A 72,089-nucleotide genomic window follows, 5' to 3' on the forward strand; every position below is an offset into this window, starting at 1 on the left:
GAAGGAGATTGATCACCTTAAGAAGAAGCTGCGTCGCGTCAGGCGAAGGCGTGCTTCACCCTCATCCAGTACCTCTTCCGAGAAATCCCGGGGAAGTAGTTACAGTTCGAGGTCATGGTCGCCCCCCAGCAGAACATCCTTTTGCGAAGAGGATAGCCTATCGGGTCATAGGAGCAGGAAGCTCCCCTCCAGGGGCTTAGGGAACGATGCCATGAGCCGGGCGTTGCACCAGCTCTCCAAATCGCAATTCTCGTGCAGGATTAAGAATAGGAGGCTCCCCAGGAGGTTCACCCAGCCCACCTTCACCATTTATAATGGCCGAACTGACCCGGTGGAACATGTGAGCCACTTTAACCAGAGAATGGCTGTGCATTCTCACAATGAGACCTTGATGTGCAAAGTCTTCCCTTCTAGCTTGGGACCTGTTGCTATAAGGTGGTTCAACGGTCTCAAATCAGGATTTATAAGTTTGTTCGGGGAACTGACCAGAGCATTTGCGTCAAGGTTTATTACATGCAGCAGAGTTCCTCGGCCGTTGGACTCACTGTTGTCTATGGCTATGAAGGAGGGTGAGACGTTGAAAGGATACTCCGACAGGTATTGGGAGATGTTTAATGAGATAGATGGTAATTTTGATGAGGTGGCGATCAGTACTTTTAAGGTGGGCCTTCCAACCGATCATGACTTGAGGAAGTCCTTGACCAAAAAACCCGTACGGAGTGTACGTCGCCTCATGGATCGTATTGACGAATATAAAAGGGTCGAGGAAGATCAACAGCAGGGGAAGGGTAAGGCAAAGGTTATCCCGCAGGAGAGAAGGGATTTCAGGTCAGACAGGTATGAAAACAACAAGCTGAGAAGAGATTACTCCGGGCAGTCTGGCTCGACGGCACCTCAGACAGTTAATACTGTATTTCGAGAGCCGGTGCACCAGCTACTGGAAAAGGTCCGTAAGGAACCCTACTTCAGATGGCTTGGTAAGATGGCAGGGGATCCTGTCAAGAGGAATCAGAATCTCTTTTGTCAGTACCATCAAGACATGGGTCATACCACCGAGAACTGTCGGACCCTCTGGAATCACTTGGAGCAGCTTGTTAGCGAAGGAAAGTTAAAGCAGCACCTGTACCAACCTAGCAGGCAGGGCAGTCAGTCTAGCTCGAATAATCAGAGGAATAACTCATCTCAGCCTCTTTTGGGAACGATCAACGTTATCTTTGCTGTGCCGGGCAGGACTGGCTCATGTCCTACCAGGGTGATGGCCATCTCGGACTTCCAAGCCAAGGAGGGGGGCTCCAAGTCGAAGAGATTGAAGCTAAATGTGCCCGTCTTGGGATTTTCAGAGGAGGATAAGGTGGGGACCATCCAACCCTATGACGACGCCCTAGTGGTTACTCTGAGGATAGGGAATTATGATGTGAAAAGGGTAATGATCGATCAAGGCAGCGGCGCGGATATCATGTATCCTAACCTATTTAAGGGGCTAAAGTTGAAATTAGAGGACCTCACCCCTTACGACTCGCCGTTAATAAGTTTTGAAGGGAAGGCCGTTATTCCAAAAGGACAGATTCAGTTGCCCGTGCAATTTGGCTCCGAGACGGTCGAGGTCGATTTTATCGTGGTCGATGCATATTCCCCATATACAGCCATCCTCGCTCGACCCTGGCTGCATGCTCTAGGGGCCGTTTCCTCCACCTTGCATGTTAAGGTGAAGTTCCCTTCGGGGGAGCGCATTGAAGAGATTCTCGGCAGCCAATTGATGGCTAGGCAGTGCATATTGGCCGCAATACTGCATCAGACCGAACCGCAGTCCTCAACCTCGGCTGTGAAAGACTTATAGCAATTAACGACTCTGGATGCGCCCGACGTGGTGACAGCAGAGGAGGCCATATGCGAAGACCTTGAGAATTTTTTGATATCGGATGATCCCGAAAGATTCTTCCAGGTTGGGATATGTTTACCACACCAGGAGAAAATGGAATTAGTGGAGTTTCTGAAGAACAACATTGATGTTTTTGCTTGGGACCCCTACGAGGCCCCGGGTGTTGACCCAAGCTTCATTTGTCATCATTTAAACATCAATCCTGCTATTCCTCCTAGAAGGCAGCCCCCTCGGCGTTCCTCGAAGGAGCATTCCGAAGCCGTTAAAGAGGAGGTGCTCAAGCTCAAAAAGGCTGGGGCTATCAAGGAAGTTTTTTATCTAGAGTGGTTGGCGCATACGGTCGTGGTAAAAAAGAAAAGTGGAAAATGGCGAGTATGTGTAGACTTCACAGTTTTGAATAAAGCCTGCCCAAAGGACTCTTTCCCGATGCTGCGCATCGACCAGCTAGTGGACGCCACAGTTGGACATCCTCGGATGAGTTTTTTGGATGCCTTCCAGGGTTATCACCAAATTCCACTAGCGGCAGAAGATTAGGAGAAAACTGCCTTTATTACTCCAACAGGGAATTATCACTACAAGGTGATGCCGTTTGGGTTGAAGAACGCCGGGGCTACTTACCAAAGGATGATGACCAGGATGTTTGAATTGCAGCTTGGAAAGACCATTGAAATATATGTGGATGACATGGTAGTAAAGAGCAAGGCGATATCGGCGCACCTGAAAGATTTGGATGACACTTTCCAAGTACTTAGAAAGTACAGGTTGCGTCTTAATGCCTCGAAGTGTTCTTTTGGTGTGAGTTCTGGGAAGTTCTTAGGTTATATGGTCACTCATAGAGGGATAGATGTGAATCCGGCACAGGACAGAGCCATTCAAACCTTACAGCCACCTCGAAATCCAAAGGAAGTTCAGAAATTAACCGGAATGATCGCCGCTCTCAGCCGGTTCATCTCTCGGTCAGCTGATCGATGCAGGCCTTTCTTCCAACTGTTGAATAAGTGGAAGGGGTTCCAATGGTCCAAAGAGTGCGTTGTAGCCTTCCAAAAACTTAAGGAATATCTTTCCCGGCCACCCATTATGTCTCGGCCTGAGGTAGATGAGGTCCTATTTGCGCATCTAGCAGTGGCCGTCCATGCGGTCAGCCTGGTCCTCATAAGGAACGACGGTGGGGTGCAAAGACCGGTCTATTACGTCAGCAAGACGCTGAATGATGCCGAGGTGCGTTATCTGCTTTTGGAGAAAGCACTTCTAGCCGTAGTTTATGCCACGCGGAGGCTTCCTCATTATTTCCAGTCCCACACCGTTGTGGTTTTAACCCAACTACCTCTCAAGTCAGTGTTGCGTAGTGCCGACTACTCTGGAAGGGTGGCTAAATGGGGAACTATTTTGGGAGCCTTTGACATCAAATACAGGCCACGTACCTCGGTGAAGGGCCAGATTCTTGCAAATTTGGTGGCAGAGTTTGCTGAACCAATGTTGGAAGAAACTTTGAAGGAATCACACATGGATGAGAAATCAGTTGGCATGATTACGAACGAAAGACCTTTGACTTGGAACGTATCCGTTGATGGGGTGGCTAACCAGAGAGGGTCTGGCATCGGACTCGTCCTGGTATCCCCCGAGGGGATTATCTTCGAAAAATCCTTAAGGTTGGCGTTCTCGGCTACTAATAATGAGGCCGAGTACGAGGCAGTCTTGGTCGGCATGAACATGGTACATAGGATAGGCGGAAAATAAGTTCACATGCTCTCGGATTCTCAATTAGTGGTCGGTCAGGTGACGGGGACCATGGAGGCTAGGGATCCCAGGATGCAAGAATACTTGACCGAGGTCAAACGTTTACAATTCAAATTTGATTCCTTTATCTTGTCTCACGATTCTAGAAGTGGGAATACACATGCAGACTCCTTGGTTGCCTTAGTGACGTCCTCGGCTCAGGGTTTGCCTAGGATTATCCTTGTCGAAGATTTGCTGGCGCCAGCTCTTACCACTGTTGGAGCAGCTCGGATCCATTTGATAAGGCCTGGACCTAATTGGATCGATTCTATGATATCTTTTCTGAAGAACGACATTCTTCCCGATGACAAGTCTGAGGCAGACAAGATCAGTCGAAAGGCACCGCGTTTTTGGTTGTCCGAGGATCGGAAATTGTATAAACGGTCCTTCTCCGGACCATATTTGTTATGCGTGCACCCCGAATCAACGGAGGTGCTTTTGGAAGAACTGTATGAGGGAATTTGTGGGAGCCATACTGGGGGAAGGTCCCTAGCTCATAGGGCACTGACACAAGGATATTGGTGACCCAATATGTAGAGGGAAGCTCAGGACTATTCAAGAAAGTGTGACCAATACCAAAGGTTCACTCCTAACATCCATCAACCTGGAGGAGTACTTAACTCTCTCTCCAGTCCTTGGCCTTTCGCTCAATGGGGATTAGACATAGTAGGACCATTCCCGAGGACTGTGGGAAACAAAAGGTGGTTGCTGGTGGGAACCGACTACTTCACCAAATGGGTAGAGGCTGAGCCCTTGGCAAATATTAGGGATGTCGATTCCAAGAAGTTCGTCTGGAAAAACATCATCACCAGATTTGGAGTACCACATACACTCATTTCGGACAATGGCGTTCAATTTGATAGTAGAGCTTTTAGGAAATACTGTGGTGACATGGGTATCATAAATAGATACTCCACTCCAGCTTATCCTCAGGGAAACGGGCAGGCCGAGGCCGTTAACAAAGTGATAGTTAGTGGACTCAAGAAAAGGCTGGACGATGCGAAGGGCAAATGGGTAGAGGAACTACCACACGTTCTATGGACGTATCGAACTACGCCGCGTAGATCCACAGGAGAAACGCCATTTTCTATGACTTATGGGGCCGAGGCAGTGATACCTTTAGAGTTTGGCTTCCCCACGTTGAGGACGAGTACTTTTAGCCCAGAAAATAACAACGGCCTCTTGGAGAAGAGCCTAGATTTAGTTGAGAAACGGTGAGAGACAGCTATGGTCCAAATGGCTTATTATCAGCAGAAGCTTAAACGAGGGTATGATGCCCATGTGAAGTTCAGACCACTCACGCCTGAGGATTTGGTCCTGAGAAAGGTCATAGGTACTGCTAGAAATCCAGCCTGAGGTAAATTAGGACCGAATTGGGAAGGACCATATCCGATTTTTTCTGTAGCAGGTATAGGGTCATATCGACTAGCTGATCTAGATGAAAGAGTTGTACAACATCCGTGGAATGTAAACAACCTTCGAAGGTATTATTATTAATAAAAGGCACTTTTGTCATTTGTGGTTTAAATTATAAATGTATATAGACTTATCAATTACAACTCTCGAAATGTCAAACAGAAACTTGGTTATGCATGGTCCTCGGACTACATACCTTGTGGAAATTGATATCTTATTATTTGTTAAACAGAACCTTAGTTATGCCGGGTCCTCGGGCCTTCTACTTTGGGAAAATTAACATCTTAAGTTACTTTTACTAAGTATCAAACAGAAACTTGGTTATGCATAGTCCTCGGACTACATAACTTGTGGAAATTAATATCTTATTATTTGTTAAACAGAACCTTAGTTATGCCGGGTCCTCGGGCCTTCTACTTTGGAAAAATTAACATCTTAAGTTACTTTTACTAAGTATCAAACAGAAACTTGGTTATGCATGGTCCTCGGACTACATGCCTTGTGAAAATTGATATCTTATTATTTGTTAAACAGAACCTTAGTTATGTCGGGTCTTCGGGCCTTCTACTTTAGGAAAATTAACATCTTAAGTTACTTTTATTAAGTATCAAACAGAAACTTGGTTATGCATGGTCCTCGGACTACATACCTTGTGGAAATTGATATCTTATTATTTGTTAAACAGAACCTTAGTTATGCCGGTTCCTCGGACCTTCTACTTTGGGAAAATTAACATCTTAAGTTACTTTTACTAAGTATCAAACAAAAACTTGGTTATGCATGGTCCTCGGACTACATGCGTTGTGGAAATTGATATCTTATTATTTGTTAAACAGAACCTTAGTTATGCCGGGTCCTCGGGCTTTCTACTTTGGGAAAATTAACATCTTAAGTTACTTTTATTAAGTATCAAACAGAAACTTGGTTATGCATGGTCCTCGGACTACATACCTTGTGGAAATTGATATCTTATTATTTGTTAAACAGAACCTTAGTTATGCCGGGTCCTCGGGCCTTCTGCTTTGGGAATATTAACATCTCAAGTTACTTTTGCTAAGTATCAAACAGAAACTTGGTTATGCATGGTCCTCGGACTACATACCTTGTGGAAATTGATATCTTATTATTTGTTAAACAGAACCTTAGTTATGCCGGGTCCTCGGGCCTTCTGCTTTGGGAAAATTAACATCTCAAGTTACTTTTGCTAAGTATCAAACAGAAACTTGGTTATGCATGGTTCTCGGACTACATACCTTGTGGAAATTGATATCTTATTATTTGTTAAACAGAACCTTAGTTATGCCGGGTCCTCGGGCCTTCTACTTTGGGAAAATTAACATTTTTAAGTTACTATTACTAAGTATCAAATAGAAACTTGGTTTTGTAAGGTCCTCTGACCACATGCCTTGTCAAGATTTAATTTTTGATTTTTTGTCGGATAGAACTCTGGTTAAATTGAGACTTAAGTTATATATCTTTAAGTGTTGGGCAGAAATTTGATATATCTTTAAAGTTTTAATTGGTCAACTACGAAAAGTGGACCTATTTATCTTGTTCTTTCTATTTGCTGTTTTCTAATGAGAACTTTATAGTAAACATAAAGATGAAAAGATGAAACAAACATAACTCAAATCAAAATCAAATACAACTGTCTTTTATTAATTGTGTTGATACATGTCTCACTACATAGAAAGTTCTAAGCAAAATATATATATATATATATATATATATATATATATATATATATATATATAATAAACCTATGTATGACCCTAAGCTTTCGGAGGAGGGTTTTGCTGAGAAGTGCTGGTAACCTCAGTGTCTTTTAATTCCAGCTCAAAGGAAGACAAAACTTGCTTTCCTTTGTCTGTTGCAGTGATTGGAGTGATGATAGGCTCTATACCTTGGCCTAAGCCCTTCTCGGCATCCGCACCCCCTTCCTTCTCTTTATTGGAACCTAAAGGTTCTGTAGGGTCTGGAACGAGCTCTGGGACCGTAGGAGGAAGAGCAGGAGGAGCTGCCTCAGGGGCAGGAGCAACAGCAGGAGCCTCTTCTATCTCCTGTATGTCAAGAGGAAGCCAAACGTTCTCGGATTTCCTCAGCTCGGAGGCTGAAGGAACCTCTGCTACGTTTAGAGCTTCCCCCAGACCTGCTGACAGTATTCTTGGCACAAGGCCGCGAAAGCCTCTGTCAACTGGTCTTCTGTTGCAGCTACCCCTTCCTCATAACTCGCCTGCTTGGCGGCCTCTAGGGAGCGCTTGAATGTGCCGGCTTCCTCCTTCATTCGCGCGAGCTCCTTCTCCAAGTCCGAGCGTTCCTTCTGGGCCTGGGAGAGCTCATCATTCTTTTGGTGGAGAAGCTTGCGCTGCCCTTCTACTTGGGTCCTCATAGTTCTAAGGCTGGCCTCAGCACCGTCTCTTTCTCTTTTCAGATCAGCCAGCTGAGAGGTTAGTTTCTCATATTCTGCGAGGGCCTGGCCTAAGGACTTCTCAGTCTCCATCCGAATGTCAGCCTTTATTCTGGCCTTCTTTCGAGAGTCCTCTACAAACTTCTCGGCTACGAAGACTTCTTGAACAGCCTACGACAAAGTATTAGAGAATTAGATATAGCAGAACACTCATTGACAATCCGATATTATGAAAAATGAAAAATTCATAAACAGTTAAACTTACAAGGGCTAATTCCCTTTTTAAAGACAGGAACAGCTGAGGTTGGCTCATTTTTTCCAAGGTTTCCATATCCTTGGGCAGCAGAAGAGGGTGTTCCAACGCGTCGGCCAGGTGGTGGGCGCGGCCTTGTTGGACTGCCCTAATACTGGACTGGCAAGAAATTGGTGCTCCGTCCAGTCTTAAGTCAGGAGACCAAGTAGCCGATGCTCGGTGCACTTCGGCCATGTCTCTGATCTCCCCACTCTCAACTGAACGAGCCCGTCCTTTGCCCTTATCTAGCTTCTGCTGCTGAGCTGGCTGTGGCTGTTGTCGTGGCTTCTTTTGTTTTTCACCACCAGTCTCCTCGGCCTCCCCCTTTCTTTTCTTCTTAGGCTCCTCAGCTGGAAGTTTGGGTTCGGCTGGAGGAGGGGGAGGTGGCAAAGATGGAGGAACTTGGGACCCTCCCGCCCTCTTCTGGGCAACTTTCTCGCCTCTCTTAGTTAGAAGGCCTTGAAGCTTGTCCATGTCCTCCTCCTCGGAATTGTCTTCTGGATGGGCAACAACTAACCCTGCAATTTCGGAGGCCTCGGTGGGCTCTTCCTCCTCGTCAGATAGCACGACAAACTGGTTCTCGCGGGGTCTTTCAACGTCCTCGAGCTGAAACCGGTCTATCTCGTCGTCCAACGTGTGCAAAGAGGATACTTGCTCCTTCGGAACAGCAGTTGCTTGAGAGTGCGTCGAGAGAGGGATCGCCGCGATGGGTTGCGTGTATAGGATGGTGTTGGGGTCGTCGGGGATGTCATGGTCGGCAAGAAAGTGCGGCCTTGCTATGTTTATTCTCTTACGCCTCCTATCCCCCGCGATAATCGCATTCTCTATCTCCTGGAAATCCGATGATATTGGGTCGTATCCTAGTATTAAGTGGGCCGCTCTAAGTTGCAAGTCTTCACTCACAAATACCTTTGAGCGCAGGACGCGATTCAGATCAGCAACGTTGCAGTGGCTCAAACGAGGGCGCACGAGTTGTTTATCTGCAAGAAAGAATACCAACAAAGCCGAGTACGGTTAGATCTGCAATGCGTATGAGAAATCGAATTGGATGATGTGTAAAGGGAAATAAACAAATAGAAAATTTTGAGATTGAAGTACGAGGTAAAGAAATTAACTCCTAAAGAGTCACACTTGGGTCTCCCCATACGACTAGGCAATGAGGGCCATCATGCCAGTTGCCTCAGGCGATGAGGTAGTCGTCCTTCATGCCTTTATTAGACTTGGGAAGACAGGAAATCAGCCTAACTACACTAGACCGTGATTTAATGTAGTAACCTACTTTTGTAAGTTTGTGACACTCATACATGAAGACAACGTCATGCCAAGTGAGGTTCAAGCCCATCTGCTCATTTAGAGCGTCGACACTTCCTAAGACCCTAAATACATTGGGTGCGCACTGGTCTGGGCACAACCTGTGATTGTGAAGGTATTCCCTAGTTACGCTTCTCATAGGGAGGGTCATCCCATCTTCTATGAAGGCAATCATGGGGATAATGACCTCTCCCGTTTTCCTAGAATCACCTACGGCTTCTGCCGGACAATATTTCAAACCTACGTCGCTGGGAATGTGGTATTTGGCCCTAGAGCCTTCCATCCCAGCGGTGGTATCAACTAAACACTTAAATCTACCCATTTAAAAGAAAGGAAAAGGCAAGTTTCAAGAAGAAATATGGTTAAGAAGGAAGCCGAGGACAGAATCCAAGGAGAAAAAGGTAGAGAAAGTAGGGACTTACGAGTTTGCAATTATGCGAGTTTCCACGGGTTTCTGAAGAGAAAAGATGATGATTGACGCTTTGATGTGATTGAATTCTGAAGAAATGAATGAAGGCGCAGATTTCCAAACGTCATGACGTGCGGGAGACGGCCTCGAAGTTGGATTTTCCCCCCCAAATTTTCAGGAGGTGATGAGGACCGTTGGATGTTCGTCTCACCGTTGAACGTGGGGAACGGGGTGTAACTTGCAGTCATAAATGCGCGCGTTCTGGAAATCGAAGCGCCAAACGGTATTTTTTTAGGAATGAAATGACCCGCACACGCATGGTAATGTACGAAACATGTGGAGGGAGCTCTGGTCGGATCAAAACCCTATTTTTCTCCTCGGACGAGGAAAAATAAAGTTTTGAAGGGCTATTGTGGGGACTAAAAAGACCTAAGTAAGTGTTTGGGCCTCGGGCTTTGTTGGTGGGCGCTAGTTTGTTTTAGACTAAAAGCCTCTTAGAAATGTAGCTCGGTCCATGAGTTGAGAGTCCGAGGATTCGTCCGAGGACGAATATCTCCTCGGAAAGACCCACAATGACCTTGGGATTCGACAAAAAGATCAAGGCAGAGTTCTGGAAAAACCGTTGGTTAAGAGGGGGATTTAAGCACCTTCCAGACGCAACGGTGTGAGGGAAATATCTTAGAAAAAGGCTGCTACCTCTACATTAAAGACCCTGCACCTACCTCCCTGGCTGCATTAATGGGAAAATGACCCCTGAACAGTAGAATAAAACTTTCTAGCTATTATATAAGGACTTCAAGAAGGTGGTGGGAGGGAGATCGGTCGGAGAGCAGAAAAAGAACTAAGAACTGTAATCTTGGCATAAAAGAGAAACAATACATAAATCGTCCTCGGCTTACGTCCGAGGAGGTACCCTTGTCATATTTGTTTATCATTTGCAAAGATTGTGGCATTCTAGCATGTTTGTCAAGTTTCCAATACCCCTAAACTAGATTTCAAATCCACGTTCTACAAATCTTATTGTTTAAGGCTCATTGGGCTTGAGCCCACGTCTATCTTTGGGTCCAGGTGCAATTGTGCGCTTACAGGTCTAACCCATGCAAGAGGAGGGTTACATATTCTTGTAACACCTAATGCCAGCTCCTGCTTTGGAAGGCGCAAAAGTCATGAATCTTTTCAATTTCTCATAAATAAAGAAATAAATAAAACATAATGGGTCTTTTTAGCTGCTTGTAACTTAAACCTCCTTTGCCATTTTGAGTACATTTGGCAACCCCCCCCCCCCCCCCAAAAAAACCCTACTTTTTAAGCATTTGAGCTTATTTTTGTAGCCCCACACAGAAAAAAGAAAAAAAAAAAAGTTTCCCCTCAACTATTACCCCCTAGATACATTATTATTACCATAATTTTTTTCCCAGGAAAATTATAATTTACCTTCTTAAATTATAAAAGCAACTCCCTAAACTATTACCCCCTTTTACACTTATTGCTAAATGATTATCCATGTAACACATGCCCTCTTAAACTATGAGATAACACATTTATTCCCCCTAAATTATTACCCGTGTAACACTTTACATTTCATTCCATGGATAATAGTTTAGGGAATTAAGTACATACAGAGACAGAACCACGTACAGGCTGAGACGGCTGCGCCCCCCCCCCCCCAATTTTTAAAAATATTAAATATATATATATATATATATATATATATATATAAGATTTTAGGAAATACGCCCAAGAAAAGTTATATTCCCCCCCCCCCCCCAAGAAAATTATATTTGCCCCTTCACCCTTCTCCTTTCCCTCAAGAAGAATGAAAACCGACCCCTCTCAAGCTAAATTAACCCAAAGACAATAAAATGGTTACATGCATGGCCTACTCTTTTGGCCCATTTCCCCTCCTGAAACAATTTTTTTAGTACAAATACAAACCCACCTCTACAAATCTGATATTCCTAACAGTTATACTCAGAGTCAAGAGAGAAAGGCTCCTAAAAAAAAAAAACCTACTCAAGAGGGAGAGAAATCTAACAATTAACCTTCTAAGCCAACCGCATGTCACCTAAGAAGGAGGAAATTTGAGGAAGAACAACCACTAGCCACCACTCCCATTGCTCTGCCATTGCTCATGCTCACTAATATAAATATATAATCACTCTCCCTCCATATCTCTCTTCTTCTATGGATAAATGGACATGGATCCATTACTGTTGTGCGTGGAGTTATTTACCCTAAGAGGGCGTTTGGATAGCGCAAACGCGCGTCCACATCTAAGTTTTTTTTTTTAATTTTATTTACGCGTGTTTGTTACTGTTCATTGGCCATAAACAGTGATTTTAGGCCAATGAACAGTAACTTTTGGCATGAACAGTATTTTTTACCCATTTAAAAATTATTTTGCTACGGTATTTTCAATTTTCAGCAATAAATTCTATCCAAACAGACCCTAAGTGTGTGGTTTGTAGGAGCCTATATAAGCTAATAGTAAAACTATGGAATGTCAACCACAAGTCACTAACAACAATAAATGTTTTTATTAAATTGGAATATAAATATTATTGTATTAAAAATAATATCTTGTAGAAAAATTGACAAGTTTGAAATATATATTTAATACTACTTTTTAACTTATTCATGGTATTACAAAGTTAGTTGACAGTTTTAGACGCTTTTAACTTCTTTCTTCTTTTTTCCAAGTATGATTTTTAGTTATTGTAAACTATTTATTAGAATTTTTGTTGTTGTCAGTTGTAAGTTAACATTGTGTATCACAATCAGCGTATAGTTATGCAGTGATAGTTTATAAAGTTATTTTTCCTTTTGCAACTAATTAGTTTTCCAAAAATAAATACAAATATTTTAGAAGTGATTGCTAGTGATGCAACATTACCTACCTTTAATGATAATATCTCAATTTATGAAAATCCTTCACCAAAATTTTTCATAAAGAATTTTTTTTATTATGAAAGAAGATTTTCTAAGGGACTCCATAATTTTGAGCGTTAAAAGAGAGATTGCTACTAAATTTTGTACAAAGTCCATCATATATGATTTATTTGGAATTAAAACAATAATCGAATTCCATTTTAATAGATAATTTAGTTTAAATGTACTAAGAAACAATTATTTTATGTCTTTTCTTTTGTTGATCCTTTGTTTATATATATTCAACAGATGTTAATTAGGTTGGATTCACATGAAAAAAAAAAAAAGTTATTCATGTTTGGCTTCTCTCGACTTCGAATCCTAGTTCCGTCCCTGAGTACACATGTTCATAGTTTATGAGTGAAGTGTAAAAAAGTGTTTAAGGGGTAAAGTGCATTTTCATCATTTAGGGGGGAAAAGTGTAAGATGGAGTATAATTTAGAGTTTAGAAGGATAAGTGTGCATTCTTATAGTTTAAGAAATAAGTGTATCTTATATAAAAAAAAAAATTAAGTGTAAAAGTTAGTTTAATTTAAAGAAGTAAAATGTAATTTTTACTTTGTTTTCACCTTAATTTTCTTATTTACGAGAAGTCCGATTCTAAATTCAATCTTATGATTTAATTTAAAGAAACACTCTCATTGATCCTATATAAGTAGAGATGACAATTTTGCTTTATTCTGTCTTAACCCAACCCGCCCCTTCTCGCTTCATTCCACATGAATTTCTCTTATCTCATATAAGTGGTGGGATAGGAATGAGGTAAGATTTTAACTCTACCACAATAGTAACGTCACTCTTTCTTGTAAGATCGATCTTACTGTTTAGTTGAAAATCCACCACATAGACATAAGCTGAGTTTGGATACAGCTTATGCGTTTTGCGTCTGTGCGTTTTGCGTTTTTTTTTTTTTTTTTTTCTTCTTCTGCTGCTGTACGGGTCAGGGGACAAAGGCTACTGTTCATGCACAGTGCATGAACAGTAGCCAGCTTTTGCTGACTTTTCAGCACTTTTCAGTACACGGGACCCACAAACTTCACTTTACAGAATTTTTTATATTAAAAATGGGTCCCACGACACTATTCACACATTTAAAAATTATTTTGGTACAGTGTTTTCAGTTTTCAGCAATAAGCTCTATCCAAACGAACCGATAGTGAATTTTGATTGCAAGAGCTCTTATGGCTAGTGATTTTGATTTTTGGCTAGCAGCTGTACCGCATGATCTGTAGCCTACCATCCGAGAGACTACAATTAGGTTGAATGAAATTACTTACCTATTTTTCCAAAAAAAAAAATAAAAAATCCACGCCTCATAGATTTATTGCCAAATTCGATATGAAACTTTTTACTTTTAAGAAACTTTTTAATTCAAATTACGAATTATGAAAAGTGAGGCAAGCGCAAGCCATTCTCATTTAGAATTATGGTGGGTTTTTAAAGATAATGAGCTAAGCCACACTATTTGGTTCTAACCTTTTATTTTATTAAAAAATAGTTTCTTAAAAAGACATTTTATCAACAAAAAAAAATCTGGTGACAATAAAAAATCTTTTGGGTTCATTGAATTTTCATTTACTGAACGAATAAAAAAAATGGTAATGTTTTTAAGAACCAAATATAATGTTAATTAACTCATGTTTCAAAATAAAAATAATATTTCCAATGCTTTACCCCTCTCACTAATCCTTCCACTTCCTGCAAAAATACAAATAGTAAAATCTTTTAATGTTTTGAAGGGAGAAATGTAGTTTCAAATCCTATTCTCAAAATTTGGTCACAATTCATTAATTCTTGATTTGAAAAGAGACTGGGTAAAATGAAATTAATTTTACTGTACCAATGTGGGTGCAACATTACTCTTTATAAAAATAAAGAGTTTTTTATAAAAAAAATTATAAAAGATTGTTATTTATTTATAAAAAGGTTATCAAAAAAATATAACTCTTTCTTAAATTAAAAAAAAAAAAAACCATATATCCTCGTAATAAAGAGCTAATTTCATCAACCCAAAAATTCCAAATCTCCAGCTGCCTTTGATTTGATTGAGCTAAATGAAAGATAAAGGGAATTCCGAATTGCAATTCAAAACTCAAATGCCAAAAATACACTAAAAAACGGTAAAGAAAAATAGAAAATGTAGAAGCAAAACACACATAGGCCAAACATAATAAAATCTACACTTCATTCAACATGTTCATCATTTTGACATTTTCCCTCATTTTCTCAGTAGCCAGGAAAGAACAAAAAATAAACGATGCTAGATCTACTGCTTTTACACCCAAAAAAAAAAAAAAAAAAAGCAAAGAGAGAGAGAAGGGGGGAAATGGGTGAGGCTCAGATTGGGCTCTCCGATCAGGCAAGCGAAAGAGACACCGCCATGGCTGCAACAAAAACCGGTTGCCTAAATGTGATTAAAAATTCACAAAGAGACCATCCGGGTCGCCCCGCCAAACAAAACGGATCCTTTCAACAGTACCCGAATCTTCCACACTCTTAACATCAACAAAGCCATCGTCACCGCCTCTTTCATTATATGTGTCCAGAGAGAGAGAGAGAGAGAGAAAGAGAGAGTCATGAATCTTAAAATAAAAAAATAAAAAAAGAAGAATAAGAAACAGATACAAACGCCAACACCTACACAGCAACAGAGAGAGAGAGAGAGAGAGAGAGAGAGAGATATGATATCTATTATTATCATTATTGTTGTTGTTGTTGTTGTTTTGATATTGATTTTTGGGTTTAGGGTTTAGGGTTTGGGAGAGAAGGGGTCATGGGTGGTTGATTTGAAGGGCGAAGTTGATAGAAATCATTGGGTTCAGAGAGGGGCAACCACCCAACCATACACAATCTGAACCCTCTTTCTGAAACTGTTGAGAGTGTGAAGAAGAAGAAGGAGTAGCAAAACCCTTTGATGCATTGATTCAGGGTCTCCGTGTGTTATTTATTTACAGGGACTAGGCACATGAACTCATTAATTTCCGTTTTTGGCCTTTGTTTCCACTCTCAAACGTTTGTGGTCGAATGTTAATTTGGGAAAAAAAAGGTGGGTGTTGTCGTCTTTTGCGTTTCTTCTCCTGAAAGTTGAAGCCACCAACAAATGTTACTCATGCCCAATTGCTAATCAGCATCATTAATCTGTATTAGTTGTTTCGCAGTTATGCTAATGTTAATTAATACGACTCTTTTTTTTATTTTACAAACAAAGTTATCCAACATTTTTAAGTATCCGACTATTTTTTTTTGGCCTTTGCAATCCTTCCGTTCCATACTCATCAGATTATTACAGGAAGAAATCTCTTGGAGTGACACCAAGATGCTAGTAAAAAGTTTTGAATCCAAAATCTCATGAAGATCACAAAATTTTAAGAACCACTAATACGAATTTCTCATTATGATTTCACTTGATTTTTTTTTCTTCCTCAAACCAAACTATTCATATTTTTTTTAGTGAAGTCCGAGCCTAGTCAAATTATTACTTCAATGAACAATATTGAAGAAGATGTTGAATAAAAATTTATTTGTTATTAACAGGTGCTCTTAGAATATTTATTAATTGAGCATTTTAGAAAAATTTTGATACCATTTTTATGGAAAAAAAAAAAGTACAAAAAGTTATAAAAAAATCAATTGCCTTTTTTTTTTTCCCATAAAAAGTTTCTTAAATTAAATCAATTGCCTTTTTTTTTTCCATAAAAAGTTTCTTAAATTATTTCTTAAATCAAAATTTTCATGCATCGTTAACTTTTCCCTTATTTTACAATATGCAATTGCATAGTTAACTTTTCTATTTAACTTGACAATTAAAATTTTAGTATTTTTGTTTTTTGGATCTAATAAAATAGGCACTATTTAATATTTAATTTGAATCGTAAGATAAATTTATTTGGAATGAATATGATCTTCTTCCTACTTTTTATCCCACAAGCCTATCCTAAATAGCTTGCTCCTTTTGTCTTACCAATAACATTTCTCATTCTCTACCCAAAAAATTTTACAAATATCCCCTACAGATTCCAGTGTTTTATAAAGAATGAAAAGTAGAATTTCTGAAAACCCTTTCAAACTTAAACTAAACAACTTCTCCTAACATTTTTCTCAGTTTATGCTGGTATTAATGAACATGAAAAGTTGAAAATTTTCATTAGGGATGCCTGTTAAAAGTTTACAAATCCTCATGTGGTTGGTTACTCTCTTAAAACATATGATTCCCCTCAAGATGCTCATTTACACTTTCCATACATCTTACTATAGGTACTATATATAATAAGAAACAAATTGCAAGTTTACACCCAAAACAAAAAAAAAAAAACAAAAAAAGCTGAATTATCACTTACACCTATAAATTTCAAAGGGTTGAAGGCCTGTTGAAGACAAAACGCATCTACATGGGAAATATTTATGATTGGAGGACAATTCAAGTAAATGTGGGGGAAAAAAATTTGAAGCACATTCATCATGGCTTCAAATAAAAATTTTACATCACCTCCTTACCCCTCTGTTGGAGTACAGTTTTATGCACAACTTCCCCAGTCTAGTTAATAAAGTAGATTACCTGCAACATAAAAATGTATCATTTGGTGCTTTGGATAAGCTTTAGACGAGATTACTGGGCATTTAGACATTTGATGGAAGTTGAATTAGTCAACTATATTCCTGTTTTTTTCCTTTTTTCTTAGTCCATTGTATTCCACAAAGTGGATCAGTGATTATTGTCGCCTTTTCAAGTTACACTATCAACTAGTTGTTCAAAATTCCATGTTCAACACGATAGACTAATTCAAACTTGCCAATTGTCCAAAGATACCCAATTTTTGAAAGATATATTCATAATGCAGAAAGATTGAAGACCCACAATATCTAGTGAGCTGACTCTGTGAAGAAGAAACCCATTAACCAATTCTCTGAGAAATATAAGATAATGAAAAAGTTTGTTTGTTTGTTTGTTTTTTTTTTTTGTTGTTAAGTATGCATTTGCTGAGTAAAACATAGAACAACGTTGAAAAGTATGCCTATAAAAAAAAACATTGAAAAGTATGCATTCAATGGATCTCATCAGAGAAGTTTTGGTAATCTTGTCTAAATACCAATTTTGATCAGCCTCACATGTTTTCAGAAAAACAAATATCACTAGATGTGAATTAGTTAAATGGCCCTTTTGTTATGATATGAAGGTATATATTCACATCCTCTTATTCATAAATCATAATCCCATTATTGGAGAAAGTTTTACCCTATACGAGAGAAGAGTTACACATCTCCGTGACACCTCATACTAACTCTTGTTTTAAAGGGCATAAAAGTTATAAATCTTTTCTATTTCTCATCAATATAAACAAAAAGGCAAAAAAACAAAAAACAAAAGGCAAAACAAAAATCATTGAGCCTTTTTAGTTTCTTTTGCTGAATATTGAGCCTTTTTAGTTGCTTGTAACTTATACCTCCCTTTGCCATTTTTTTGGTACATTTGGCAAGCCAAAAATAAAAGCAACTTTTTGAGCATTCAAGCTTTTTTCGGTGGCCCCACATAAAAAGAGAAAACTTTTCCCCTCATTTTATACTTATCTCAGGCAGATGAGGAATTGTTTAAAGGGATAATTACAGTAAATCGATCTGTGATTAGGCCTGTTTTTACTTTGCCTATCTATTGTTCAATCATTTACACTTTACTCACCTGAACTTCAATCCGTTACCCACCTCACCCCCAGATGTTAGAAAAACACATTTTTAGGAAAAAACAAACATAACAAAAATAAAAAAGCTAAGGTTTTGATTGCTTAAAGAACTTATATAAGAACAAAGTACATGGAGCAAGGATGACTTGGATGCCGATAAAGTCACAAGCGTCTAATAAGAAAGGCCAAGCACGGGACTGAATGGAAGAAGGGCTTTGGAAGTTCTTACAGCACTCCAAAACCTCTTGGGGTAGACCCAACTCGGCGAAGGACTTTAAAGGAGCATACTTACCCAATTTCACATTATGCCCACTCACCACAACCAAACCATCTTTCACAGTTCCATCCTCTTCTTTTCCTTGGTGGGTTTTGCTTTCCTTGTCATCGTCTTTTGGTTTCTTATTCTTACTCTTCTTTTCTTTGGCCTCAATTTCTTCGTGCTTTCGCTTGGGATTATTAGCTTTAGGTTCTTCGGCTTTGTCCTTGTTCCTTTGGTTATTCTTATTCTTCTTCTTCTTCTTCTTACTTTATGGGTTTTATGGGGGTTCTGAATCACTAGGAACAACGCCAGTGATGGTGGAGTCCTTGAGTTTCTGACCCATCGAAAAGCTAGGATTGCCCCGGGTTTAGAGTGAGAGAGAGGGCTCGGTGAGATTTATTGTGGGAGCTTGAAGGGTCGGCCATGGAGGTCCGATGGAGGCTCGGCCTAGGAAAGCTTCAAAGATTGGAGTGAGAGCTTGGGATTGGTGAGGGCTTGGTAAGGTTTTTTGGCGAGGAAGAGCTCGCCGCTGAGGTGGCGTCGATGATTGAGGGAAACGAGCTTGAAGGGTCAACCATGGAGTTTCATTTGAGGCAACTCAAATGAAACCCAACCACAGTAGCAAACCCAGCCCCAATTCCAACTTCAAACCCACTTTGAATCCCGACCACAGTGGAGAGAGAAGCCAAGAGTGGGATTTGTGTGCTATTACTCCACTTTGTTCTTATAGAAGTTCTTTAAATAATCAAAACCCTAGCTTTTTTATTTTTGTTATGTTTGTTTTTCCCTAAAAATGTGTTTTTCTAACGTCTATGGGTGAGGTGGGTAACGGATTAAAGTTCAGGAGGGTAAAGTGTAAATGATTGAACCACAGGTAGGCAAAGTGAAAACGGACCTAACCACAGGTGGGTTTACTGCAATTATCCCTTGTTTAAATATTTGAGTTGCCTTGATACATTATTATTACCATTGTATATTTTTAAGTATAATTACACTTTACTTCTCTAAATAATTCCATATTTTACACTTCATTAAGTTATGAGAATTCAATAATGCACACACACCCTTTAATTTATTACCCACGTAACACTTGTCCCTCTAAATTATTGGAATGCACACTTACCCTCAAAACTAATACTCGTATAATACTTTGCACTCTATCATATGGGTAATGGTTTAGGAAAGTAAGTATGTAGTTTAAGGGAAGCAAGTGTAAATCAATACATACATACATGCATACGTACATACGTATGTACGTACGTACGTACATATATATATATATATATATATATATATATATATATATATATATATATATATATATACACACACACAGACACACACACATTTTCATAATTTATGAGGACAATGATAAAATAGGGTATAGTTTAGGTGTGATGCCCCAATTTGATTGATTGTGTGATGTGTGTGGATGTGTGATGAGTCCCACATCGGGTATTTACTGGGTAGATCTGGACTTTATTAACAACTGCAAGGAGCCTTAATAGTGACTAGTCCTTGTATAGCGCAGATGTGGCTAGCGCTTTTCCTTGAGTCGTTACATATGGTATCAGAGCCGGCTCGGTAATCCCGTGTGGGCTCGTAGACACTACTCCACAAAGTGGGCCCTAACGAGGACGTTAGGGATTTAAGTGGGGGAGATTATGATGCCCCAATTTGATTGATTGTGTGATGTGTGTGGATGTGTGATGAGTCCCACATTGGGTATTTACTGGGTAGATCTGGGCTTTATTAACAACTGCAAGGAGCCTCAATAGTGACTAGTCCTTTTAAGGTATAGCGCAGATGTGGCTAGCGCTTTTCCTTGGGTCGTTACATATGGTATCAGAGCCAGGTTCGGTAACCCCGTGTGGGCTCGGAGACACTACCCCACAAAGTGGGCCTTAACGAAGACGTTAGGGATTTAAGTAGGGGAGATTGTGATGCCCCAATTTGATTGATTGCATGATGTGTGTGGATGTGTGATGAGTCCCACATCAGGTATTTACTGGGTAGATCTGGACTTTATTAACAACTGCAAGGAGCCTCAATAGTGACTAGTCCTTTTGAGGTATAGCGCAGATGTGGCTAGCGCTTTTCCTTGGGTCGTTACATTAGGGGTAAATATGCATTCTTATAGTTTAGAGAGGGTAAGTGTAAAAATTAATATAATTTAAAGAGGTAAAAGTAATTTTTACTTCTTTTTTTTATTATATGAAAAGTACGATTCTCAATCCTGTAATTTAATTTGGAGAAACACTTTATTGATCCTGTAAGCGCACGATTGTACCCGAACCCAAAAGCAGGTGATGGGCTCAGGCCCAATGAGCCTTATACAATGAAATTTGTAGAGTATGGGTTTGAAACCTAAGTTTGGGGTATTGGAAGTTGATTAACAGGCTAGAATGCCACAATCTATGCAAATGATAAGTAAATATAACAAAGAAACCTCCTCGGACGTAAGCTGAGGACAAATTATATATTCCTTCTCTTTTTATATCAAAGATTACAATTCTTAGTTATTTTTTTAACTAAGAAAACGCCCCCTCTCCTTTCCTCTCTCGTCCTTCTATATACTTCTTCTTCTTCCCTGTTTTATCCACGTGTCATACAAATTTTCTCCTTAGATACTTGTCCCATCTATCACCTTCTTGAAGTCTTCAAATAATAACAAGAAGGTTGAATTCTACTATTCAGAGGTCATTTCCTCATTAATGCGGCCAGGGAGGTAGATGCAGGGTTTTTAATACAGTAGTAGCAGTTTTTCCTTTAGATATTTCTCACACGTTTCTGCTTCTAAAGGGTGTTTGGATCACACCTTTACCTAATAGATCTTCCAAAATTCTGTCTTTAAACCGTTTAGCAAGTCCTAGGGCCTTTGCTGGGCCTGTCCGAGGAGATACTTCTCCTCGGACAACTTCTCGGATCACTATAGTGCGGACTAACCTGTGAACTTAGAGACTCTGATTGAACAAATTTGTACCAACTACTCAGGCCCAAAACCCAAACGTTTATTCAAGAGCTTTTACCCCCCACAATAGCCCCTCAAAACTTTATTTTTCCCCTCCCATCCGAGGAGAGAAATAGAGTTTTGAACCGAACAGCATACCTTCCACACACTTTGCAAACTGCCACATGTGTAGGAGTCATTTCGTTCCCTGAAAACGTCTCTGACACTTCGAAACCCGAAACGCGCGCATTTATGACCGCAAGTTACATCCTGTTCCCTATGTTCAACGGTGGGATTCGCATCGAACGGCCTAAATTGGCTCTGAAAATTTGATCGGGAGAATTTCAATTTCGAGGCCGCCTCCCGCACGTTAAAATGCCTGGAAACCTGTACCTTCATTTATTCTTTCAGAAATTAATCGCATCTAAGTGTCAATCATTACCTTTTCTCTCCAGAAGCTCATGAAGAATCGCATAACCAACTCCTGTAAGTTTTCACTTTTCTTATTATTCATTCCTTCTCGGCTTCTGTCCTCGGCTACCATTTAAACCCCTTTCCTTCTTTAAACTTTGATTTCCGCTCTCACCAAATGGGTAGATTTAAGTGTTTAGTAGATACTAACGCTAGTATGGAGGGTTTTAGGGCCATATACCAAATTCCTGATGACGTAGGCTTAAGATATTACATAGTAGAAGCCGTAGGTAATGCTAGGAGAGAGGGAGAAGTCATCATTCCCATGATCGCCTTCATAGTAGGTGGGATGACCCTCCCCATGAAAAATGTGACAAGTGAATACCTTCGCAACCATAGGTTATGCCCAGACCAATGCACACCAAACGTGTTTAGAGTCTTAGGTTGTGTCGATGCTCTGAATGAGCAAATGGGTCAAAACCTTACATGGCACGACGTTGTCTATATGTACGAGTGCTATAAATTTGAAAATGTAGGATATTACATTAAATCCAGGTCTAGCATCGTTAGGCTGATTTCCTGTCTTCCCAAATCCAACAAAGGCATGAAAGATGACTATCTCATCGCCTCGGAAAACTGGTTTGACGGTCCTCACTGGCCAGTCGAATGAGGAGAGCCAAGTGTGACTCTTTAGGAGTTAAATTTCCTAACCCATGATTCAATCCCGTTGCCTTTATCGCTTTTAATTTTATTGCATATCATTGCTTTTTGCCTTGACGTTTATCACTAGTCTGACCATTATAGTCTTCTCGGATGTTTCTTCTTACAGATAAACAACACGTACGCCTACATCTCAGCCTTTGCAACGTTGCTGACTTGAACCGTGTCCTTCGCTCCGAAGTCTTCGTTAGTGAAGACCTACAAGTAAGAGCTGCCCACCTGATACTAGGATACGACCCTATATCAGTGGACTTCCAAGAAATTGACAACGTGATCATTGTGGGAGACAAACGACGCAGAAGGATAGACGTGGCACGACCTAGCTTCCTTTCCAACCACGAACTCCCAGACGATCCCTCTATCATCCTGTATACTCACCCTATCGCAGCGATTCCTCTTTCAGCACATTCCCAAACAACCGTTGTCCGAGAGAGCAAGCGTCCTCGTAACAATTGTTGGACGGGGAGATAGACCAATTTCAACTCGTGGAATCCAAGAGACCCGGAGAGGAGCAGCTTGTCATCCTTTCGAACCAGGAACGCACGCCTGCCGAAACTTCGGGTATACAAGGTCTGGTGATTGCACAGCCTGATTCCAACTCCGAAGAAGAAGAAGATATGGACGCTTTACAGAAGCTAATGAACAAGAAGGGCGCGAGAGTCTCTAAAAAGGGAATGGGTGGGTCGCAGGTCCCTCCGTCCTTGCCACCACCCCCTCCTCCCTCCGATCCTAAGCCTCCTGTTCCAGAGCCTAAGAAGAAAAGGAAGAGTGAGGCCGAGGAGGCAGATGCGGAGAGGCAGAAAAAGCTGAAGCAACAACAACAACAATAACAACAACAACAACAACAACAAAAACCTAGCAAAGGCAAGGGACGTGCCTCTTCAGTAGAAAGCGGGGAGAACAGGGACCTTGCCGAGGTACGCCGTGCACCGGCTAACTGGTCTCCCGAGCTTAAGCTGGAGGGGGCACCAATCTCCTGCTAGTCTAGTATTAGGGCGTTCCAACAAGGTCACGCCCACCACCTATCTGACGCCTTGGAATGTCCCCTTCTTCTGCCTAAGGACATGAAAGCCTTGGAAAAGATGAGCCAACCGCATCTGTTCATTTCGCTAAAAAGGGACTTGGCTTTAGTGAGTATCTAAGTATTATTTTCACTTTATCACTTTCATTATACCTTAACGAAAGAAAACACTCTTATGTACTTTAAAGTCGTGCTACTAATAATGCATTTATTTTGATATTTCACCACAGGCTATTCAAGAAGTCTTCGCTGTCGAGAAGTGGGTGGAAGACTCTCAGATAAAAGTTGCATTTGAATAGGAGCTTAGGCAGGAGACCGAGAAGTCCTTAGGCCAAGCCCTTGCGCAGAACGAGAAGCTAACTACACAGTTGGCAGAGCTAAAGAGAGAAAAGGACGGTGCCGAGGCTAGCCTGAAGACAATGAGGACTCAAGTGGAAGGGCAACGCAAGCTTCTTCGTTAGAAAGACGAAGACTTATCCAAATCTCAACAAGAGAATTCTGACCTGAAGAAGGAGCTTGCAAAAATGAGAGACGAGGCTCGTACCTTCAAAGACTCCATAGAGGCCGCGAAAAAGATTGCTTACAAGGAAGGGGTGGAGGCGATAGAAAACCAATTAATCGAGGAGTTCGCCGAGCTATGCCGGGAATACTGTCAACAAGTGTGGGGGGAAGCTTTGAATGTGGCAGGGATTCCCTCAACCTCCGAGTTGAGGAAGCCCGAAAACATCTGGCTCCCCCAAGACATCCAGGTGATAGAAGAACTTTCTCATGTCGCACCTGCCCTTGAGACAACATCTTCTATGCTCCCTCCCATGATTCCAGAGCTCACTCCAACTCCTACAGAACCTAAGGGTTCCAACAAAGAGAAGGAACAAGGTGATGGGGCCGAGAAGACTACGAGCCAAAGTGCCAAGCCCAATGTCCCTCCACCGGTGGCAACAAACAAGGGAAAACAAGCCCAGTCCTCATTCGAAATAGAGCTGAAACGCATAGAGGCTGCCAGCACTTCTAAGCAGAAACCCCCTTCTAAGGCTTAAGGTCTAGGCTAGTTAGGACTTCTCTTTTTGTTATGTAACAAATTTTTAAATTTTTTGCTTTGAATGTACATTAACAGAAATTAATGAGAAACTATCTGGTTTGATTTTCATTTGACTTCCAATTTTTAGTATAAAAATACCCATCAGCACAAAAATGAATGAATAGAACAACTCCACTTCAAATATTTCAATTTGTCATAACTTTAAATAGAAGTATACATACTTAGCTTATACTTTGCAAATCATACCTCAAGAGCATAACATATGTGACACAGCAACATACAATCAAAAGCTAAACTTAGAATTCAAGTTGTGGCATAAATCAATCCAAGTGTTTCATCAACACCTCAACACTAATGTGATATGGTTTTTGTTAATGTTCTCAAAATAGAGGGTTCAAGGGCCCGACATAACTAAGGTTCTGCTTAACTTATGATAAGACATCAATTTTCACAAGGCATGTGATCCGAGGACTATACATGTCCATGTTTCTGTTTGATACTTAGAAATTGTAACTTGAAATGTTAATTTTCCCAAAGTAGAAGGTCTGTGGACCCGACATAACTAAAGTTCTATTTAACAAATGATAAGACATCAATTTCCACAAGGCATGTGGTCCGAGGACCATACATGTCCAAGTTTCTGTTTGATACTTAGAAATTGTAACTTGAAATGTTAATTTCCCTAAAGTAGAAGGTCTGTGGACCCGACATAACTAAGGTTCTGTTTAACAAATGATAAGACATTAATTTTCACAAGGCATGTGGTCCGAGGACCATACATGTCCAAGTTTCTATTTGATACTTAGAAATTGTAACTTGAAATGTTAATTTCCCCAAAGTAGAAGGTCTGTGGACCCGACATAACTAAGGTTCTGTTTAACAAATGATAAGACATCAATTTCCACAAGGCATGTGGTCCGAGGACCATACATGTCCAAGTTTCTGTTTGATACTTAGAAATAATGAGAGATGAACCTAAGTACATATCGAAAATTTGAACAACGAACGATAAAAGTACTTTTTATTAATAATAATACATTCGTAGGTTGTTTACATTCTAGGGGCGTTGTACAATTTTTTCATCTAGATCAGCTAATCGATATGATCCTACGCCTGCTACAGAGATGATCCGATAGGGTCCTTCCCAATTTGGCGCTAGCTTTCCCCATACTGGGTTTTTGGCAGTACTCACGACTTTCCTCAGCACCAAATCCCCAGGCGCTAGTGGCCTTAGCTTCACATGAGCATCATATCCTCGTTTAAGCTTCTGCTGATAATAAGCCATTTGGACCATGGCGGCCTCTTGCCGCTCCTCAACCAGATCTAGGCTTTTTTCAAGGAAGCCATCGTTATTTTTCAGCCTAAAAGAACTCGTCCTTAGCGTAGGAAAACCAGATTCTAAAGGTATTACCGCCTTGGCCCCATAATTCATGGAGAAAGGCGTTTCTCTAGTGGACCTTCGTGGTGTAGTCCAATAAGTCCACAAAACGTGTGTCAATTCCTCTACCCATCTACCCTTCGCATCATCCAACCTCTTCTTAAGTCCACTGACTATGACTTTGTTAACGGCCTCGGCCTGCCCATTTCCCTGAGGATAAGCTGGGGTGGAGTATCTGTTTGTGATGCCCATGTCACTACAATATTTCCTGAAAGCTCTACTGTCAAATTGGACGCCATTATCTGAAATAAGTGTGTGAGGTATCCCAAATCTAGTGATAATATTCTTTTAGATAAACTTCTTGGAGTCAATATTCCTAATATTTGCTAAGGGCTCAGCTTTGACCCATTTGGTGAAGTAATCGGTTCCCACGAGTAGCCATCTTTTGTTTCTCACAGCTCTCGGAAAAGACCCCACTATATCCAGTCCCCATTGAGCAAATGGCCAAGGGCTGGACAAAGTATTAAGGACTTCCCTAGGCTGATGAAGATTGGGGGCAAACCTTTGGCATTGGTCACACTTTCTCGCGTAGTCTTGAGCTTCCCTCTACATGTTGGACCACCAATATCCCTGAGTCAGAGCCCTATGGGCTAAGGACCTTCCCCCAGTATGGCTTCCGCAAATTCCCTCATGCAATTCTTCCAAAAGTGTCTCCGTTGCCTCAGGATGTACACATAGCAAGTATGGTCCAGAAAAGGAGCGTTTATACAATTTCTGATGCTTGGACAATCAGAAACGAGGCGCCTTTCGACGACTCTTATCTGCTTCAGACTTGTCTTCGAGAAGAATATCGGCTTTTAGAAAAGAGATCACAGGGTCAATCCAGCTAGGTCTAAGCCTTATCAGATGGATACAGACGACACTTGCAGTGGTCAGAGTTGGTTTTAGCAAGTCTTCAACGAGGATAATCCTAGGCAAACATTGAGCCAAGGATGTTGCCAAAGTGGCCAACAAGTCCGCAAGTGTGTTTCCACTTCTAGAGACGTGAGAAAGGATAAAAGAATCAAACTCGGATTGTAAACACTTGACCTGAGTCAGGTACTTTTGCATTCTTGGATCCCTAGCCTCCATGGTCCCCGACACTTGGCTCACAACTAACTGTGAATCTAAGAACATATGAACTTCTTTTCCTCCCATTTTACGTACCATATTCATACCAACCAAGACCGATTCATACTTAGGCTCGTTATTAATGGCCGAGAACGCTAATCTCAATTATTTTTCAAAAATAATTCCCTCAGGGGATACTAAAACAAGTCCAACACCAAACCCCCTCTGGTTGGCTGCCCCATCAATGGACACTTTCCAAATCGGAGGTCCTTTGTCTATGATCATGCCAACTGATTTTTCATCCACGTGTGATTCCTTCACAGTTTCTTCTAACAATGGTTTGGCAAACTTTGCCACTAAATCTGCAAGAACTTGGCCTTCCACCGAAGTACGTGGCATGTATTTTATATCAAAAGCTCCCAAAATAGTTCCCCACTTAGCTACTCTTCTTGAGTAGTCAGCACTTTGTAACACTGACTTAAGAGGCAGTTGGGTCAAAACTACAATGATGTAAGACTGAAAATAGTGAGGAAGCTTCTGCGTGGCATGAACTACAATCAGAATTGCCTTCTCTAAAGGCAAATAACGCACTTCAGCTTTATTCAAAGATTTGCTAACATAATAAACCGGCCTTTGTACCTCGTCGTCGTCCCTTATAAGAACTAGGTTGACTGCATGGATGGCTACGACTAGGTATGCGAACAGGATTTCATCAACCTCCGACCGAGACATAATGGGCGGCCGGGAAAGATATTCCTTAAGTTGTTGGAAAGCTAAAGCACACTCCTCGGACCATTGGAATCCTTTTCATTTATTTAACAGTTAGAAAAAATGTCTACACCTGTCAGCTAACTGAGAAATGAATTTGCTGAGAGCAGTAATCATCCTGGTCAATTTTTGAACTTCCTTTGGATTTTGAAGGGGTTGTAAGCCCTGAATGGCTCTAACCTGCGCTGGATTCATCTCTATTCCTCTATGAGTCACCATGTAGCCTAGGAACTTTCCGGAACCTACCCCAAAAGAATACTTTGAGGCGTTAAGACGCAGCTTGTACTTCCTAAGTATTTGAAAGGTGTCGTCCAGATCTTTCACATGCATAGGTACTGTCTTACTCTTCACTACCATATCATCCACATATACCTCAATGGTCTTTCCAAGTTATGATTCAAACATTCTGGTCATCATCCATTGGTGAGTAGCCCCGGCATTTTTCAACCCGAACGACATTACTTTATAATGATAGTTCCCTGTTGGAGTAATGAAAGCAGTCTTCTCCTGATCACTCAACGCCAATGGTATTTGGTGATAACCCTGGAAAGCATCTAAAAAGCTCATCCGAGGATGCCCGACGGTAGCATCCACAAGCTGATCGATGCGTGGCATCGGGAACGAGTCTTTCGGGCAAGCTTTGTTTAGGTCTGTGAAGTCCACACATACTTTTCACTTTCCGTTCTTTTTTTTCACCACAACTGTATGCGCCAACCACTCCGGGTAGAAAACTTCTTTAATAGCACTAGCCTTTTTGAGCTTGAGCACCTCTCCTTTGACAGCCTCGGAATGCTCTTTGGAGGAACGCCGAGGTGGTTGCCTCCTAGGAACAACGGCAGGGTTGACGTTCAAATGATGGCAAATAAAGCTTGGGTCAACCCTCAGAGCCTCATAGTGATCCCAAGCAAAGACATCGATATTGTTTTTCAAAAACTTCACCAATTCCATCTTCTCTTGGTGTGGTAACCGTATCCCAACTTGGAAGAACCTTTCGGGATCATCGGTTATGAGAAATCTCTCCAAATCTTCACATATGGGACCCTCTGCTGTCACCGCATTAGGCGCATCCAAAGTTGTTAATTACTATAAGTCCTCCACAGCCGAGGCCGAGGACTCTGATTTGACTTGATGCAGTACTGTAGCCGATATGCATTGCCTTGCCACTAACTGGCTGCCAAGAATTTCTTTAATGAATCCCTCCAAAGGAAATTTTACTTTAACATGCAAAGTTGAGGAGACGGCACCCAAAGCGTGCAACCAAGGCCTGACAAGGATGGCCGTGTACGAAGAATATCCGTCAACCACAATAAAATCCACCTCGACCGTTTCCGAGCCAAATTGTACAGGCAATCTAATCTATCCCTTTGGTATAACAGTCTTCCCTTCAAAACTTATTAATGGCGAGTCATAAGGAGTGAAATCCTCTAGTTTTAACTTAAGCCCCTTGAATAAGTCAGGGTACATAATATCCGCATCGCTGCCTTGATCGATTATTACTCTTTTGACATCGTAATTCCTTATTTTCAATGTGACCACCAGGGTGTCATCATGGAGTTGAATGGTCCCAATCTTATCCTCATTAGAGAATCCCAAGACAGGCATATTCCATCTAATTCTCTTCGGTTTCGAGCTTGACTCCTCGGCTTAGGAGTGTGACATTGCCATCACCCTAGTAGGACAGGAACCGGTCCTGCCAGGTGTAGTGAAGATGACATTAATCATTCCCAAGGAGGGCCGAGACGAGTTGTTCTTCTAATTATTTGAACCTAACTGACAGCCTTGCCCGTTCGGTTGATACAGGTGATGCTTCAATTTTCCTTCGCTAACAAGCTGCTCCAGATGGTTCCAGAGGGTCCTACAATTCTCAGTGGTATGACCAACATCCTGATGATATTGAAAAAAGAGGTTCTAATTCCGCTTCATAGGGTCCCCGGCCATCTTATTAGGCCACTCAAAGTAGGGCTCCTTACGGAATTTCTCCAGCAGTTGATGCACTGGTTCTCGCAATACAGTGTTAACTGCTTGAGGAGTGGCTGAGCCAGACTGCCCAGAGTAATCTCTCCTCGGCTTACTGTTATGGTACCTGTCTGACCTGAAATCCCTTCTCTCCTGCGGGATAACCTTCGCCTTACCCTTACCCTGCTGTTGATCTTCCTCAACCCTTTTGTACTCGTCAATGCGGTCCATGAGGCGACATACACTCCGTACGAGCTTTTTGGTCAGGGATTTCCTTAAATCATGATCAGTGGGAATGCCCACTTTAAAAGTATTAATCGCCACTTCGTCAAAATCTCCATCTATCTCATTGAACATCTCCCAATACTTGTCGGAGTATGCTTTCAATGTCTCACCCTCCCTCATGGCCATAGATAATAGCGAGTCCAACGGTCGAGGAACTCTGTTGCATGTAATGAACCAAGACGCGAATGCCCTAGTAAGTTCCATGAACGAATCGACAGACCCCGACTTTAATCTATTAAACCATCTCATAGCAACAGGTCCCAGGCTAGAAGGAAAGACCTTACACATCAAGGTTTCGTTATGAGAATGCACCGCTATCCTTTGATTAAAGTGGCTCACATGTTCCACCGAGTCTGTCCTGCCATTATAAATGGTGAAGGTGGGTTGGGTGAACCATCTAGGGAGCCTTCCCTTCTCAATCCTGCGTGAGAAGGGCGATTTAGAGAGTTGGTGTAACACTCGGCTCATAGCATCGTTCCTCAAGCCCTTGGAGGAAAGCTTCATATGCTTACGACCTGGTAGGTCATCCCCTTCGTAAGAGAAAGTTTCGCTAGGGGGAGTCCTGAACCTTGAACTGTAACTGCTTCCCCGAGATTCCCTTGAAGAAGGATTGGATAGGGGTGAAGCCCGCCTTTGTCTGACACGGCGTAGCTTTTTCTTGAGGTGGTCAATCTCCCTCTGCATGGCCTTGGCATCATCCTCATAGGTGGCACTGTCTCCGCCACGCGTATGACTCGCGCCAGGATATACGGTATGAACACTTCCCTCTCGATCCCTCCAGCGCTCAAGACACTCAAAAAGATCTTCGGGCTGGGATCCCTGAGATTCTGCATGATGCGAACCTAAGCCTGCCATGATGTTCCAATTCCTTCAACGCTAGATTTCCCACAGACGGCGCCAATTGTAAGCGCATGATTGTACTCGGACCCAAAAGCATTTGATGGGCTCAGGCCCAATGAGCCTTATACAATTAAATTTGTAGAGTATGGGTTTGAAACCTAGGTTTGGGGTATTAGAAGTTGATTAACAGGCTAGAATGCCACAATCTATGCAAATGATAAGTAAATATAACAAAGAAACCTCATCGGACGTAAGCCGATGACAAATTATATATTCCTTCTCTTTTTATGTTAAAGATTACAATTCTTAGTTCTTTTTTTAACTAAGAAACCGCCCCCTCTCCTTTCCTCTCTCGTTCTCCTATATACTTCTTCTTCTTCCCTATTTTATCCATGTGTCATACAAATCTTCCCCTAGATACTTGTCCCATCCACCACCTTCTTGAAGTCTTCAAATAATAGCAAGAAGGTTGAATTCTACTGTTCAGAGGTCATTTCCCCATTAATGCGGCCAGGGAGGTAGATGCAGGGTCTTTAATACGGTGGTAGCAGCTTTTCCTTCAGATATTTCTCACACATTTCTGCTTCTAAAGGGTGCTTGGATCACACCATTACCCAATAGATCTTCCAAAATTCTACCTTTAAACCGTTTGGCAAGTCCTAGGGCCTTTGCTGGGCCTGTCCGAGGAGATACTTCTCCTCGAACAACTCCTCGGATCACTATAGTGCGGACTAACCTGTGGGCCTAGAGACTCTGATTGAACAGATTTGTACCAACTATTCAGACCCAAAACCCAAACGTTTATTCAAGAGCTTTTACCCCCCACAGATCCTATATAAAATCTGATCAATGATGCTTATAAAGATGGTAATGTCACGCTTTCTTGTAAGATCAATCTCACTCTTTAGTTGAAAATCCACCACATAGTGATATTTTTGGGAATAAAGTTTCTCATTTGGAGAGAAACTCTTCAAACTTCTCATATATCCTTGATGTGAATTTTGAAAATTTAATAGTTGAATTTCATGTTCCTTATGTTCTTAACATGCGTATCAAATTTTATTCAAATCGAATATTATTTACTATTCAATTAATAAATTTATTTTTTATACACAATTTTAGATCACAAAAATTTGAAATTTTAACATTTGTTTGATGACATAGCAATTAATCTTTGATCTTCTTGAAATTTTTACAAGCATAAATGATATAATAAGAATATGCAATCCAATAGTTAGATTTTCAAAATTCACATTTAATATAAAGATATATGAGGAATTTGAAGGATTTCTCTTCAAAATAGTTTGAAGAGAAACTTTGTTCTTTTTGTGGCAAGTGATTTCGATATTTGGCTAGTGACTTTTTATTTTATTTTTTTGTTAATGAATTTGTGGCTAGTGATTTTGATATTTGGCTAGAAGAGCTCTTATGACTAGTGATTTTTTTTTTTGGCTGAATTTATGGCTAGTGATTTTTATATTTGGCTGGAAGCTGTACCACATGACCTGAAGCCTATCCCCCAGAAAGACTTGAATTAGGTTGAATGAAACTAATTCGATATGAAACTTTAGGAAACTCTTCAATTCAAATTACGAATTATTGTAAGTGAGGCAATTCAGTCACTGATAAAGAATTATGGGTTTTTAAAGATAACAAGCCGCAATATTTGGTTCTAACCTTTTATCAAGAAAAAAACAATATTTGGTGACAATTAAAAAACCTTGGGTTCGTTGAGTTACATTTTCATTTACTGAACCAATAAAATATTAAATTTTTTTAGAATCAAATAAAGCGTTGATTAAATCATGTTTCAAAATAAAAATTAATGATACAGTGTAACCCTTTAACCTAAAAATACATATCATATTTCCAATGGTTTACCACATCCACTAATCCTCCCACTTCCTACAAAATACCAATGGTAAAATGTTGTAGTTCAACTAATTCCTTTTAGATTATGTTTAATTGGGGTGAATACAGGGAGAATGAAAAATAAGGTGAAAGATTGTATTTTCTACTGTTTGGTTGAGAGGGGAAGTGGAAGAGAAAAGTGGTGAAACCCACAAATTTTCTTTTCTCTCCCTTCAAAATACAATCTCTCCAAATTGGAGAGAGAATTGGAGTGAAAAGTGAAAAAAAAATATTTGGACAAAACTGCCCCACCTCTAATTAACTTTTTTTTTTTTTTAACGTTGGCTTTTTGTTTTGTTTTTTTTTTTTTTTGGGTTTTGTCAGGTGATGGGTTCTTTTTCTTCACTTTTTTTTTTCTTAATTTTTTTATTATTTTATTTAAGAAAATACTTTTGAATGATTTTTTATGTTATTTTAAAAAATGTCCACTATCATTTATACACAATTTTAAAAAATATATATATAATGCATTATTTTTATGTTTTATTTAAAAGAGACATAATAGTAAATTTATGCAAACCTTATTTTCAATTAAACCTGAAAGTTTTTCATCTCTCCATTTTTCCACCCTCTCAACCAAACACAAATGAGAAAACTAAAAACTTTTCTATCCTCCCACTTTTCCATCCACCCTCTATTTTCTATCATCTCGCTTTTTCATCCTTCCAACAAAAAATGCAAGTTTTTAATTCTTCTACTCAAAATTTGGTCATAATTCAATAATTCTTGATATTAATAGACTTAGGTAAAATGAAATTAATTTTACTCTACCTATGTGGGTGGTGCGACATTAACTGTTGAAAATTAATCCTATATCCCCGAAATAAAGAGCTACTTTCATCAATACCAAAATTCCAAATCTCTAGCTGCCTTTGGTTTGATCGATAAAAGCTAAATGAAAGAGAAAGGAACTCAAAGGCAAAAACCACCAAAAAAACGGTAAAGAACGGTAAATGAAAAAAAAAAAAATGTAGAAGCAAACACAACTCAAACATATATAATACAATCTCCACTTCATTGAAAATGAGAAAATGTTCATCATTTTCCCTCATTTTCTCAGTAGCCAAACAGAAAAGAACAAAAACAAACGAAGCTAGATCTACTGGTTTTACACCCAAAAAAACACATAAAAGCGAAGACACAGAAATGGGGGAAATGGGTGAGGCTCAGATTGGGCTCTCCAATCAGGCAAGCGAAAGAGACACCGTCATGGCTGCAACAAAAACCGGTTGCCTAGATGTGATTAAAAATTCACAAAGAGGCCATCCGGGTCGCCCCGCCAAACAAAACGGACCCTTTCAACTATACCCGAATCTTCCACACTCTTAACATTCAACAAAGCCATCGTCACAGCCCCTTTCATTATATGTATCCAGAGAGAGAGAGAGAGAGAGAGAGAGAAAGAGAGAGCCATGAATCTGAAAAGAAAGAAGAAAAAGAAACAGATACAAACACAAACACAAACGCAGCAACAGAGAGAGAGAGAGAGAGAGAGAGAGAGAGATATGATATTTATTTATTTTTTTTTTTTTGATATTGATCTTTGGGTATGGGGTTTAGAAGAGAAGGGTCATGGGTGGTTGATTTGAAGGGCTAAGTTGATAGAAATCATTGGGTTCAGAGAGGGGCAACCACCCAACCATACACACTCTGAACCCTCTTTCTGAAACTGTTAAAGGTGTGAAGAAGAAGGAGAAGCAAAGCCCTTAGATTCATTGACTCAGGGCTTGGCGTGATATTTATTTACAGAGACTAGGGACATGAACTGAGTCATTTCCGTTTTTGGCCTTTGTTTCGACCTCCAAACGTTTGTGGTCGAATGTTAATTTGGGTAAAAAAAAAAAAGGTGGGTGTTGTCGTCTTTTTGAGTTTCCTTTCTCTTAAAAGTTGAAGGCTTGAAGCCACCAACAAATGTCACTCATGCCTAATTGCCAATCAGCATCATTCTCATTTGTATTAGTTGTTTCGCACTTAGCTAATGTTAATTAAAACCTTCTTTTTTTAAGGCATGAGCAGTATCCTGTCTTACGCACACCAGATTATTATGGAAGAAAATCGAAGGAATTCTTTGATGGCGACCCTAAGATTTTTGCAGGAGATTTTGAATTTAGGCGTAAATGCACTTTTAGTCCTTACATTTTGGCTCAATTTCTATTTTGGTCCCTACATTTTCATTTCACTACTTTTAGTTCCCAAACCAATTAACGTGTGTTATGTTAGTCATTTCCGTCAGTCAACAGACGGAAATAGTTGAGGTGGCTAATGGAGGGATTAAAATATTAATTAAAATCCACCGTGGCACTCAGGCATGGGTTTCCCGCCCTTTTATTTCACACGTGACCCCCACTACCCCGTAAACCCCCTAAATCAGTACCAAAAACCCAAAATCCCCAAAATTGGTACCAAAAACCTTAAACTCCCAAAATTCGAGCTTGGACCTCCACCCACACAGGTAAGCGTCATCTCCCCAAACCACGATCAAAACAAATAATCTTCGAAGCCCAATGGAAGCAAGCTCTTCAACAAGTTTCAACATGAGGAGGAGAGCACAAATGATGTGCTACTGTAATAAAAAACCTATCCTAGTTGTGCCGTGGATAGCAGACAACCCTGGCAGAAGGTTCTATGGTTGTCCAAACTACTGGGTATGTCAATTTCAGTAAATTGTTTGAGTGGGTTTTAGTTAATTTCAGTATGTTGTTTCAATTTGTTACTGCAATAGTTTATCGATTTTCATTTTTCAGAGCATTATCTATGTTTCAGGTGGGGCGAAAGTGTAGGTTCTTCCAATGGCGTAATGATGAGATATGTGAACGTGGTAAGGTACTTATCCCACAGCAAAGGCAAAGGATCATCCAACTTGAGGCTAAGCTTGCAGAGTGCAAGAAGAGAGAAGTATTTAGTTGTAGTTGTGGCATTGTTAATGGTGATATTTGTAGTTCTATGTTTGCTTAGGTAGGGTTGTTGTGGTTGGTAGTGCATGTACGGTTGCAGTGTTTATGTGTAGAGGGTTGGTAGTGTGCTTTATTTTGGTAGGATTAGTTATTAGCAATGACACACTTGCTGCTTATTTTGTACTCAATCTGTTGAGAAATAAATGAATACCTTTCTCATTCAATGTGTGGATGTGTGGATTGGAAATAGCAGGATTGGTATTGGTGTGTAACATAGTCCCTGTTGACAAATAACATATTCCAAGAAAGCACTACTTAATATACTGCCAAGTGCATGCAACAAATAAAATCGGTATTAACAGATAACATATTCCAACATACTACCAAACGTAACCCAAACATCTTCATAGTTATCATTAAAAAAAGCAAAAGCATGTTTACAAAACAAAAGGGCATTGTTCAACTGCCAATCTTAACCCAAACAGCAGGGCATTGTTTAACTAATACTAATTATACAAAATAAAGGCTTGACACACCAGCAAACTTGATAGCCCCCAATATCTAGATGCATTCTTGGAAGCATTCAGGGTCTCTGATGTGACCATCCTTTTCCTCCTCAGTCTTGGAGTTGGACTGCTGCCTAAGTTGGGTGGTGCAATCGGATTGGAGTTGGCCTAAACTGGATTGGATGATCTTGTGGGGGTCTGGTGTGCAGTTGGACTGGACTGGGGTGGTGGAAAAGGTGTGGCAGAGCTATGCATGGTGTACTGGTATGGTGCACTTGGGCTAGATAAGAAGTGCATTCTAGTCTGGAATGCTACACTTGGGTTGGATGAAAAGTGCATGCTGGTCTGGTATGGTGCACTTGGGCTGGATGAGAAGTGCATGCTGGTTTGGTATAGTGCACTTGGCCTAGAAGAGCTTATCCATGGCTGAGGAAATGCACAAGGAGTGAAGCTGTGCATGCTGGATTGGAATGATGGAAATGGACTGGGAGAGCTTGTCCATGGCTGAGTCACTACACCAGGAGTGAAGTTGTGCATGCTGGATTGGGATGATACAAATCGTTGAGGTGGTGTAAATGGGGTGGTTGAGCTTGGTTAAGCTTAAGCTTGAGCTTGTCCTGTTGGCTGATTGATGTTGGAAGAGTTTTTGTACCTGCTGGTCTACAAACAAGAAATCCACATTTAATATGTAAAAACTCTCACACATTTACTTGACAGATATGGTAGAATGTTACCTTATTGGCTACAGTGGTTCTGTTTATGGTGCTTGGTAGGGAAGATTTTCCTCCAATCTCACCCTTGCAACTTCTTTTATTGTGTCCTATTTTACCACATGCCCTATACTGTTTAGAGATACCAGCTCTCCTACCTGCTGGTTCACTAGGCTCCCTTGCTCTCTTCTTCTTGGGCCTACCAGGTGGCCTTCTTTTGATAGGAGGCTAAACAGGTTGGACACCACTAGGCCTCCACATATTCTGCCCATTGATAGGTGCAATTATTGGCTCATAACAGGCCTTATATGTGGAGACATGAAAACACTTGTGCACATACTGCTCAGCATCTTGCCTATTGAAGAATATGCAAGAAACTGCATGGGCACATGGTATACTAGTTGTATCCCATTTCCTGCAACTACAATGTCCTTTGGCCAAGTCCGCAGTGAAGCTTTGCAGTCCATTTTTAACCTCAAACTGTGTATCACCTGCCCAACAAGCAAGCCACCTGCTGCTTGCAATCTTTTCTCTATGAAACCTCTTAAGCACTTTAGGGCATATCTCTGATTCCACTTTCATGATCTTTGTCTATTCTCTTGAAACCTGGTCATAAGATATAACCTGATGGACCCCAGCTGCAAGCACACACAAACTGTTAATCAAACAATGTATCAAACAATGTATTTGACTAATTGTTACTCAAAGGCTTAGATTCATACCATAGTAATTATAGGCTTAGATCTAAACTTCAGAATCCTACTGTTAAAACTCTCACACGTTGTTCAGTACTGTATCACTCAACTTATCCTCACTAAACATGTGTCTGGCCCACATGGTGGTTGAATGATCTTGCAACCAACTGTGTGCATCCTCATCAATTCCCTTCAGTTCATCCATCAGCCTATCAAACTCAGCTTTATAAGTAGCTTTGGCTGCTTTCCAAAATAACTCTCTGATCAGAACACCAGGATGGTTCTTCATAAGATTATTGTAGAAGTGTCTGCAATAGATCCTATGCTCATATTGTGGTCAATTATCAATGAAGGTCTGCACCAACCCCTATCAGTACAACAACAACAATTGTGGTGTTAGTAACTCTATACATCCAATATGGTAATGTATGAAGAAGTGCACCTTGGATTCTTATAACTCCTAAAGCATGTGTGTTCCAGATTCAGTGTTTTTAGTTGGTAGCTCTTCTCTCTTGGCACCTTTGTTAGATATGCCATAAACTTGCAGCTTTCCTGGCAAATTGCTCTTACCCTCTGCAAATCATTTTTTTGCAAATTTGATCCCCCAGCCACCATGAACTGTATAATCAGTTATAGCTTCTTTGAATTGTTTAGTTGTTGTGAACAACATATCTTTCTCAAATCTGATATGTTCAGCCTTAGCAACTGCCTTAAACACTAGGAAGGTCCTCTTTTGTCCCCTTCCCTTTTCCACAGGTGTTTTCAGTTCATCTTCAGAGCTATCGTCACTATCATCCCTAATATCATCATCAGATGATGATTCCTCAAGACTGTGCAACTCTTCACTCTCATAATCAGAGTTCATTACACCAGCACCCATTTGTACTGGTTCAATAATATCCTCATCAGAACCATCCCAACTATCACTACTATCCTCCACAAACTTCATGTTATCAGGATTCACTACATCTTCATCCTCTAGGCCACTTCCTTCACCATCATCTCCTCCACCGTCACTGTTATCAGCTACATCCTTGTCCTCAGATGGGTGCTGAGTCATAGGTTCCTTACCTACTTTCCTAGAATACACCTCTGCAGCATCAACCTCAACAACATCATCATTAATGGGATCCACATTATCATTGTTATGATCTTCACTACCAGAGTTACTATTGTCAGCATCTTCACTACCTTCATCATGACTGGCATCATCATTACTGTCATATCCTAAAAGGTTTTGCTCCACTGCCAATGGCTACACATCTGCCCCAATATGTTCACCTTCATCTATTAGTATAGGATTATCCATAGGGTGCTCAACAAACACATGAATTTCTTTATGACCAATCACTAAATTTGTCATAAACATGGCATCATTATCATCAACTATCAAATGGAAATTAGCTCTCTCTAGATCATTACCAGGCATTTTATACCAAAGCCTACTCACAGAGGTGTATCCAAAGTCCCTGCATATACCCTCAATCTCTGTCTTCGACCACCTATCAGGGTCACAATTATCCACTACATCCACTTTACCTCCCACATATTTTCGAGGGTTATTAGTAAAATACCCACCATGATGCACAGACAAGCTAAATAGCTCACTCATGTTGCATGCAAAACACATATAAACCATTTAAATAATATTGACTACATTCCAAAATAGCACTCATTAGTTAACAAAATATCACACATTAATTATTTGCCAAATCAGCACTCATCATTCCACAATCCACCACAGTTGTTTCGAATGATATAATATGGTAATGCACATTATCTTCAACATTGTTTGGAAAGTACAAACAAAAACATAGTAAACAACAATGTCATAAAAAATAGACACGCATAGTAATCCACAAACAAACACATGTTAACATTATATATCATAAAATCACTTTAATAATAACTCAGCATTTTGGCCCACTAATTTAGTACATATCACACACAGAATCAACCATTATCTTCAACAGAGGACAACAGGGACCACATTGGAAGCCACAAAGAAACACATGACCAGACAAGGACCAACAAACAGTCAAAAGTCACTAAACAAACATAATAAAGTCAAAACCCAACAATGAATATACAAAAAGCAACATTGTGGCCCCTACGCATAATATAAAGCTAACTATATATAAAGACACATACAAAGAGAGAGCTAATATTTGTGTGTTTGGTTTCAGTTCACAGAGATAGAGATCTCACTGCTTTTCTCTTCTCTGCTATTCCAAGAAAAATGGTTTTAGTTATATATATTTTTGGGTTTGTTTGTCTGCGATGATGGTTTGTTTGTTTGTGATGGTGGTTGTGGTTTAAAATTTTTGTCTGCGATGGTGGTTTGTTTGTCTGCTATGGTGGTTTGATGGCTATCTTAGATCGAGAGAGAGGTGGACTGATTTGGTTTGGGGGTTCACAGAAAGAGAAGGTGGATTGATTTGGGGGTTCACATGCGCCACAGGTGGTTGTAGTGAGGGTCACATGTGACATAAAAGGGTGGGAAACCCATGCGGCATGGGTGACAGGAGCCACAGTGGATTTTAATTAATATTTTAATTCCTCCGTTAGCCACCTCAGCTATTTCCATTTGTTGACTGACGAAAAGGACTAAAATAACACGCGTTAATTGATTTGGGGACTAAAAGTAGTAAAATAAAAATGTTGGAACCAAAATGAAAAAATGTCAAAATGTAGGGATTAAAAGTGCATCTACGCCTTGAATCTAAGATCTCATAAATATCATAAGGCTTTAGGAACCATTGATACTAATTTCTGATCATGATTTCACTTGGCTTTTTCCTACTCAAACTAAACGATTGAGATTTTTTCCGTTGAGTACGTCGCTGATCAAATTATCAATTCAATGAACAATATTGAAGAAGATATTGAATGAAAATTTATTCATGGTTAACGGGTGCTCTTAAAACATTTGTTAATTGAGTATTTAAAAAAAATTGATACCACTTTTATGATATATATATATATATATATATATATATATATATTTATATTTATATCAATCAGTGACTCTTTTTTTTTTCTATAAAAAGTTCCTAAAATTATTTCCTAAACCAAACCTTCACGGCATCATTAACTTTTCTCTTATTTTTCAATATGCAATTGCATAGTTAACTTCTCTGTTTCATTTGAAGATTAAGGGTATGTTTGGTAACTATTTCTACTCCTTATTTTCTGTTTTCAAAAACAATTTTCTATTTTTGAAACTAAAAAACTTGTTTGGCAACTCAAAATGGGCAAAAAACAAAAACTGTTTTCAAAACTCAATTTGTGAAGGAAACTGAAAACATGCAAAAGACTGTTTTCAGTTTCTAATTTTCAAAAGTCAATGAAAATACGCTTTTAATTTAATGAATCTGTTTCATTTAAAGAGTTAACATTAAAGTTCAAATCTTAGTAACAACATATTTTAGTTTTTTTTTATTCTTCAAGAAACTATCCTTTTAATTTCAACTAACCAAACATGTTTTTTATTTCAAAAACACAAGAAAATTGTTTTTTTCTTTATATTTCCAAAAATAAGTTTTTTAAAATAGAAAATAAAAACTGTTACCAAACATAACCTAAGATTTTAGTGTGTCAAGGGTTCTTTTTATGTTTCTTGTACCTTAGACACGCATCTTGATGTTATTGGAAAATGCTTAGTCTAGGTTTTTTTCTAAAAAGGAAGTTGAGCCTGGCGCTCCGTGGAATGGGCTCCAAAGTACCATTCTCTCGTTACCAGTTTGTGCGCAAATGTTGAGTCCAAAGTCCAAGGGAAGACGCTACAAAGTGGGCTTATCCTCAATTTCTGCCGTAGAAGGAACTTTTCTCCAGTTTCTGCCACAAGTCTGACTTTTCTACTCTGCAGCAAAACTTTCTGTTGTGCAGTAAAACTGTCTGCTGTGCAGTAAAACCTTCTGCTGTGCAGTAAAGCCTTTTGATATGCAGTAAAGCTATCTGCTGTGCATTAAAGCCTTCTGCCGTGCAGTAAAGCCTTTTGCAATGTGAATGACTACTCTTCATTTTTTGCTGTAAAAATACTTTTTACTTCTTGCACATAAACAAATCTAAAACCCAAAGAAAATCTCAATCAAGCAAATGTTAGCTTACATGTGTTAGCATATTCTCAAATATATACATACATATATTCGTAAATATACTTATACGTATTCACATATACATCTATAAAATATATTATGCAAAACATGAAAAACAAGATATATATATATATATACACACACTTATGGCAGGATAATGATTAGTTTATGTCAAAAGTAAAACACGTAATAACAAATAAAGAAGAAAACTTTGGTAGAAAAGATTTAGCTAGTATAATAACTAACACGGTATATATAATGAAAAGTTGCTACAACAGAATAACTAGTACAGCAAGTAAAGATACCACAGTAGGACAACTGATGCAGCAAACGTGATAAAAATGTGCTACAACAAAATGACTAAATACAACAGATATAATTTATAATAAGAGAAATCAAATATATTTGCAATCGAAATCAAGTATTAAATCTTCCCATAGAATAAGTAAACCAAGAAGGAACCCAAACCCCAACTTGAACAACCTTGTCATAGACTTCTGCCATCAAAGTTGTGCATTTTGAAGAACAAGCCTAAATGGTCATTAGCTATTACTTTTGGAGACTTCAAAGAGTGAGTTTGTTAAGAGAGAGGGAAAAGATGGTCTATTGATGCATGCTCCTTTTCCTGCCGTATTTTCTCTCTTATTTTTACCACTTGCTTTCTTTCTTTCCGTTCTTTTTTTACTCTTAGTTTTTAACTACTATCTTGCCGTGAGTTGTTTTTGTCACTTGGGTCTTTTTCCTTTTGGATCCCCCTTTCCCTGGGTGCCTCTCCCTCTAAGTGCCTCTCCTAGGTGCGTACTACTCTCTTACCATGGGTTCCCCCCTTCGGCGCTTCTCCCTCCATCAAGTCCCTCCTTTTCATCCATGGCTACCTCCTCCTTTTATAGTGAGCTAATTCAATGTGATTTCTCTCTTTTACCCCTAGTACTTCACCAACTATTTTTTGTTTGTTGTGGGCATCCCTTTAGGACTACCCACCAACCCATTGGTTGCCCCGACCACTGCCATTGCTCAATACATGTTTGCTGCACCACTACTCATTTCATGAAAAAAATTCTCTTTTGTTTGTTCTTGCTGTATACATTTATCTCTAAGTTCAAATGGATTTGGATTGGGCTACCTCACTACCTAGCTCTATGGCATGCATCAGATTGTCCCAACCATCTACTACTTCTTTTGGGTAAGATACCATCCTAGCAAGGTATATTCCCAAAAGAAGGCATGACAGTAAACCAAATATAGACCCCCCTTTCCCCTAACCACCAAACCACACTCTTTAAATCCCCTTGACCGTGAGCTCACCTTCCTTGTATTGGCTGGATACAGGTTAGTGGTGCTCTGGCCCTTCTGTGCTTGCTCCATTATCTTCTGTTTTTGTGTTCTTTCGTTCTCACGCCGTTTCTACAGTAGCAGATTAGTTTTATTTCGTTCTGCTACGTGTTTTTTGTCTTATTCTTTCATGTGTTTCCTGATGTATTTGTCATTTCCTTTGGTTTGGCCTTTCCTTCACGCAATTCCTGCTGCTGATACTTTTGGCTGTTCATTGTTTCTTTTTCATCGTGTTTCTTCATATTAGTTTTCACGCCTATCTTTTTATACAAAAGGATTTGGGCCTTTGAGGGCCAAATAATGTTGACTGGATCAAAAGGGTCTTGGGCCCAATTTGTCTTTATCTGCTGAAGCCATTCCTGCTGTTGTTGATACTTTTGGTTGTTCCTTGTTTCTTTTTCATCGTGCTTCTTAATATTAGTTTTCACGCCTATCTTTTTATACAAAAGGATTTGGGCCTTTGAGGGCCAAATAATGTTGACTGGATCAAAAGGGTCTTGGGCCCAATTTGCATTTATCTGCTAAAGCCATTCTTCTAGAGAACTGTATTCTGCGGCAAAGCTGTATTCTGCTGCAGCTCGCTTTCCCTTGCATTTCTTTTTTTGGACCTCTCTTGCTCTTTGGTCTTCTTGGTGGGCATTTGGGCCTTGCTTTTCAAGGGGCTTTCCTCTGTATGGGCTTTTGGGTACAGATTAAAAAATTGGGCATCAACATAGTGTTTTTTATTTTATTTTATCTAATAGCATTACAAGATGCTGTATAATATTTAATTTGAATCATGAAATAAATTTATTTAGAATGAATGTAATCTTTTTCCCACAAGTCTATCCTAAATAGCTCACTCTTTTTTGTCTTACTCCAGTAGCATTTCTCATTCTCTAACCACCCCCCCCCCCCACGTGGCAGGTCCCAGTGTTTTATAAAAAATGACGAGTACCATTTCCGAAAAACCAAACAACTTCTCCTAAAATTTTTCTTTGTTTATGCTGGTATTAGTCAACATGAAAAGTTGAAATTTTTCATTAGGGATGCCTGTTAGTTGTGTGAACCTCATTTTTTTCTGAGAAAAGTTTACAAATCCTCATATGGTTGGTTCCTCTCTTAAACACATGATTCCCCTCAATTGGGTCATTTACTCTTTCCATACATCTTACTACAGGTACTATTTATAATAAGAAACAAATTGCAAGTTTACACCAACAAGGAAAAAAAATTCAAGCTGAATTATCACTTACACCTATAATGTCAACGAGCTGAAGGCCTATTGAAGACAAAAAGGCATCTACATGGGAATTTTTTTTTTCGGATTGGGGGGACAATTCAAGTAAATGTGGGGGAAAAACATTGAAGCAAATTCATCATGACTTCAAATAAAAATTTTACATCACCTCCTTACCCGTCTGTTGGAGTACAGTTTTATGCACAACTTCCCCAGCCGAGTTAATAAAGTAGATTACCTACAACATAAAAATGTATCATTTGGTGCTTTGGACAAGCTTTAGATGGATTATTGGGAATTTAGACATTTGATGGGTGTTGAATTAGTCCACTGTATTCCACAAGTGGCTCATTGATTATTGTCATTTTTGCAAGTTACACTATCAACTAGTTGTTCAAAATTCCATGTTGAACACAACAGACTAATTCAAACTTGCCAATTGTCCAAAGATACCCAAAATTTTTAAAGACATATTCATAGTGCAGAAATATTGAAGACCCACAATCTCTAGAGAGCTGACTTTGTGAAGAAGAAACCCATTAACCAATTCTCTGAGAAATAGAAGACAATGAAAAAGTCAGGAAAAAGTATGCATTTTGCGGAGTAAAATGTAGAGAAACATTGAAATTGAGGAAATTGGTAAGTACCCATTAAAGACTGACTTTCCCTTCACAGATGTAAGATATGATTCATTCTCTCTTGGTGAAGGATTCCCAATGTAAGCTACATTACCATGATTGACATGTTTAGAACAACCCTGCCCACTTAGATACACATTCTGGAGAGTAAAGAAAATAAATTATTAGTCAGTACTCAGTTCTACGCCCTCACATTCAGAATTATGCAGATACAAAAATTCAGAATATTGAATCTGAGAGAACTACACATAGAAACATTAAATATAATGATCAAATACTTACAACTCCAAATTTCACAAAAATATGATGTAGAGGCTCAAAAAATTGCTTTGCCTCCACTTGCTCTTTGTTCTCTTCACAAACGGCCAACGGGTGGAATCCAACAACCATACGCCTAGAGTCACAAAGGGCAAAAGAGACATTCAGTGATTGAAAGAGGTAATACATATGGAGAACTAATTCTTAAGTTTTCAAAATATTATTACACTAAATTCCAATTTTACGTAAATATCATAATGAAAAGCTGTTTTTTGAAAGAAGAAGCGGACTGTTTTTAAAATGCTAATCTTAGAAGATTTAAAATGAAAAATCATTTCAAAATTTCATTGCTTCTGCTTTGATTCAAAAGCTTGCTAATTCTTAGGCTCACAAGGCCTATAAATAGCCAAAACAATAAACATTAATTTTACCAGTTACAACAGGTTGCTTCTAGTGTCTTTGTCAGCCAATGTAACTGATTTTGTCCAATTTCTCTTGATGGTCCTTTGAGCATTGAATCCTTTCAAAAAAAAAAAACACCAACGTATGAGAAAAAAATGGACAAAGTTTAGCTACAAAATTGGTTATAGCTTAAGGCTACAAACTCACTCAATAAAATAAATATTACAACATATTTTGAAAATCTAACCGTTGAATTGCATGTTCTTTACGCTTTTAGAACATTCTCATCAAGGGTCTTAAAATTTTTAGCATTTAGCATCTAAAAAACAAATTTTATAATATATAACACATCACTTTACAATGTACCTTACATCAAAACTTTTTTTTAACTCTTCATTTAAATATTATTTCTTTATTATTTTTTATTCTTCCTCTCTCTCCTCTGTCTCTCTCTTTCTCAACCCCACTATTCTCAGCACTGTCAGCCACCACAATACCAACAGTCACCACAAAACCCACCACCCAACCACCCACCAAAAACCCCTACACCCATACCACAACCATCACCACCCATGCCACAACTAACAAAAAAAGAAAAAAAAAAAAACCACAGCAAAAAAAAGAAAAAGAAAAGAAAAGAAACCTCCACATCCACCCACCACCACAAACCACAGCAAAAAAAAAAAAAAAAACCTCCACCATCGCCACCACCAGCCAGATCCACCTATAACCACAAACAACAGCAGAAAAAAAAAGAAAAAAAAATCAAGACCATTAAAAACACCGCACCGTGACCCAAGAGCCAAAACCATGACCATCGGACCCACGAACCATGACCATCGGACCACGACCCATAACCCAAAATCAAAACCACGACCATCGGACCACGACCCAAAATCAAAACCACCACCATCAGCGAACCTCAATTGCCGAACCACCAAGAACAAACAAAGGCACAAGAGAGAGAAGAGAGAAGTGAGAGACGAAAGAGAAAACAAAAGTGAGAAAAAAGAGACGTTGGTGAGAATAAAAAAATATTTTTATGTTTACAATCATGTTATAGTGAGCTATTATTAATAACATCTCGCTGTAGCTGAATGCTAAAATATGTATTTAGTATCTTTATTGTAGGTATGTTTTTATGATTTGAGGTGTTAAAAATGCTAATAAATAGCATTTAGCATTTTTAACACCTTTGATGGAATGCTCTTAATAAACATGTTAAATTTTGTGTCAATTGGATATTATTTATTATATGATCTATAAGTTTATATTTTGTGCATAATTTTAAATTACAAAAACTTGCAATTTTAAAAATTTATTGATGATATAACTATTAATCTTTAATTTTCTTGAAATTTTGCAAGCACGGAGGATATAAGAAGAAGATGTAATCTAATTGTGGATTTGTCAAAATTCACCTCCACTAAAAAGATATTAAGTAAGTTTGTAGCCTAAGGCTACAACTAATTTTGTAGCTAAACTTTGTCCAAAATGGTTAAATGAAAATTTTGTGCAATTTTATAGTTTATCATCCGCTTTACAGCACTGCCAATGTACTACTCAGACAATCAAAGTGTGCTGACAGTATAGTTTATATACCACAAGTTTGATGAAAACAAATCACTCAACAATAAATTTTACAGAGCTAAAGATTGAATTGGAGTTACCGGATGAGAGGCAGGAAATAGCATGAAGAAAATAATAAGAAACAAGGATTAGCAAATAAAAAGACAACACAGCAACATCATTTCCTTTATTAAGATTGACTGAATAATGATAACAACAAAAGTAACACACTCCACTCTATACCACACCTAATCTTCATACAGACCTCATATTTTATCACCACAGAAAGTGACACTTTTTGCATGCACATAACCATCTTGAGATTGCAAATTCATAAACACCATCATATTTTTACTTCTATTTATTATTTTCACTCAGCATTTCATATAAACTCTAAGTTTATCCAAATAATTTGCCTTGTGTCTCACCTTCAAGTTATCAATATTGCAATTTAAGAATATATTCTATGTGCCTTCAAAAAAAAAAAGAATATGTTCTATGTAACTTACATTTGAAATAACCAAATTGGTAATCAGTTCAGAGAGATATCCACGAGTTTCCAGAATCTCTTATCTATGATCAATTGAATTAGCTACCTTCACTCTTGTATAAAAATTAATATGTTTTTTTAGATTAAAATGTCAGATTATTCCCAAAAAAGTGCTAAATACAACCAATTTTATTAGTTTGCAGGCTTCAATTTTGTGTCTCAGTCATAAGTCTGTTGCACCCCGGGCTACAATTTGGGTGGGGTTATTCAGAACCTAGACACAAGGGAAGATTGTGAAATAAGATACCAAAATAATTTTTATTTTTTACTTTCCAACAGTTTGTTAAGCTTCTTCCAACACGGACATATACAGATTTGTAGTTTAAATAATACAGAGGACTAGGCTTTAAAAAAAAAAGAAAAAAATGTTGACCAGGAGATGTTGAAGCTGCATAAATTATTTGAATTGTTTCTACTATCATCAACAAGAAGCAAATATAGAATGAGCATGTGACAATAATTCCCTAATGAGCCAAATCAATCAGAATAAACTTTTATAGGATTTTTGGATCAAAGCATACAAGTATTGTAATGTACCTCTCCATGGGAGTCTAGAACCTAGTTGCAATTATGTGTACCAAAAAGCATTAAGTACACGTTCTTGTGTCAAATGATAGAGACAATTTGGAGCGAAATGAGACAATGATTTACTTCTGTAGAAGCCTAAGTTTCTTAAAGAGAAACAAAGGAAAAACCTCTTCTTGGGTGCTTAATTAAGCAAACCTAAATTCTTTAGAGAACTTTTTTTTTTAAATAAATGAAAAAAATGTATGTACTTAGGAGAATTTTTAAGCCAAGACTCAATTTTTTTTAACACAAGAAAAGTTGTTACAATTAAGGGTGGCAATTCGTGTTCGCGTGTTGGGTTCGTGTCATGTCGACTTATGAGAATCTGACTATATAGGTCAACACCAATCCGACATGTTTATTAAATGAGTCAAGAATCCTCAACCCTAACACAACCCTTTTATTAAATGGGTTAGTTGTTCGACCTGTTTATCAAATTTTATCAAAATGAAAAGAAAAAAAAAAGTATTAACCAAATTGATATGAATTATGAAAAACTAATATATATATATATATATATATATATATATATATATAAAATAAAAAATTCAAAACTAACGAATAACTGCATCACAAATAATCATTCAAAACTAAAGTATATCTTAATATCACAAATAATCAATTATAATATGTCAAAGAAAATAAATCACAATAACTAATAAATTTATATACCTAAGGTTTGAAGGGTATATTGGTAACAAGTCATTTTGTTAAACGGGTCAGACAGGTCAAACGGGTTCCAAGGATTAGACACTAACCCAATCCATTTATTAAACGGGTCAGTCGTGTCAACCCGAATATGATATTAACTCATTAAGCCTCAACCTATAACTTACTAATTTCGTGTCGTGTCGTGTCGAGTTTACGGGTCGTGTCCAATTTTCCACCCATAGTTACAATAACCTCATTATCTTCAATTTATAAGAAAAGAAAACCTAGAAACAATTAATCACAACCATTAATTCAGACTACTCCTAGCCATACATAATAAAAATAAGGAGAATGTTAACCAGCACTGCTTGGTGCTGGTTAAATGCAGAAAAGACAAAAATGTTTTTTCTAAAAAAAGTAAAAAAAAAAATCTCAAACAATACTACAAAATTGAAAAATTGACAAAAAGACAAAAATGTTAACCAGCACTGCTTGGTACTGGTTAAGTGCAGAAAAGACAAAAAAGATTTTTCTGAAAAAAGTTAAAAAAAAAATCTCAAACAATACTACAAAATTGAAAAATTGACAAAAAGACAAATTGTGTCAGGAAAAAGTAAAAAATTTTGTACTTAACAGTGCCCGTTAATACAACCTTAAAAATAAACCAAAAGAACAAATAACCTTAAATAACCCAATATAAACTAAGGTGTTATAATACCGCATGAACACTACCCATGAACCCCCCCCCCTCTTTTTTTGTTTAGTTTTGTCCTGCATCAATTCAGATTTCATGCATTAGTAATCATCAATATGCAAAAACTTATTCCCCCACTTCCACCCCTGCACCCTCTCTCTCTCTCTCTCGAAATAAAAAGAGAGAGGTTGGCCCTTTGCCTGAAAAGCAACAATGTAAGGCTTGAACACCTTTTGAAAGAGGCTTAAATTGTATCTGCAGCAGTAGAGATCTGGGGAAAATACAACTAAGATAAAATCCTATGACTGCTCTAACCCTATCTTACCCCCTTTAACACCAGAGCTAAAGCCTATGGGAAATACAGTTTGCATGTACCTTGAAATTGGATAGGTAAACAATACAAAAATTGGCCCAATAAATACAGGGAACAGTCAGCTAGCAAGTAAAATATATTCTGCATTACTGATATATTAGCACCTGTGTGAAGGAGATGCATAAGATGGACGAGATTAGAGAATTCAACGGTCAATAAATAAAGGATTCTATAAATCAACAAACATTTACCTGTAATGACCCAGTATCCACACCAATAATGTCTAAAGTATTCCCGAAAGGTATCTTTATCTGCTCATGGAAGTAACTTACTCCATGTCCTTTAGATGTTCTAGTAGTAAACCTACAAGTGTTACTATTTATTACAAGACTAGAGTGATTGAATAAAAAACAGTGACTATCATACATCACATGAGAATCCAAAATATTGCAATATAAACATTTTTTTGTGATGCAAATGTACCCAATTAATTCAGAGAACTGATTGCAGAGAGAATGGTATACCAGGGAACATTCAGTGATGGGAAAAGCGTAGTACCCTGCAAAAATTTAAGGTAAGATGACTGTTAATAGTTGAAGCCGATACATCCAATTGATTCAGGGAATGTACAAACTAGACCAATGCAGCTCAGGGTGAAATGATGCATAATAACCACCATTTTGAATTGGTGGGAAAAAACAAAAAGATCTTACATTCTGCATAAGTGGATCGTCTTCTCCCAGCTCACTAGTGTTCACCACAAAGCTCACATTGTAAACCTTTGCCACTTTCTCCATCTTCATATACAACAAGAACACATTCAGAACAGTCAACTTAGAGAAATACAGAGAGAGTGAAGGAAGCGGCAATCTATTGAAATCAGATTTACAAAGAAAGAACAAGAAATTGATCAATAAACAGAATCAAACCATAGATATACTTATGATGAAAAATATCAACTTAATCCTGGGATCAACAAAATAGCTTCATTACAACTCAAGTAAGAAAGCTAATCAAAGGCTATAGACAGTGAAAACAGGAATTCTTCTAGCATTTAACAGAAAGTGGCTCTTTAATCACTACTGACAAACAATCAAAATTCATTCCCCCCGGAGACAATGAAAACAATATTTTTTTCTGGAATATGAAATCTTTTATAAAGTAAACAGGAAACCAATATAGTCAGGTTTGGTAACTTTGGTTGCTAAGAGTCAGTAGCAAGAGAAGCACAATCAAAACTTTAACTTGTGCTCATTAACTTATATATCATTTTGGACCCAAAAGCTCTCTCAAAATTGACGACTATTCAACAAATAAAGACCAAATAAGCCATACCCACAAACAAAAACCAAAAAAACCATCCACACAAAACCTTAAAAACCATAAGACATATAAGATAACATATATTCATGAAACAGAAAATTGAATGAGGTAAAATAAGGGATTGACCAGTTTTAGAAGCTGGGTTTGCTGCTTAAGAGGTCTGAAACCCCCTCTAACGCTGATAAAGTAAAGATCAAGAGCTCTGCCATCACTTCTATTGCTGTAAATAGGCTGACCCAAGTTGAGAGCAAGGTAGAGAGCAAAGCAAAGAGACACCTGTGTGAAAATAGTACAAAAACAAGATGGCTTCTTCATCTTCAATCTATCTACATTCTCTGTTCTTTACGTTATTGGTTTATGACTACTAGATCAAGCTATTTATATACTTTTTTGAGAGCTAGCATTTAAGTATGTACCTAAGTGTTACCCTATATAAATATGATTAAGTTACAATTCTAGTTTGGACTTTGAAGTTACAATATTTGAATAAAATAAATCCAAAGATAATAATTCTTATTTAAAAGTTGTTAAAATTTGAATTTTATTATTATATCAAGTTTTATGTGTGTGTACACATATAGTACAAAACCTACTATTGAGGTACGAACAAATGAATTAATAACTTTTCGAATATACCTCTCCTTCTTCTAAAATTAATTAATAAGCAAATTGTAAAATGTTTAATTTGATGTTTCGTTTACGTTTCGTAGGTTTGTCTGTTGAGAAGACTGCATGTGATGCCATTGTGATTGTCAGCGTGTCAAGCGGGGGATAATAGGACAAAACTGAATGAGTTTCTAGTTGCTATCACTATCCCAGGTTCTATAAACGCACCACTAAAGCTCGTCCGTCCAATAATCATCATCATTTTCTTGACGGTCCCAGGTTTAGACTTTAGAGGTGACATGACATGTCATGTCTTCACTAGTCCCTTCGAGTTCCCATGGATTTTGAGTTTTCACACACCCCTGTTATCTTGGGTGAAGCTTCTGTCCGTATCTGGACCAATACGACCTGGACACGTGTAAGTTGTATCTTTTTATCTTCTCACAATACTTGCGAATTTACGATGGCGACAAATTGTGACCAACACTATTTCTTTTCTTTTTATCTTTTTAATACCAAGTACATCATTAAGAAGAACTTGTACCTTAGGTGAACTTCATGAAATTTCTATCAGCGACAAGGTTCAATCCACCGCTTAGTTACACACTTCCATATGCACTTCAACACGATTTCAGCTAGGCTGACCATTTTCTCACTATAATTCCAGAATCTTGTATGCATGCCAATAAAGTGACTGCAGTCTGGTGAAAAAATAAAATAAAAACTATAGTCTTGTGTGGTTGGATGTGTTTTACTTTCATTTGATATACATGCGCATCCTGAAAGGCCACCTCTTTGTAGAGAAAGGTCATGTGTTTCCCCAGAACCTGCAAAAAAGTTTGGGAAACGAAACTGAAAACACCTACGAAGTGAGGGTGGCAACTTACTATGGAAATAGGTTGAAGAACATCCAATATGCTTATAATTTGATTAATTTCATTCCTTGTTATTCAACCCAAAAAAATGATTAATTCGGTTGTTAAATACGTAGTATTAGTACATTGAAATTCAACCTGGATCCAGTCCCAGAGTACTGATAATTTTGTTGTTAATTTCATTCCTTGTTATTCAGACCATCAGAGTGCTACAACTCAACGCTGGTCCCACAATAACAAATTAATATGTAGAAGAAGAAAAAGAACCAGAGATGCATTTTCATATCTGCAATTCCAGTGTCTTCTATGGGCCTTTGTGAAACAAAATTGGGATGGTATTAGAAGTCTGCACGATCAAGCATATCTACCAATGTAATCCTTCTCGGGAACCTTGGTGGCAGCCGCAGATACATGGCATCTTCCATCTTAATTGGCAGATGTGTTGCCACAATAACAATGCCACCCTTCTTTCTATGCTCAGAAATGATATACTCAAGTAACTTCACGCCATCATCATCTAATGCAACTGAAGGCTCATCAAGCAACCAAATCGGCCGATCCAGTGCCAGCAGCCTTGCAAGCTGCAGCCTTTTCCGTTGGCCCATTGACAGCAATCTTGCCTTCTCCTTTGCCAACCGTCCAAGACCCATCAGCTCCAATGCAGGCATAGAGTTCCCTTGCTTACCTTCAAGAACTTCAAACCATTGAACATTGTCAAGGACTGTAAACTTCTCTTTGATGGCATCTTTCAGGGAGAGCCAATTGAGCTGAAGCTTGTACTGGTGGAACACTCCTGATTGTGTAATGTCATGACCATTCCATAGGATCTGACCAGCAGAAGGTTTAGAAAATCCAGCTAACATACGGAGAAAAGTGGTCTTGCCTGAACCATTGGTGCCTGTAAGCACAAGTGCTCCACCGTCGTGAAGGGATACATTTACATGTCGCAGTATTTGCTGGGCATTTCTCATGCAGGAGACATTGTTGAGGAGGAGACGTGGGATAGGCGGTTTTCTGAGAGACATTGAAGTTTTAGGAAACAGCAAAATTACTGCTACAACAATAAGATTTTCAATGTTGGGGAGAGCCTTTTGAGGGTTAGCTATCTGCAAAAAACGCAGCCAACAAAACCCAGTCTCAGTACTTAGTATAAGCCAGACTCATATGAAATTGACAGCAAGATAAGTCCATTGAAGAAGTATAAAATTTTGAGATAAACCCTTTAATCAAAAGGCATGAAAACTTACAGCAGAAGAGGAACAAACAAAAGACAAAATATCAGTATAGGTAAACTGTGAAGGTATAAGTATATAAGAGTACATAGTTTCGCTCAGGGATGGACCAGGATTTCAAGCTAGGGGGGCCGGAGTATAAGCAAAAAAAAAAAAATAGTTACTAAGTGGTTGATTTTCCCATAATCTACAAATCAAATAAGAATTACATATATTATCTCACAACAGCACTAATTCTTGATACTGAGTAAAGGTGAAGGAAGGCTAAAATCCGGGTAATATGCATTATGCATTATGCATTAATTATAAATTTAATATTTCTCAATTGTAAAATTTACTACTTTTCAATTAAAATTTTGTACAATTTAAAAATATTACTTATAGCATTATGAATTAGCAATATGAGCAAAGCCGCAATTTTATTTTGCTACATTATTGTGACATTTTTATTATATTATGTATTTTTGTTTTTGACTCTTTTATCTTTGTCACTCACCCACTACCCCCAATTTATAATGCACTACTTTGCTGACCTCTACTTGTTTTTGCACATTGTCAAAGTCCCAAATACCGAACAAGATTATATCTCTACAGACTCTCTTCCATCTATAATTTTTATTTTATTCAAAAATCACAACTCAACTTAGTTCTCATTGTCTCAGACACTGCAAAAAAAAAAAAAAAACAGACTCCCAAACACAATCATTTTCAATAATCCCAGATAAATAAATAAACCACAATGACATAACAGATTCAGAAATCACAAACATTATAAAACGTATTTATTGGAGAGAGAAGAATCATATCAAAATAAAATGTTAGGTTTTGAACTTGAAGGAGAGAGAGAAAAAAAAAAAAAACTTGGAGCAGATCGGATTCGCTAGAGGCAGCAGCGGCCGGTGTCAGAGGCGTGCGGTCAGTCACTAGGTAGATCGGCTGGTCTGTTGGGTCAGTGGCGAGCCTGAGCCTGAGCCTGAGCCTGAGCCTGAGCCTGGGTCATGGACCGGCGATGGCTGTGGTGGCAACGGCGTCGTGAACTCGATTCTCCGGTCCCTTCCGCTATATATTTTTTTCCTGAATTTTGGTTTAGGTTTTAAGTGTGGTGGGGGTTAATCACTTAATTGGGATTTTAAACTTTTTGGGTTGGGCTGGTCGGCTGGGCTTAATTTTTTGAAAAGAGGGACCCAATCTTAAAAGTGTCAAAATTTAGCTAATAAAAAAAATAATAATAAAAATGGGCCCGGGCCCCCTTGGGCCCCACCAGGATCCGTTTTAGCTAACACAAATAAAACCCTAAGAAACTCGGACACTCCAAAAACCCAGACTGTTGGGAAGAGTATTTTAAAAAAATTTCTTTGATTAAATAAAAAATATGCCTATAAATAAATACAATGTACCTAAGGGTATATTATCATATTCACACCATGTTGTGTCATATTTTTTAAAGAATTGTTGTATCATCATGTCCCATGTCTATGTTAGTGTTCGCATTTGTGTCCATTCTTCTTAGATAAAATTAGACTTAGCAAGCAAAAGCCAAAGGCGTCTTTCATCCATCGTTTTTTGAACTGCCCATTTTCAAAAAACTGGAAAGTAAGCTGTACTAAGTGGACTAAAAGTGCGGTGCATTTTTACAAACAGTTGGCATGCGTAACGCTATGCGTGGATAATACGTAACAACAGACACCAACAAAAACATGAACTTGGAAAATTGGTGCCACGAAAGGGCGCAGGGGAAGTGCAATGTAAATGGGCAGCCAGCGATAACAAAGAAGTGTAATCAGCAATAGAGAATTTCTACTACAAAAGAAAAGTAAAGCTAACAATAAAGCCATAGCCAAAGCAAATATGAAGTTTAAGAAAATTGTGAATTCTTAGAAATGACAGTGAAGAATGAATGGTTTTCAGTTACTAAATGCATAGTATAATTTTATTTAATTCTAAAGGGATGTGTTAGAGGCTTAGAGCTCAAAGGCATGGATTATGAGAAGCTTAAAGTTTTAGAAAAAGTGAAGCAAAGAGAGAGAGAGAGATTTGAATGGTAGAGTTCCTTCTTACTCTACAACGGAAATAAAGGTCTCGACTGCTTGTGCTGTTAACTATCGCCGCCGCACTAACGAGGTTGTTAAGGCTCCGGCGGTGCGTTTGTGAATTTTTTTTGGGTGGGTCGGGTTTGTGCCTTTTGGGTGGCTGGGTGGTGTGTTTGTTTACAGAATTATGAATAGGCACAACTTTTTACCTCCGCAGAAAGTTACGATGGACAAAGGTTTGTAAGTGGGCCACGTAACGTCATTATCGATATGTGATGAGTTATACCACAAAATTGTACCCAATTATGTAATACTAGTATAATTCTTGTTAACAATGGTTTTGGACAAGGACTGTGGTGTGGAAGAATAGATGGAGTTTTTTTTTTTTAGTGACTACAAAAAACTTTATATATATATATATATATATATATATACATAGAGAGAGAGAGAGATAACCATATTATATCATTTTTTATAAGATAAAACAAATACATATTATTAATGCTTCTCCCATACTATTCATTTCTACAAAAATAATTTATAGATATTCACAACATGAGGGAAGACATGACAAACATACTTGTCGCCTCCTAGACATCAAATTTCAAAATGAAACATACATGATCATTTTTATATGCATATTTTCAGATATCAAGATACTTTGATGTCAAACATGAATAAAAATATTTCTTTTAGCTTTTACTCAATTTGTAGTTTGCATAAAAATCTTAACCATGCTGCCACAATGCATTAAAAAAAACATTATTCATCCTTAAAACTTTAGTTAAGTCCATATATTACCTTAAAGGGAGGTACATAATAGTTGCATATTTAACTTCATAGGATCTATACATTACTAAATATTTTGCAATTTTAAGTACAATTTATATCAGCAAGAAATTGTCTAGAAATTTAATTGAATTAACCATTTTTTTTAGAGAGAAAGCACCACTCATATTTTTGAATTGAGAACAAAATAAATTTAAATTCTTGGTCAATCACATTGATCATCAATCAATTAATCATAACTCGATTCATGATCATATTTAACAATATAAGAGCATTCGTATCAAAGATTTTAAATTTTTTAGCATTTAGCATCTCAAAAAGCCACTTTATCTATTTTATCACTTCACTTTAAAATACATTCAACATCAAAAGTTCTACTTTTTTAGCATTTCATTTAAAATAATATTAACAACTCATTAAAATAATAAAAAAACATCACCACAAAATCTACAACAACCAACCACAACTCATCACCACCCGCCACTGCCACCTCCACCTCCACCACCAACCACAAACACTGTGGCATCCATAACTCACCACCCACCACAAGGAAAAAAAAAAAAACCCAACCTATCACCACTAGCCACAAGACAACCCACCATCACAACCATAAGGTCCATAACCCACTGCCACAGCCAAACCCACTGCCACCATCACAACCACAACCCACCGCCACAGCCAAATCCACAACCAATATTAACCACCACCACCACCACCACCACTGCCAAACCCACAACCAATATCAACCACCACCACCGCCACTACAACCACAAATCCACAATACCCACACCCAAAATCAATCACCACCACCTACCACAACCAAAAATCCACAAGACCCACACCCAAAATCAACCACCACCACCACCACCAATCCACAAGACCCACATCCCAAATCAACCACCACCACCACTATAACCACTAATCCACAAGACCCACCCCCCAAATCAAGTACCACCACGGCACCACCGCCAATCCACAATACCCACACCCAAAATCAATCACCACCACCACCACAACCAAAAATCCATAAGACCCACACCCAAAATCAACCACCTCCACCTCCACCTCCACAGCTACCAATCTACAAAACTCACTCTCAAAATCAACAACCACCACCATCGCCACAGCAACTCACACAAACTCATACCAATAGCCCAGGCATGAACCAAAGACAACCACCAATGAATACAGACCACCATGGCGAGGAGAGACAAGGACAAGCAACCTTGAGCCATCGTGTGAGAGGATTGAGGTGACGGCGGAGAAGTGAGATAGAGAGAGTGGAGAGAATGGAAATGACTGAATGGCAAGAGGGGAGAGGAGAGAGTGAGGAGAATGAAGAATAAATCAAATAAAAAAATTGGCAAAAATGTAAAACTGACTCTCTAATTTTTAGTGTTTTTTCATTTCAGTCCTCTAACTTTTAGTTTTGTCATTTCAATCCTCTAACTTTCAATTGTTGTTAATTTGGTACTCTGTTAAACTTCAGTTATGTCCTGCCGTTAATTGAACCAAAACTACGTCGTTTTGGCTCTCTTTTTTTTAATAAATTTTAGAATTAAAAAAATAATAATAAAAAACACCGAGGAATCATTCCTGATGATGCAAAGAAGATCAGTAGGCTGGATGCTTCGGACTTCAAAGGACTACTGGTTCTCTCTGCGGCTTGAAAAAGAAAGAAAAGCGAATCAAAGGCGACCGGGGCTGCCGGCCAAAAACCCTCCGATGGCAAAGTTAGTTTTTCTCTCTATGTTATCTGAGTTCCAACTTTTTTGGAGTAATAAATGAACATACCTTGACCTTGTCTGAAACAGCCTTTATATAGTATTCTTATAGGCGGTTATCAAAATTGGAACTTCTCCTGGATTCAAGGAGAGGTAGAAATCAAACGTAACTTGCATAACCGTTTGGAAGTTATGCTCTTGTTTCACAACGGATACCTGGCGGTTATGCGTGGGATAAGGGATTATCACATCTTATTCGGAGATTTTCCTAAGTGTGATACCCTCGTCCTGGAGTTCCTCAGTTGAGTGTGCTTTGGCACACGCGCAGGGGCTGTTTCGTCTAACGGGCAAATTCCTTCAAGACGAGACTGTCGGCACTCTGGACGAGTGCATCACTCTAGTGGTGCTTACCTCGTCCATAACTCTTCTTCCCTGGACGAGGTAATTGTAGGCAAGTTTCTGAGGGTGTTTACAGTGGTAGGTGGGTCATGGACGACTCGAAGATAGGCTAAATCAGCTCCCTATCAGTTGCCCCCTATTCTAAGGTCGTCCAAAGCTCTTTAGTTTCTGGACTCGTTTCAACATATTATTCCACGTGTTTCAAGGTAGAGGACGAGGTTCCAAAGGCCCCAGATTATGTCACGTGTCATTATTTACCTGGGTTAACCGTTGCGTCGATTTGGGTTTTCGAGGAGGTTGCCACGTGGTTCTTCCTGATTGGTCATTTCGTTCTGGGTTTTACTTTTCAACACCTATAAATAGTGGATTTCCTCCCCTACCCTCTCCATTTTTCAAATTCTCTCGTTTGACATCTCTCGTCCATCGCCTCGTCTAGGAGTATTCCAAATGGCGTCCTAGTTTCTTTCGTCTAGAGCCGGAGTATTTTCTCCACGCTTGTCTTTAGGTTTCCCTTATATTTCCAAAATGTCCGAAAGTTTTTCTTCGTCTAGCAATAGTGTTGATAGGGAGATAGATGAATATCGTAACACAACTAGCTATAGTGGTTCTAGTAGTGACAGTAGGAGCAGTGGTAATACCACAGACGAGTATGTTTCTGGGGTTGCTGGGGTTCCCTTAGAAGTTTTCCAAGAAGAACTTAGGATGAGGGTAGGGTCTGGGTCTGGGGCTGGTCCCTCTAGCGCGCCCTCACCCACTAGAATGGATGAGGTTGAGACTGTATACAGCTGCGCTGGGGGTTCCGGCCAAGACGGACGAGAGGAAGTTAGCGTCCCTTATAAGCTGGTACCAAATCCCAGACGAGCTAAATCCTAGATTAGCCGTCCGTAGTGAGTGGTGTTGCCAACTTCACTTTGGCATTGGGGTTTATGAAGCCTATCTTCTAGGGGGTCTTAGGCTACCTCTTAATGCTTTTGCCAGGGAGTTACTTAGTAGGTTAGGTTTAGGTTTGTGTCAGCTAAATCCTAATGCATGGAGACTAGTCGTTTCTATGCAAGTTTTGTGGAGAGAGGTTTTTGAAGGGGATTGTCCTCTTACTGTGGACGAATTCCTTTTTTGCTATAAACCCTCTGAAATTAGTCAATCTCGTGGCTTCTATCAATTCACAGCCAGGAGAAAAGATTGTAGGATTATTAAATCTTTGGTTACTTTAGATAGGAGCTGGAAGACGGAGTTCTTCTTCGTCTCCGGTTTTTGGGCAAGACGCCCTATTGAGTTGAGCAGGGATTCGTTTCCCCCCTATACAGGAGACATAGGGAACCTTCGTCCTGAAGGTATGCTTACCACTACCGTAACATTACCTTTATTATACATCTTTCTATGTTAAACTCCTCGTCTTTATTGCAGGTGTTAGAAGGCCCTCGTTGAGCAAGTTCTATCTAGGACGCGTTCAGAAGGCTCGTCTTTACCCAGAGAGGGACTTCCACTCTTTGGTCACCCTGCAGCGTCTTGCGACTTGGGGACTTGGCCCAGAGTCCTCTCCGGAAGCACTAGCCCACGAAATCACAGTTCGTCGACGTGAGTTCTCGTCTTGAATTTCCTCTTTTTTATTATTCTTATTTTTGTCGTCTTAGACAGATTTGTTAACTTATTCACCCATACCTGTTATTATTTTTATTTGTTTTAGGGATGGCTACTATGAAGGAAAACAAGGGCAAGGGAGTCGCGGACGAGCGTGCTAAGCAAGACTCCGAGGCAAGGGCTCGTCTTGCTGCTGGTGATAAGAGGAGCCTGTCAAAGGCTATCAACCTCGAAAACCTCCCCAGCCGGAGAGCCAAGCACAGGAAGTCGTCCAAGACTGGGGTCGTCTCTCCCGCTGTCCCTGTTCTTCCTCCTCAATCGCCGTCCGTCCAGATCGTCGATGTGGAGTCGTCTGAGCCTGTTCATCCTCCTCCGTCCAAAACCAATGTTCCTACCTCGTCCCAGCCTCCCGTTGACATCGTGCCTAACCTTCTTGAGAGTGAGGGTTTGGCTTGGGAGAGGTTTCAACAAGCAGTGTCTGACGAGGATGTGGCTGCATGCTATAACATGTCCTTGAAAGATTTTGAACACTCAGGTGTCCACGATCTTTTCAAGGTAAGTGATATGAATTTGTTCTCGTCACTAGTTTTGCTTTTATGCTTGTTGACTTTGCTTAATACGAAAACTTTTATTTGCTTGTGCAGGCCATGTCCCTTTTGCCCCTTCAAGCCGAGTCTTGATGATTTTCAGCAGGGACCGATTTGCTACTTCTGCCTGCCCATTTTCCTGTGGGTGGGAGGGTGAAGAATAGTGATTCTTGATCCCAAAATGATTGCAGAAGTCCCTGAAGGGTGCGTTGTCAAATTGACGTCCATTGTCAGATACTAATACCCTGGGTACTCCGAACCTGCATAGGATATTCTTCCATACAAAATTCTTCACGTTCTGCTGAGTGATTGCTGCAAGAGGCTCGGCTTCTACCCACTTGGTAAAGTAATCTATTCCTACCACTAAAAACTTCATTTGCGGATTCCTATGGGGAAAAGGACCCGGGATATCCAGCCCCCATCGTGCGAAGGGCCATGGGGGTATCATTGGGGTCTAGTATTCGGCCGTTCTAGGCACATTGCTATAACGCGCGCATTGGTCACATACCTTGACATAGGCTTTAGCGTCTGCCTGCATTGTTGGCCAATAGTAGCCGGCACGGACGACCTTATGGACAAGGGACCTTGCCCCTGAATGATTTCCACACGATCCTTCATGAACTTCCCTTAGAACATAGTTTGACTCGTCAGGAGCCAAGCATCTTAAGTAGGGTTGGGAAAAGCCTCGCTTGTACAACACCTCATTAATGAGGACATACTTGGCCGACCTGACCCTTAACTTTCTCGCTTCATCCTTGTCCTCTGGAAGCCTCCCATCTTTGAGGTAAATTATTATCGGACTCATCCAATTCTCTCCTCCTCCTATCTGCTGTATATCAGGGATGTCTATGCTCGGCATGTACTGGATGTCGCCGAACTCATCTATGACCCCTGCCGAGGCGGCTTTCGCCAAGGCGTCCGCTTCCGCATTTTCCTCCCTAGGAAGTTGAATAAAACTTATGGCTGAAAATTTTCGGGCAAGGCGTTTCACTTTGTTGAGGTACTTCTTCATTCGATCCTCCTTGACATCACACATCCCATTTACTTGGTTAATGACCAGTTGAGAGTCTCCTCTGATTGTTAACGACTCCGCCCCTAAGGACTTGGCCAATTCCAACCCCTTGAGTAGAGCCTCGTACTCAGCCTCGTTATTGGTAGTCGGATACTGCAGACGGGCCGCGTACTCCAGCTTGTCTCCCTCAGGGGACTTCAGTACAATTCCAATCCCTCCTGCATACAGTGTGGACGATCCGTCTACATTAACCACCCACATTTCATTTCCTTCGTCCTTGTTCAGGTCGTCTTGACTGGGGGTGAATTCTGCAATGAAATCTACCAATGCTTGCGCTTTTATTGTGCTCCTTGGGAGGTACCTGACATCAAACTCGCTGAGCTCAACGGCCCACTGTACTAGCCGTCCAGCAGCTTCCAACTTGCTCATCGCCTTTTTTATGGGATGGTCTGTCAGGACGTTGATGACGTGTGCCTGAAAATAATGTCTCAGCTTCTTGGAAGCCGTGATTAATGCGAAGGCTAGTTTCTCCATCATCGAGTATCGTCCTTCTGCCCCTCTCATCGCGTGACTTGTGTAATAGACCGGCTTCTGGACTCTCCCCTCTTCTCTGACTAACGCTGAGCTTACTGCGTGTGGGGACACTGCCAAGTACAAGTACAACTCTTCCCCAGGTACAGATGGACTCAACAGTGGTGCCGTCATTAGATACGTCTTCAAGTCTTGGAAGGCCTTTTGACACTCGTCCGTCCATTCAAAAGCCTTCCTAAGGACTTTAAAAAATGGTAAACATTTATCCGTAGCTTTTGATACAAACCTATTGAGGGCGGTGACTCGTCCAGTAAGAGACTGGACTTCCTTGATATTTTTCGGTGGCTCCATGTTCAATATCGCCTGGATTTTATCCAGATTCGCCTCAATTCCCCTGTGCGACACCATAAACCCCAAGAATTTACCCGATGAAACCCCGAAAGCACACTTGCTCGGATTTAATTTCATGTGGTACCGTCGCAACGTATCAAAAGTCTCTTGAAGGTCGTCAAGATGTTTATCCTCGTCCTGGTTCTTCACCAGCATGTCGTCCACATAAACCTCCACATTTCGCCCGATTTGAGGACGAAACATGTGGTTAACCAGCCTTTGGTAGGTCACCCCCGCGTTCTTCAGACCGAAGGGCATAACCTTGTAGCAATACAACCCTTGGGTCGTGACGAATGAGGTCTTCTCCTGATCCGCTTCATTCATCTGAATCTGGTTATACCCTGAGAAAGCGTCCATAAAGCTAAGTATCCTGTGACCTGCCGTCGAGTCCACTAACTGGTCAATGCGGGGCAATGGGTAGCTATCCTTGGGGCAAGCTTTGTTTAGATCAGTGAAGTCCACGCACATCTGCCACTTGCCATTGGCTTTCTTGACCATGACTACGTTCGCCAACCAGTCTGGGTAATGAACTTCTCGGATAAACTTCGCGGCGACCAACTTCTGCACCTCTTCCTTAATGGCATTGTCTCGCTTGGGAGCAAAAACTCTTCTCTTCTGACGCACTGGTTTCGAATAGGGACACACGTTCAGGCTATGGGTAATGACGCTCGGATCAATGCCAGGCATGTCCTCATGACTCCATGCAAAGACATCGAGGTTTTTCTTCAGAAACCGAATCAAAGCGTGCTTTGCCCCCTCTTCCATGCTCGCCCCAACTCTGGTAGACTTCTCGGGCTGGTTATCGTCCAAAGGGACGTCCTCTAATGCTTCAGTGGGTTCAGCCACAGCCCTTCTTCCGTCTATACTCATCGCCTGCATGTGCTCGTCCATGGCCAGCATAGCTAAGTAGCATTCTCTGGCAGCCAGCTGGTCTCCTTGTACCTAGCCTACTCCGTGCTCGGTCGAGAATTTGATGGACAGGTGGTAGGTAGAGGTTACCGCTTTCCAACTATTCAAAGTTGGCCTTCCAATAATTGCATTATATGACGATGCACAATCAACAACAAGGAAATTTACCTCCTTGGCTATCTGCTACGGATACGTTCCGACGACCACTGGCAACGTGATGGTGCCTACAAGTTGCACCTTCATTCCTCCGAATCCTACCAACGGCGAGTTCACTGGTCGAAGCTGATCTCGTCCTAGCCTCATCTGTTGGAATGCGGGGTAGTAGAGAATATCTGCAGAGCTGCCATTGTCTATCAATACCCTCCTGGTCGTGTAGTCAGAGATGAGTAGGGTGATGACTATTGCGTCATCGTGTGGGTGGTGAATTCGTCCTGCCTCCTCGTCCGTGAAAGTAACAGCCTGTTGGTCCACCTCCCTCGTCCTAGTAGGTCGTCCAGACTGTTGGATGTTCTACACCACCTTCAGGTATGTCTTCCTTGACTTGGACGACTGCGCCGTCGAGCTTCCTCCTATAATTACCCTTATTTCTCCTAGTGGGGGGCATGATGATTCTTCCACCTTGGCCTTCATTTTCTCATCTCTCTAGTCTCGTCCAAGGAAGTTCCTCAATTTTCCCTGTCTAATGAGATTTTCTATTTGCTGCTTCAAGTCAAAGCACTCGTCTGTATCATGCGCATGGTCCCTGTGAAAACGGCAGTACTTGCTCCTATTACGCTTGTTGGGGTCTCCCTTCATTTTGTCCGGCCACTTCAAGGACGGATCGTCCTTGATCTGCATAAGAACCTGCTCTAATGGCATAGTCAGGGGCGTGTATTGCTGATTCCTCGCGGAGGAACTGGCCTTCTTACCATCCTTATCTTTTCTCTCGTCTACCCGAACTTTCTTTGGACGAGGTCCCTGGTACGGATAGCGATGGTGGCCCACTTCCGAGCGCTCTGCCCTTTTTCTTTTCTTGGCTATGATGGCGTCTTCAGTATTCATAAAATTCTGGGCCGAATGGACAAGCTCGGCCATAGTCTGTGGTTCCTACTCGTAGAGTTTATGAATGAACAAGTCAGAATTGACCCCATTGTGGAAAGCGGTCAGCAATAGCTTGTCATCCATCTCGTCCAGCGTTAAGGCTTCTCTGTTAAACCGGGTGATAAAAGATCGCAAACTCTCATTGTCCCCTTGCTCTATGGTCAGTAGGCTAGAGGAGGAACATTTGTGACACTGTCCTCCAATGAAGTTGTTGACAAACAGCTTACTTAGTTCTTCAAATGATCCCACTGAGTTTGGGGGAATCTTACTGAACCACACTCGCGCTGGTCCCTTAAGTGTGGTGGGAAAAGCTCTGCACATGATCTCGTCTGGGACCCCCTGCAAGTGCATGGTCGTCTTGAAAGTTGCAATGTGATCGCAAGGGTCGCGATTTCCATCGTACGAGTCTAAAGAAGGCATTTTGAATTTCGGGGGTAGAGAGGACTGTTGATGGAAGCTGTGAAAGGGGAGTCCGTTCGGTGGACCATATCATCTACTGGGTTTGCTCGCCTCATGTTTTCCCTCATTTCATCCATGGCTTTTCTCATCTGGTCCATTTCTTTTTCCAAGTGCGGTACCTTCTTGAAGCGGTACCCCTTGTTTGATCTCCGGACTCTACATTTTCCCCTCCTCCTTCCTGACTTGGGGCCCTTCCCTCCATGTGTCCTTGACGCTGCCTCCTGAGGTTGATCTCCCTATTCAACTCCTGGTTCTGACGTGTCAATTCTGCCATAGCGGCAGCCATGGATTGTATGTGTTGAATAGAAGGCGGTTGCATTACAGGTGCTGATCTGCGGTCGCGAAGGGGATTGCTGGAAGCATCCCTACTCTCCTGGTGGCCTGGGCTGGTAGCCCTTGATCTTGTTCGAACCATTCAGCCTTTTGTCTGGGATAGAATAACAACTTCCCACAGACGGCGCCAACTGATGATGCAAAGAAGATCAGTGGGCTGGATGTTTCGGACTTCAAAGGACTACTGGTTCTCTCTGCGGCCTGAAAAAGAAAGAAAAGCGAATCAAATGCGACCGGGGCTGCCGGCCAAAAAACCCTCCGATTGCAAAGTTAGTTTTTCTCTCTATGTTATCTAAGTTCCAACTTTTTTGGAGTAAAAATCAACATACCTTGGCCTTGTCTGAAACAGCCTTTATATAGTATTCTTATAGGCGATTATCAAAATTGGAACTTCTCCTGGATTCAAGGAGAGGTAGAAATCAAACGTAACTTGCATAACCGTTTGGAAGTTATGCTCTTGTTTCACAACGGATACCTGGCGGTTATGCGTGGGATAAGGGATTATCACATCTTATTCGGAGATTTTCCTAAGTGTGATACCCTCGTCCTGGAGTTCCTCAGTTAAGTGTGCTTTGGCACACGCACAGGGGCTGTTTCGTCTAACGGGCAAATTCCTTCAAGACGAGACTGTCGGCACTCTGGACGAGTGCATCACTCTGGTGGTGCTTACCTCGTCCATAACTCTTCTTCCCTGGACAAGGTAATTGTAGGCAAGTTTCTGAGGGTGTTTACAGTGGTAGGTGGGTCATGGATGACCTGTATGGACGACTCGAAGATAGGCTAAATCAGCTCCCTATCAATTCCATACCCAAATCACTCACCGGAAAAGCTTGTAAATTTCCTATACACTTCTCAAACCAAATCCTCCACACTGTAAATCCAAGACACACAACAACAAAACTCTCACTACCACTTTCAGGAAACTAGCTCCTCATCAATCTCTCACAAAAAAGTTTCAGCTTTCTTTCCACCATTTCATGCCAAGATTCAATCTTTCAACATCCCATCTCTTCCAATGTCCAAGAACACTCCTAAAACTAAAGAAGACAATGGATTTGACCCTAACCCAACAAAAATCAAACCTTACATGTGGGCGTCTTTAGCAAAACCCATGAAACTGCCGCACCCACAAAAACGCTTCGTCCGTCCTCTATTCAGCAATCTCCTCCTCATAGTCTTCGCTGCCACTATCAACTTCCGCGTCATGCTCTGCCGTGCCGACGTCAGCCTCAGCCTTAGCGCATGGTCCCCACAGAAGAAAACCCATGTCCTCAACTTCAACTCCACGCTCCCCAAATACACGTCCGTCGACATCTCCGAGCCACACGCCAAGCAAGAGAGAGAGCAATTGCTAGAGGGCAACTTCACGAGCCAAGGTCAGTACCGAACCTTCTCCTCGTGGTGGAGATTCATCACCCACCAAGACCTCAGAGCAAGATCCTCTAACAGTATACCGGCCTTGCTTCGTTCGCCGAGGTTTTATCGGTATTGGTTGCAATTCCGAACTAGGTTTTCATCACTTAAATGTTTTTTTTTTAATATCAGTTTTTTTAATTTTCTTTAAATTCTAAATTTTATTTTTAAAAAAAAGCCAAAACGACATCGTTTTGGCTCAATTAACAGCTGGTCATAATTGGAGTTTAACGGAGTACCAAATTGACAACAATTGAAAGTTAGAGGACTGAAATAACAAAACTGAAAGTTAGAGGTCTGAAATGAAAAAGACTGAAAGTTAGAGGGTCAGTTTTGCATTTTTGTCTAAAAAATTTATAACATTTAGCTACAATGAGTTGTTACTACTAGCAGCTCACTGTAGCTAGGTGCCAAATTTTTTAAGATATAGCATCATTGATGGAGCTAGTTTTTTGTGTTTGGAGCTATAAAAATAGCATTTCATCTCTTTTATAACTTTTGTTGGGAATGCTCTAAGAGGATATATATTCATAATTTAAATCAAATTCAAATCTATAGAGGTGCAATTCATCTCTCTTAGTGGACCTTTTCTTCTAATGAAAACAGGAGAAAAAAAAGGTATAATTCAAAAAATTTCACAAACTAAAAAAAAAAAAAATTCTTACAAACCTCAAAGTTCATGAACATATTATAACATAAAAAGAAAACCAAAAACTACCCTTAAGTTATGGAAACTCATTTATCACAAACTAAAGCAATATACTTTCTCATTAAAAAGTCAATCTTCTATAATAATACATTAAATAATTTCAAAACACCGTCCCAAAAAAGCCAATCTAATTAATGTAAGCCTTGAAAATAAAAGATTATGATACCCACTAGGCATCTATTTATAATTTGATTTTTATCTTTTCTTTTAAATTTATCGGTCAACTTTACCTCATTTTGTAACTTCAAACTTAAAAAATATGCAATTCAAATTTCCAAGTGAAGATTCTCATTGGAAAAATCTAATAGTTATAAATCAAAACTTAGAATTCTTAAAAGTACGATGTCAAAAGCATAAAAAAGCTTTGGATAAAAGTGTAATATATGCCTTTTAATTTCTCAAGAATAATGCTATAAGAAACTATAATGCATCCAAATGCTAATAATTACATACCTATCACAAATTGTTGTTATAGTCCAGAATTTCCATGAATTTAATGAGATCATAGGAAAACAAACCAAATTTCTCATATATATTTTCACTTTATAATCTAGCAAATAAATAAAAGAATTATATTAAAGATGAGAACTGAAGGAGAGGAAAAGAAACAACAAAACTAGCCCCACCCACTCCTCTTTTATTCAAACAAGAATGATAAAAAAAAATAATTAACCTCCACTCTCGCACAATAAACGTTGAATATGGAGGAAATTAAGCAAAACACTAGACCTACAGCTTTATACTAGAACTACAATTTTTCATGCAAATTGAAAAATAAGGACTCCTAAATAGAGAAGCTACAGGCTTACCACAACACAATGACTCCAACTTGACCATCAGGTTTTGAGAGAGGAGAAGTTGCTACAACGATTTTATGTTTAGGGTTTGTTAAGTTTTGATAAAAAAATCCATACGTATTCAATGGAAGTTTTTGTATTTGTATGACTTTCACATCTTCAGAACTCTCGAGCCACATTTCAACATTGTCATTCCACGATTTTTTTTTTTTTTTCTTTTTTCATAAAGAAGGCTTTGCGTTTGAGCCATGAGAAAACAAAAGAGAGAAATAGTCAAATAGATAGGGGCAGCATGAAGGGAGGAGTGATTGTGCGAAGGAAGACTGGAGTGGGAGAGAATGAGGTTTACTACGTGTGGATCATTTGAAGTAAAAATAATTAGGGGTGTCAATTCGGGTTAATGTGTCGGGTTCGTGTCGTGTCAAGTAGGGGTATTCAACTAAATAGTTCAACCCTAACCCGACCTATTTAATAATCGTGTCATGATCTTTCAACCCTAACCTGACCTGTTAATAAGGCGGGTTGACCTGACCCAACTCATTTGACACGCTTTATAAACAAGTCGTCTTGGGTTGACACGAATGTAACACAACCCATTTCAACCTGCATAATATTAAATATAACATCCATCTAGAAATAATTATTTTTACATCCCAAAAGGAGTGCATACACTTCAAAAATATAACATTCATCTAGAAATAAGTTCTTTACACTCCAAAAGAAGTGAATAAAGTTCAACCCAAATTCAAAATAATATAGTTTAACAAAAATAAAATTACATAGTTCAACAAAAACAAGTGGGCCATATCATGCAATCAAGAAAAACACAAGGCGCATGGGTTCAAAGTTTATTGTACAAAAGCATTATGCAGAAAAAATAAACACATGAGAGAGAGAGAGAGAGAGAGAGAGAGAGAGAGAGAGAGAGAGAGAGAGAGAGAGAAATAACCGGTTTGAGAGTTGACACTTTGAGTTTGAGAATTGGGCATGAGAAGAGTAGAACGGCTGAAATTTAAAAATAAAAAAAAATAATAAAAAAAAAGATATTTATAAGAAGGTTTAGAGATTTAGGGTTTGTAGGGTTTAGAGATCTACGGTTTGTAAAATTTCAAATTTCAATTATATCCCTTGTAAATTTTCGTAATTACTCACTTTTCTTTTTAAATTTAAAATATATGTTGGATATAAAAGGTATTTGATAAATCTAAAATAAGATGAATAGTTATTTGTTATACGAGTTAAATGGGTTGTGTTAAGTGGGTTATTTCGGGTTGACACAAATAAATTGGCATGTCAAACGTGTCTATTGCGAGTTTCGCGGGTGACCCGCTTATGACACGTTTCTTATTGTGTCACTTTCGGGTTGACCTGTTTATGACCCAAACCCACTAAGGCCCAACCCTAATCCGAAAAAAATCTGTGTCGGGTTCGTGTTGTATTCGCGGGTTGGGTCAAACATTAACAACCCTAAAAATAATTTAAAGAAAAGGGATATGACGTGGAAAATTGTGGTGCGAGTAACAAAAAGTCGACCAAAACCATATGGAGTCATGGTGGACCGTTTTCCATCCCACTATTTGTCTTTTGATCTTAGTGTGAGCTTGAAAGAGTTTATTTTTATTGATTTATTTTACAAGACTCAAAAAGGTTATGCATAAACTGAATAGTTGATGATGAAAATAAACTGAATTTTATTGTGTTTAAATAAACAAACAACCTCTTAAAGAAAACCTCTACATCGTTACAAAGTGTGATGAAACTTGAATTGTCCAGCCTACTAGACACACAAACTTGTGACGCTAATTATATTGAATTTTCTTTTCGTAGTTAATCAAATGATAAAAACCAATACACCAGATGAAGTTTGCTTCAAAGCTGAAATTATCAGTTCGCTGGGTCAGTCAACTATTGTTATTAAATAAAAGATTGGTGTTGAAAATTTGTTCCCCTCGGTATCTCATTGGGATGATGAAATTCCATTTCAATTGGTGGAACTTAACAGTTAGTACTTGGAAAATGGATAGAAAACTCGGAAGATGACTAAAATTTTTTTTCTTTTTTCTTGTTCTTTATCTTTAAATTTCACATTTCTTAAAACTCACTTGTTCCTTAAGTACAAAAGGAACTTCTACTTCAGGCTTCTGGCCGAAAAAAGAAGGTTAAAAAAAATGATAACTAATCAAGATACAAAATACAAGTGTAAGAACTAGAAGTCTATAACACTGTAGTAAATCTGGCTGCTCCTGTTTTGCTCATCCGCTCTTTTCTTCAAACATCAAAGCTGCCACAACTGGAAGACGCCAGCATCATATCTAGTTCCAGCCTCCCATAGCATTGGCTTCTGCAAGGGTCAGACTTGCCACGTCTGGCAACCCAGATTATTCTGAGTCATAATATGAATTAACACTAAAAAATAATTCCTGTGCCACCATCAGTGACCAGTTTAATGTTACATTCACTAGTATATACAAAACATCAAGAGTATAGAGGGTGGCAGCATGGTTACAAAAGATGATACGAGTATTGAAGAGGTAGATGGACGTCTCTAAAACCCTACAGATGCCATTTGAAAACTAAGGGCATGACTCAACTGGCGGGGTTCTAGAATTACAGAATCAGGCCAAGACTTCCCTCAAAATCACGAGCAATTCAGCAGAATAATGTAGGTCCGTTGATTTCACGTTTAGTTACTTACCCACCTTCTTTTCCTAGCAGGCCGCTCTGGTTTGATCTCTGACTCCACAGGAGTCTCAATTTTGGCAGAGGGCAGTGCTTCACTCTCTATCTTCTTAATCACCAAGACTTCTTTCTCAGTTGGCAGTGGAAGCTTGAACCGCTCACTTCGCTTCTTCAACTTCTCCACTGTATCCTCCAGGTGTCTTTCCTCCAAAGGTTTTGTGTCAGCATCCTTGCTTTCCAGATCACCAGCATCTTTCTCTTCAGCTGATGGATGTTGATTATCAACAATCTCAACTGTATTAGCAGATTCATCCAGAGGTTTGGTGGCTTCTGAAGATGTACCATTGATATTCCTATCACTCTCCTTGAATTTCAAGGAAGACGATGGCCTACTGTTGATACTGAAATCCCTCTCAGCATGGCTAGTCCAACGTTCCAACTTGGAGCGCCCTCTTTTTGAGTTTAGTTGTTCATCTTCTGAGGAAACATCTTCCCTATGTTTTCTGGAGGCATGACGCTGCACTGGAATCTCACGCTCACCATTTCCTTGATCCCCATCCCCGGAGCCTTTCAAGCCCTATATAAAGGAACAAGAAGGAAAAACAGATTTGAACATTTCCTACCATATTTAAGTACAAAAGCCAAAAAACAATAATGAGAAGTGACCACAAGCCTGCAGGGATACTTCCTACATTGAGAATTAAGTAGTGAACCAAAAAAAGAACATCTCAATGGACTCAGCAAATTGGATCTCTCTCTCTTATTAGTAATAACAAGGAGTATCTCAAATTCACAATC

At 39.5% G+C, this 72,089-nt stretch overlaps 4 protein-coding genes across 6 annotated transcripts in view; all 4 read right to left on the bottom strand.

The window, feature by feature from the left end:
* Positions 1–36,034: 36,034 nt before the first annotated feature.
* On the bottom strand, positions 36,035–39,702 carry LOC142622399 (uncharacterized). The gene is made up of 3 exons (XM_075795855.1): positions 37,574–39,702; positions 36,876–37,489; positions 36,035–36,801 (listed from the first exon to the last, which is right to left on the bottom strand). Exon 1 carries the CDS (start codon positions 38,604–38,606, stop codon positions 38,127–38,129), a length of 480 nt encoding a protein of 159 aa, XP_075651970.1. The 5' UTR covers positions 38,607–39,702; the 3' UTR covers positions 36,035–36,801; positions 36,876–37,489; positions 37,574–38,126.
* Positions 39,703–44,178: 4,476 nt separating this feature from the next.
* LOC142617792 (uncharacterized) lies at positions 44,179–51,535 on the bottom strand. 2 transcript variants are annotated; one of them, XM_075790766.1, is made up of 9 exons: positions 51,286–51,533; positions 50,550–50,633; positions 50,361–50,395; positions 50,088–50,199; positions 45,522–45,610; positions 45,115–45,226; positions 44,842–44,972; positions 44,697–44,745; positions 44,179–44,432 (listed from the first exon to the last, which is right to left on the bottom strand). In XM_075790766.1, exons 1-9 carry the CDS (start codon positions 51,472–51,474, stop codon positions 44,355–44,357), a joined length of 879 nt encoding a protein of 292 aa, XP_075646881.1. In that variant the 5' UTR covers positions 51,475–51,533; the 3' UTR covers positions 44,179–44,354. The 2 variants fall into 2 exon arrangements, with proteins under 2 accessions (XP_075646881.1, XP_075646877.1); XM_075790762.1 differs by lacking the exon at positions 44,179–44,432 and having other exon boundaries at positions 44,506–44,745; positions 51,286–51,535.
* A 1,146-nt stretch (positions 51,536–52,681) lies between these two features.
* On the bottom strand, positions 52,682–56,075 carry LOC142617808 (ABC transporter I family member 1). Of its 2 annotated transcripts, none has more exons than XM_075790778.1 (2): positions 55,931–56,075; positions 52,682–53,746 (listed from the first exon to the last, which is right to left on the bottom strand). In XM_075790778.1, exon 2 carries the CDS (start codon positions 53,663–53,665, stop codon positions 52,979–52,981), a length of 687 nt encoding a protein of 228 aa, XP_075646893.1. In that variant the 5' UTR covers positions 53,666–53,746; positions 55,931–56,075; the 3' UTR covers positions 52,682–52,978. The 2 variants fall into 2 exon arrangements, with proteins under 2 accessions (XP_075646893.1, XP_075646886.1); XM_075790771.1 differs by lacking the exon at positions 55,931–56,075 and adding an exon at positions 54,734–54,976.
* A 14,558-nt stretch (positions 56,076–70,633) lies between these two features.
* Positions 70,634–72,089, bottom strand: part of LOC142615047 (FIP1[V]-like protein) — a 12,770-nt gene continuing 11,314 nt past the window's right edge. Inside the window, exon 9 of the mRNA XM_075787733.1 lies at positions 70,634–71,868. Coding sequence (XP_075643848.1) covers positions 71,296–71,868 — 573 coding nt within the window. The 3' untranslated portion in view covers positions 70,634–71,295. The remainder of the gene's footprint in view (positions 71,869–72,089) is intronic.

Source organism: Castanea sativa, chromosome 1, assembly GCF_040712315.1.
Source record: "Castanea sativa cultivar Marrone di Chiusa Pesio chromosome 1, ASM4071231v1".
Taxonomy (NCBI): domain Eukaryota; kingdom Viridiplantae; phylum Streptophyta; class Magnoliopsida; order Fagales; family Fagaceae; genus Castanea; species Castanea sativa.

Bases quoted from the DNA above. Each gene is read 5' to 3' on its own strand.
- LOC142622399 (XM_075795855.1), bottom strand. From the start codon at position 38,606: ATGACTCAGCACCCATCTGAGGACAAGGATGTAGCTGATAACAGTGAC.
- LOC142617792 (XM_075790762.1), bottom strand. From the start codon at position 51,474: ATGAAGAAGCCATCTTGTTTTTGTACTATTTTCACACAGGTGTCTCTT. The intron at 50,200-50,360 runs GTATACCATTCT...TAACACTTGTAG, and splicing joins CCATCACTGAATGTTCCCTG to GTTTACTACTAGAACATCTA. The intron at 44,746-44,841 runs GTACTTACCAAT...TCTATTTCTCAG, and splicing joins GGAAAGTCAGTCTTTAATGG to AGAATTGGTTAATGGGTTTC.
- LOC142617808 (XM_075790778.1), bottom strand. From the start codon at position 53,665: ATGTCTCTCAGAAAACCGCCTATCCCACGTCTCCTCCTCAACAATGTC.